Below are 72,089 nucleotides of genomic sequence, written 5' to 3' on the forward strand. Positions count from 1 at the left end.
TTTTTAGAGGGAAAAGGAGATGAGATGAGTGATTGTTGAATAGAAATGAACACTGGAATCGAGCTTAACCAATAACTAGATGACAGGTGCTGGAAACCACATTTCCCTCTCTGTTGGAGTGAAAGATAATCAAATGAATTGGAAGCTACAAATATATGAGTGAAAATCAATTAGTTTTGGAGATACCTGTATAACTTTACATTTAGCTTATTACAGCTACTGATGATTAAATGGAGAGGTAATTATAAATATTAAACATGTGTGAGTTAGTATGTTCAAATATGTTTCATTATAAGCTATGAGGGCTTAGAAGTAATAAAATCTCAGTGGCAGCAAGCCCACATATTACCTACCTCTTATTCTAGTCCTATTAAATGAGTTACTATGACTCAGATAAATGCATGACTGTGGCTGCAGCAAGAAATACATGTTTTGAGAATCTTTTTGTGTTATCAAATTGATAAGTCCCCTCCTCCCCAAAAATACCTTGATGGAAAAGTATAAAAGAGACACAGAAGACAGCTGAGTTTCAGTGCACAAACCTAGAATAATCTGAGCAACAGAATAAGGAACTGTAAGACTTTAACCAAGGTTAACGTAGCTATACATGGAGTCTTATTGTGACATTTCCATGTATATATGTATCATAAACCAAACTGATTCATGCCTTCTATTTTTCTCCTTTCTACCATAGTCCCCCTTCTTATGGTGATTTCAACAGATTTAAAATTTCTATATTTGTTCTTGAACAAGATTGAAATGAGTATTCAATAGTTCATACCGAAATCAAGAAGGCAGGAACATGGAAAAGAAGGAAAAAATCAAAATATTACAATATCCTTCCATCTCCCCATATAGACAGTGAAATAAGAACAGAAAAAAAAATCATTGTTTGGGAGACCTACTTATAGAAAACAGGTTAAATATTCTGAAACAGATGCAAGAATACGTGAAAGTGAGAATCCTCTTTTGGTAGAGCAAAGGTCAGGAGATAGGAATGCAAATCTGTGCCTAGGGTAAAAGGAAAATGTTCTGGTTTAGAGCTCTGGCAAATATTCAGTGTAGAAAATAACTTTATGATGGAGAAGATTAAAACCATAAAAAGCAATTTCTTTTGTGTCACTTTTCAATATTTGTAATTCTTTTGAGTATATTTAATGATGGTGTTTTTAATTATCTCCTAGTTACTTTAGCAAATTTTAAGTGTGTAAGTCGTTAATAGAAAAATCACTTAAAAATGTATCACAAAGGATTTAAGTGATGCTCATCCTTGCTGTCTCTACCAAACAAATGTTTTGTTAATGGAGTGGCAAGAAAAGAAAAGTAACTTTTGTTTGTTATACTGGGGTTTGCACTCAGGGCTTTGAGCTTGCTAGGCAAGTACACTAACACCTGAGTCACATTTTAGCCCTTTTTGCTATTGTTATTCTGAAGAGAGGGTCTCACTTTTGTCCAGGCTAGCCTGGACACAACTTTTCTATTTTATGCTTCCCACAGTAGCTGGGATGACAGGTATACACTACTACTCCCAGCTTTTTTCTATTGAGGTGGAGTCTCTCAAACTTTTTGCCCAGGCTGGCCTGGAACTGCAATCCTCCCAAATCTTAGCCTCCCAAGTAATGAGAATTTTAGGAATGAGTCACCAGCAACTGGCTAAGAAACATAACATTTTTAGACTAGCAATGATCTAAGTGAAGAGCTCTGGTTGTATAAGCAGAGACACCAGCTTTATATAGCTTCTTGAAATATCAATGTGTGTAAGACTGTTGGTGTTCTTATATGATTTTCCCCCTTGTATTGGGACCTAGAGGATTTTCATTCTTGACCTTCAGATTCCTTCTTGGATATGTTCTTCCTAGGTTCCATTTATTTGTTTACATTTTCCTGTTTTGATTATTATATCTCCTTACTCATATCTGTAAGTATTGGCTGTTTTCCCAATACATTACAAAATTACCTCTTATATCTAATACTAAATGTATAACCAATTCTTATCACTACATTTCTTTTTTGAGTCAGTATTGTGGTCCCTCTTAGTCCTCTATTTTGTGTCAGCTAACATTATTGAATAGACGAGGGTACAGGGTGAATTATGAAGACACAAGCTTCACTATCTTCTGGAGTTTACAATGTTTAAACAAAGTGTAAAAATCTATAGATAGATCTGTTTGTGAGGACTATAAAAAAGAATATTTTGCAAGTTTGGGCCACATGACAGTCAATAACAGAGAACAATTTGAAGAGCTTTGCAGACACATAAGTATAGTGGAAATTGAGTAATACACAATTGAGAAATTTGTCACAAAACAGCACTATTGAGTAATGCCAAACAACTTTAAATATAGATAAATGATCATAAGTAGAAAGGTTATTTTAGAATCTTTCATTGTTTCTAAGATATTTCTTTGGTTTTTTGTAAAAGAGTTAGCTTGTTCCTTTTATCCTTTCTTTTTTCTTCTTGCTTTACTTTTGTTACACTATTTATTCACTGATCAGGACAGAAGAGCCAATTAGTTTATGAAAATACAAAAAGTAAACTTCTCAGGAGTATTAACTTACAAGCTTTGAGAAAACAGTATTTATGTGGAGTACTAGACACCACTTATGACATTTGGAAACATGAATGCTTAAATGTCCCCATCAGTAGGTAATTTCAAATAGACTGATCCACAGTTAAATTTCACTCCTTATTTCATATTATAGATAGAAAAATATAAGAAATATCAATCAATATTGTCTCTTAAATCATTTTCCCATATTACATGAGGCAATTTCGGAAGTTGTATTTAATGCATTCTGAAGTCTTACTTAATGTATTAATGTTGGATACACAGTTTACAATGTACTCTGAGTGACATTTACAGCAAGATAAACTAAAATGTCACAATCACATAAGCAATTCTGTCCAATGAAACAAAAGTATTTCCTTGTTTATATATTTTCACATTTCTATAAATCTATATTTAAGGCAGTATGTTTTTAGCTAGTAATAATTATAGAAAATTATATTTTAGCATATAAGTAAAAATTGTTCATGATGCTGTTTTTAAAATTTAAATTTAAGATAATGATTATATTTTCTGTAACTTACTATGTTTATATACCTCATATAGAGTAACTTTCAGCATTTAACTCTCAGTTACTATTCATATTGTTCTGTCATTTGAAAAAAAGAACAATTGCATTTTAAAGGCAATTTGCATGAGCAGTTCATTTTGAGGGAACAATCAAAATTTTAGATCAACACACTCATTATTTCCCCTTTAAAGTTGAGATTGCTCACTGAAAGGGACCAAAAATTCAATGAATAAGAATTATAATAGAAATGTAAACTTCACAGATCTTCTCACAGGTAAACTTTGGCAAATGTGTGGTAGATAAATTCCAAAGTCAGATACATGTTTTATTTCTATTTTCAGGCTATTATAAACCTCACTAGTTTTTATAGTAATATTTATGTGAAATTTTAGTTGATCAATTAGAGAATGCTTAGGTTCAATTAAAAGCTGAAAGTTATCTAAGAGCTGTCTTTCACTTTCTATAATCCAATTTCAATAATTTCCAATTTCAATAATTTTCTTTTTTTTATTGTTTTATTATTCATATGTGCATACAAATGTGGGTCATTTCTCCCTCCTGCCCCCACCCCCTCCCTTACCACCAACTCAGCCCCCTCCCTGTCTCCCCCACTCCCTCAATACCCGACAAAAACTATTTTGCCCTTATCTCTAATTTTGTTGAAGAGAGAGTATAAGCAATAATAGGAAGGAACAAGAGTTTTTGCTAGTTGAGATAAGGATAGCTATATAGGGAGTTGACTCACATAAGGGGACCAGGAACTAGAGAAAAGGTTAGATCAAAAAGAGTTAAGCTAGAAGGTAACACACATGCAGAGGAAATAATTTTCTTCTTTTAGAAAAATCTTGAATATTCATTAGCTTTCCAATAACTAAAATTTATCAGATACTTTGCCTGTCACTTTTCTATTTACTTACTTTTATATAAATAGCATCATTGAATAACTATGACTTTTTTGTGGTACTGGGATTTAAACTCAGGACTTTGTTCTTACCAGACAGGTGCTCTTCCACTTGGGCCATGCACCCAGCCCTTTTTGCTTTGGTTATTTTTGAGATAAAATCTTACTTTTGGCCAGCCTGAACTTCTGTCCTACTTTTTATGTTTCTTTTGTACTTGAGATGACAGGCTTACACCACCATGCCTAGCTTTTATTGGTTGAGATGGAGTCCTGTGAACTTTATGCCCAGATTGACCTGGAACTGCAATCTGCAAAATCTCCATCTTCTAAGTAGCTAAAATTCTAAGCATAAACCCTGGTCCAGACTCCTGTGACAATTTTTGAAGTACTACTCTTTCCCCATTTTTACAGGAGAAGAAAATAAAGCCAGAGTAGTTGTATATAATTTGTCCAAACACAGAAAAATTAGTGGTAGCACAAGACATTTTGATTACAGTAGCTCCTATTATTGTTATTTTGCAATGTTGGGGATGAAACTCAAGTCTTCCACATACCAGGCAAGTGCTCTACCACTGAGCTACATCCTCACTTCACAATTATGTTTTTGACTACAGTATGACATGTCTTCATCACTCTTTATATGCCAGATTATTGGAGAAACTCCTTCATTGGTTCCATCATAAAAGTTAAATGGATTTACTGGCACTTCAGAAGTTTTGGTTTAATAGCCAATGGATCATATCGTATTTGGCTCTCAGAAAGGTTTAACTTGGAAGGAATATTTGTTTTGTTTCATTTCAATTGAATCCCCTGAAAATATTCAGAATTTAGAATATTGACAGGAAATCCAAATTCCCTGTTTCTGAACACTCAAGAGACTTGGAAAGCTGAACCTGCATCTATCCATGGCATGAGCTGGTTAAAACTCAGGGACATACTCTCAGAGAAGGAGGCATTCCACAGTAAAATCTTTTCCTATAGATATGCTGTTTGTATACATACTAGTAGAAGTTCAGGCTACATAGTAGATTAAAATTTAAGGTATATATTAGTAATGTGGAGAGGGGATTTAGATATTTTTTGAGGATTTCAGCAAACTATAATCTGGCATAGAAAAGGAGAAAATCACATTATTTTGTTAGACTTTTAAATCTATAACCAAAGTCTATGATACTGAGTATCCAATAATCCTATGCCTAAAAAGATAGATTAAAAAGTCTAATCTTTTAAGCTGTAGTCAGTCAATATTTAAATTCAGACAAACAGGAATAATTAGAGGAGATATTAAAACCTAGTTCCTGTTTCCAATCCCACCTTAGAAATTTAGTATTATGCTGGTATATATTTTAGCCCTATCTGTGTTAAAGCATATTCCATCAGGATGCAGACCAGGAAAGGCACTGGTTTAGCATACATATGTAAGGTTAAGGTCATGTTAGTAGTCAATAGTCAAGCTTCAGACAAACTTTAAAGACATGTTTTTAAGAGAAATGCATAACACCATGTTCAGATTCAAATCTAATACTTGACATGAACAACAATTGTGTGGTTTGGTTTGCTAAATCATTTTATGCCCCCAAATTTTAAACACAATTTGCATAATATTCTTTGGAAATTTACTAATAGAGAATTAGCAAAATTTGGTTTGCTAAATAAGGAACTATATCAAGATCATACTAAATCCAATATTAACCATACTCTTATACCCTGGATTTGTAACTTGATCATGGCAACTTGGGCTATTTCATTTGGGAACGAGGGAGAACACATTTGTATTTTTGGTTTCATGTCTTATATAGCATGATTTTAGATGTATAACATCTTAGAATTTCATGTATGCTAGCAAAAGTATTTGTGAAAGCTGAAAAGACAAGGTATAAAATGTAGCAGATATAAGTAGTTGTACAATTTATTTCCTTTTCATCCATGTGATCTGAAGGAGGACGAAGAGAAGACAATTACAGTAACCTATATACTTGGGCCACCAATGTGTATATATGATGTCGCCAATAGCAACCACAGAGCCCCATTCTTCTGACAATAATTTTTGTCTAAGGTACTCAGATGAAAATCAACATGCTTATTAAGAATACTGGAAGGGTGAATTCAAGTATGACATACTTGATATACTGTAAAAATATTTGTAAATGCTGCAATGTACTTCTACCCAGCACAACAAAAAAAATCATGTTTATTAAATTTTCTCATATTGATTTAATTATAACGCTCTGGAAAAAGAGGCCTCAGGTTTTCTAAAGTTACTAGTGCCCCTTAATTCTGGCAGATGAAAGATATTCTCATCCAATAGAAGAAAATGTAGCCATCAGAGAAAGAAAATCAGAACTAAATGGCAGTGATTGGATAAAAGGACTTAAAGCTAAGGAGAATGTGTAAAAATATAAATTAAAGTTGTAGATCCGTATGTAAGTATACCAAATATACTTCTGGAATTGTCAGTTAAATAGTATATTCCCAAATTACACAGGTTGGGGATAAATATCATTAAAAATAATACCAAAAACCATATATAATGCTGAATTTAATGGTGAATTTCACTCTCAGGGTGCAAATAACAATACTACTAGAACTGTGCATGAGTCTGAACTCCTAAATTATTGTACTTAATGTAGCCTTACATCAGTCAACATAGAAAGCTAAGTAAGAGAGAGGACAGCACAATTATTAAAGAAAGATATGAAGCAGCAGTAGTAGAACACTTCCCCTTAAAATGAATACAAATAAAACAAACACAAGAATGGCCAACATTAAGTAATCTTATAAATTACAAAGTAATAGTTTTGTCCTTGGGAAGCAAAATAAGAGCATAGATTTGAAATAAAGGAAAGATTTTCTCCAGAAATAAAAAATATATTTGAAACAAGACTTGAATTGTATTTAAAAAAATTTTTTAAATTATCTTAACCTCATTTTTTAAAATGTGAAAGATGAAATAAGTATGAGTAAGAGTATATGGATGAGATTAGAAAATAATGTAAGAACACATGATAGAATAAAAGAATCTAAAATGTAATAAAAATAGTATAGGGAAGACGAAGCTTGCCAATACTGCCATATAATGGAAATAAGTAATGTACAAGACAAATCTAAAAACTTTTCTCTAATTCAGGGAAAAACAGACATGAAAATAATAAAATAATCAGGCAACAGGTCTGAAGACCATAATAACGATTATAAATGAAGCCTGGAATAATTCAAACAGAAAAATAAGGTACAAATATTGTAAGAAATATGTTTCATTGATTGACATCTGCATTAAAAATGATAATTTTAAAAACAATTGATTTCATATTAATATGAATAATTTAATTAATATATTATTTGATATATAATCCTTATATAAGAATTTAAGTCTAAAAATAAGTTTTCAAAATAAAATAGAAATTAAGACAAAGTATATACTGTTTCTTTGTGAAAGCAATTTCCAAGAATTTCATAGAAAGGTAATTTTATGCCGAGAATGCCATGTGGAAAAGATGTTTTGTACCAAGACTTCATAACGACCACATTTAGCATTGCATTAGAAATTGATATTCACTTTGCATGGTGTATACAAATAAATATGAACACTTAAACTGAAAATTCATCTTTTTCTCAAATTCCATGTGACTGAATGTCCTATATTTTATCCTATCAAAATGTAGATCATTGTTTCTTTTTGAGAATCACTCAGTTGCTTTCTGGAAACATAATTCTTATATTGAGAAACAGTAAAATTTTTAAAGAGAAAGAAATAATTCAAAAAGGGGAAATAAAGCAACTATAATATGGAAAGCAAAATAGGAGCCCTAATAACATTTGTATGAATAAGTGGTAATTATAAATATGATTGGATGACAGGTAATGTTGCACATGTTGTAATGTCATCTACTCTGGCTGAGTTGAGGCCAGCTGGGATAAAGTTACTGAGACCCATCTAAAAAACAAAATGCAAACAAAAACCTAGGGGTATGACTCAATTGGTATAGAGTGTGTGTTGTAAATGTGAGGCTCTGAGTTCAATCCCCAGTGATACAAAACTAGATAAGTAAAAAAATTTTAAAAGTAAGTAAATAAATAACCAAATACAAATAAAAAATTAAAACCAAGGCTATCTTAAATGAACAAAAATATCATTTATTTTTCTTTTACAAAATCAGAGAACAAAAAGGCAGAACAGGTCCTGCTTTAGGGGTTGGTACCAGTGGCAGTGAAGAGGAGGTAGGGAAAGGGTGTAGGAGGGTGAATATGGTGCAAATACTATGTAAACATGTATGTAAATGAAAACATGAGACCTGTTGAAACTATCCCAGCAATAGAGAGGGGGAAGGAGAAGGATGGTGTCAATTCAAGTATATATTTGATATATTGTAAAAACTTTTGTAAATGTCACAATGTACCATGAAAAAAAGAAAATACATAATAAAATATATTACTCAAAAGGAAGCATTCATATGCTCCTATTGTTATTACAGTGCAACAGTAATAACATTGGCAAGCACAAAATGTGGGAAATAGACAGTGGAAGAAATCTCAGTGTGCTAGGTGGCAGATACTAGACAGTACAACAAGAGTCCTAAAACAGAAAAATGGGTCCAACAATTGGGTGTGGAAATTCACATCTATAATTCCAGCATTTAGGAGGCTGCAGCAGGAAGAGCTGGAGTTGGAGGCCAGTCTGAGTAACATAGTGAGTTTTAGATGGCCTGGGCTACATAATGAGGTAGTGAGGCCCTGTATCTAAACAAACAAACAAACAAATAAATAAACATATTTCCACAAATATGGGTTAAATGTATTTTACAACACAAACAGAAACAGTAGTGACAATAAAATCTAAATACACGTCTTCAAATTCTTGAGAACAACAAAAGAACGTGAACATTCTAAATATAAGCAGAGACATAAAAATTAAGAACACAGTAAGGAGTCACAAATCAAAATGGGTTCATTGCCATTTCCTAATCTTTTATCAACAAGTATTTTCAGAGCTCCTATTTATGATAAATCCAGGTTTGGGGTTTCAGTCAGGAACACCAATGTGTTAGGAGAGGCAGTTATAAATCAAATAGTCACAGTTAAAATGTGAAATCACAGGTAAGATACATGCAATGTGAATAAAAGGTATCTAATAGAAGATTTGACTTGGTGAGTCAAGGATAGTTTCCCTGATTCAATGGTGTTTGATCTGGGGTCAGAAATGAAAGAAGAGTGAGAAAGCATTAAAGGTTGAATGGTAACAGGGGCAAAAGCACTGACATGAGAACACTCATGACACACTGCAGGAAATGATATGTCCACTAATGAGAAAGAACTTAGATGACATAACAAAACTGAGCCCATGTGTGAGCTCTCTGAAAGAGATCTATGTGAAAGTCATTAGAAAAGCAATGGACTGTAAGGTAAGAAGAAAATGAGTCCATAAGCTCGGGATTTAATGGGTTTAACAGAATTACTTTTTAGTTTTTCTCCAATGATGTTTTGGACCACTTTTTATTATGTTTCTATTTAACTAATATATAAGACTATTTTTCCATGATAATATTGCCTAAAATGTTGCATTTATCATTCATATTTGTTTTTCGTAGCATTTACCTCCAATGATGTGTACCTATTTTGTTATTATCTGACTCCCACTAACAATTAAATTGTAAAATCTAAGAGCAAGGACAATGTTTACTACCAAGCTACAGTCTCATCATATAATGTCCCAGGATTCTATAAATATTTGGTGTATATTTGATTAATGAATGAGTAATATAACTACCAAGAATTGTTTCTTACCTATTAGAATCATAAATGTTAAGCCTTATATTTAATGTTGTTTTTGTTGATATACTCTCAGCTTATATTGAGGAAAATGTAACTTTTTTGAATTATTCTTTGATTTCCTTATCTTAAAAGATTCCAGTCAGGTCTTTTGAATACCTGATGTTAAAGCTGAGCTGAACAGAACTTTATCATGGAATACGAACTTACCATGGAAAGATGTGAAGTGTGAGCTGCTACAGAAAGGTATGGATTTGATGAATTATACTCCAAAGCAAAAAATGAGCTAGAATTTGATTTTCTCTTTGTTTTAATGCTACATATACTTTTTCCCCTCCATTAGTGTGAGTAATTGAGAATTGGATATATATTCAATCATTTTTTCTTAAGCTTTGCTGAATTGTATCAACTGGAAAGTAGTGTAATTTCCACATACTGAATGAAGGTAATTCTGGATTTCACCAATAAATATGTTCAAACATATATAAAAATTGACATCTACTGTGGAGAATATTTTTAAATAAAGCTAGACTTAGAATTTTTCACATATAAAACATATCCTTTCAAGTAGAAAAAAATAGTTTCCAACATTTTAGTTTAAGGAACAAAATGAAGAAATTGTTTAGATATACAGATAATATCATAATTGCAACTTTATTTTTTGAACTAGTCTTTGAAATTATACAACACTCTAAAATGGTAATATTTTCTTTTAAAACAGAACAATTCACTCAACCTCATTTGTAGTATATCAATTTAAATTTTTTGTATACATTCAGAATATTCACCTTTTCTTTAAATTTATTATAGAGATACAGACTATACATCATTAGTTGTTAGGTGCAGAGTATATTAAATATATGCTAAATGCATCATCCTTTTTATTACTTCTTCCTCCAAGTCTTATTTTCAGATTTAGTTATTTAGTAAAGTATCACATAGGTCTTGTCAAATATATGCATAAACATATATCCAATATTCATACTGTTGTCAAAATTATTTTTAAACATTTTTCTAGAAGTTATGAGAACTCATAATAATCATGCTTTACTTGTGGAATTCTGCTGTGATATATGCAATGAATGCCCCAACTACTGAGTCTGTACTAACATTGAGGCTGATTAGCACCATGCACTGTGGGCATATTAAATCCCTCAATTTTATTTTAGGGGTTTTAACATTCAATGCTTTCTCCTTTTCTATGTTTGTGTTCATCTGTGTTTCATTATGTGCCCATCTAATGCTCCCCTCTTAAACAATGACAACAGGAAAAGAATTTTCATGAAACATGGCACCATTAAGGTGATAATAACCACAACTACTTTTTGATGTAATTCTAAAATGAATATAGGTAGCCAATATATTAGAAATTTTGAGTTTTATATATTCTGTTTTATTTGTTTTACACATAACTTCTTGACAACTCTATTTCAATTGAATTAAAGATAAAAATTATATAGAGTATGTGTCTCTTCTAGCTATGTTAGTTTTGAATCTTCAGAGGAAAAAGAAGATATATGTTCAGATTTAATATAAATAAAGAGCTGCAGTCAGCAAGCTGGAGAGGTGATGTTATATTTCTAATTTCAGTCTAAGTGTCTGAGAACTAGTAGAGCTAACAATGTATGTTCTGAAATCTGAAGGCAAAAGAAGACTGTCTTAGCTTGAGTCAGGCAGAGAAAGAAAAAAACATCTTGTTCAGCCTTTGATTTGACCCAAGCCTTCAGTGGATAGATGAGGCTCACCTACAGTGGAGGTGGAGGAACATATGCTTTACACAATACTTGGACCCATATGTATCCAGAAACTGGTCACACGTACACAAAAAATACCGTTTAACCAAATATAAGAACACTGTGTCCAGTCAAGAGGAGACATAAAATTATCCCTCAGATTCTCATTTAAGACTAATTATTTTTTGTGTACAAAGAGGCTCTGATTTTTCTCGTTAAAAATTAAGCATCACAGTTTTTTTTTTCTAAAGCAATTGTCTCTGTACTTGAATTTTACATTTTGTGAAAATAAAACACAAAATAGTAAGCTGATTGGCTTAATAATTGAGTTATTTTAAACTGAAAGTGTATGTGATTTTTACATTTCAATAATAAGAAATGTTTTCCAAAACAATATGAAAATCCCTTGTTCACAGTATGTAGCAAGACTAGATCAGTATATTTATAATGTTAAGTAATGACTTACAAATTAACCTTTAGACAAATGAAAACATCATTGAATCCAATTGACATGATGTGACAACATGTTCATTCTATTTGGTTTTTCAAAGTGACCAAGGTAAGAACTACTGACTCTCTTTAAGATTCTGCATTTAGACAGGGATGGTTCAACATACAAAAATCAATAAACATAATAAACCACATAAACAAAGCAAAGACAAAAACCACTTGATCATCTCAATAGATGCAGAAAAAGCCTTTGATAAGATCCAACACCATTTCCTGATAAAAGCTCTAGGAAAACTAGGAATAGAAGGAAAGTACCTCAACATTATAAAAGCTATATATGACAAACCTACAGCCAGCATTATACTTAATGGTGAAAAACTGAAACCATTCCCTCTAAAATCAGGAATTAGACAAGGATGCCCACTATCTCTACTCCTATTCAACATAGTACTGTAACTCCTAGCCAGAGCCATTAGGCAAGAAGAAGGAATTAAAGGAATACAAATAGGTAAAGAAACTGTCAAAATATCGCAGATGATATGATCCCATACCTTAAAAGCCCAAAAAACTCTACTCAAAATCTTCTAGACTCCATCAATAGCTATAGCAAGATAGCAGGACATAAAATCAACATAGAAAAATCATTAGCATTTCTATATACTAATAATTAACAAACTGAGAAAGAATACATTAAAATAATTTCAAATTAAAAAAAAATCAAATACCTAGATGTAAACTTAACAAAAGATGTGAATGACTTCTACAAGGAAAACTATAAACTTCTGAAGAAAGAGATTGAGGAAGACTATAGAAAGTGGAGAGATCTCCCATGCTCATGGATTGGTAGAATCAACATAGTAAAAATGTCTATACTCCCAAAAGTAATATACATGTTTAATGCAATTCCCATTAAAATCCCAATGACATTCATTAAAGAGATTGAAAAATTTACTGCTAAATTTACATGGAAACACAAGAGACCACAAATAGCCAAAGCAATACTCAATCAAAAGAACAACTCTGGAGGTATCATGATACCTGACTTTAAACTATTAGAAAGCAATAATAATAAAAACAGCATGGTACTGGCACAAAAACAGACATGAAGATCAGTGGAACAGAATAGAGGACCCAGATATGAAGCCACACAACTATAACCAACTTGTCTTTGACAAAGTTGCTAACACCCCTCTTCCAAAAAAATACTGGGAAAACTGGTTAGCAGTCTGCAAAAAACTGAAACTAGATCCATGTATATCACCCTATACCAATATTAACTCAAAATGGGTCAAGGATCTTAATATCAGACCCCAAACTCTAAAGTTGGTACAGAATTAATAGGTATAGGCAAGAACTTTCTGAATGGAACCCCAGCAGCTCAGCAACTAAGAGATAGCATAGGTAAATGGGACTTCATAAAATTAAAAAGCTTCTGCTCAACAAAAGAAATGGTCTCTAAACTGAAGAGACTACCCACAGAGTGGGAGAAAATATTTGCCAGCTACACATCAAAGAACTGATAAACAGAATATATAGGGAACTAAAAAAACTAAATTCTCCCAAAATTAAAGAACCAATAAGGAAATGGGCATGTGAACTAAACAGAACTTTCTCAAAAGAAGAAATTCAAATGGCCAAAAAACACTTGAAAAAATGCTCTCCATCTCTAGTAATAAAGGAAATGCAAGTTAAAACCACACAAAGATTCCACCTCACTCCTGTTAAAATTGCCATAATTAGCAACACCACTAACAACAGGTGTTGGTGAGGATGCGGGGAAAAAGGAATCCTCTTACACTGCTGTTGAGAATGTAAACTAGTACAATCACTCTGGAAAAAAATTTGCAGGCTACTTAAAAATCTAAACATTGATCTACGATATAATCCAACAATACCACTCTTGGGGATATACCCAGAAGAATGTGACAAAGGTTACTCAAGAGGCACCTGCACACCCATGTTTATTGCAGCACTATTCACAGTAGCCAAGTTATGGGAACAGCCAAGATGCCTCACTACTGACGAATGGATTAAGAAAATGTGGTATTTATACACAATGGAATTTTATGCAGCCATGAAGAAGAATGAAATGTTATCATTCACAGGTAAATGGATGGAATTGGAGAGCATCATTCTGAGTGAGGTTAGCCTGGCCCAAAAGACCAAAAATAGTATGTTCTCCCTCATATTTTGATATTAGATCAAGGGCAAACACAACAAGGGGTTTGGACTTTGATCACATGATAAAGCAAGAATACACAAGGAAGGTATGAGGATAGGTAAGACACCCAAAAAACTAGATAGCATTTGTTGCCCTCAATGCAGAGAAACTAAAACAGATACTTTAAAGCAACTGAGACCAATAGGAGAAGGGAGCTAGGAAATAGAGAAAAGGTTAGTTTGAGAAGAATTAACTTAGAAGGTAACACACATGTACAAGAAATCAATGTATGTCAACTCCCTGTATATCTATCCTTATCTCAACTAGCAAAAGCCCTTGGTCCTTCCTATTATTGCTCATATTCTCTCTTCAACAAAATGAGAGATAATGGCAGAATAGTTTCTGCCTGGTAACGAGGGGTAAGGGGGGAAGGGGGGAGAAATGACCCAAACATTGTATGCACATATGAATAAAATAAAAATTTATAAAAAAGATTCTGCATTTAGAATATTGTCTTGCTTGAGCAAGTAAGATTCAGTAGAATGGTATGTGCCTTGGAGACACTAAGTTTGAATGAAAATTACTTCTTAGCACTCATAATGCATGCTTTAAGAAAAGAACTCAAAATATGAGACTCTATAGTGGAGATCTATTAGATTACTACTATGATCTAGTTACTTTTGATCAAATATGCATTCTCCTGAACTTAGACACCACATTGTGAAGATATAAAGATTCATTTTTGGGAATGAAATAAATAACGTCAAATACCAGATTAATTCATAGATGACTGAATTAAATTAGAAGTAATTAAATAACTTTAGTTCCATACTGTTTTCTAATTTTACTAATATTATCTAAATATGTACTAAATCTTTGGGAAAATAGGAGGAAAAATAGAAATTTAAAGAACTTCTGTATTGAGACTAAATTTTAAACTCTATATATTACAGAGAATGGTGTGTTCTCTGTCATTTTTATAATCCCTTCAGAAAATCAACAATAAATAATGATATACTTAATGCATTGTATTGTGATGTGTGATCATATTCTATTAATAATTTGTACTAAAGATCTAGATACATCATTTAATAATTCATTATAATTCATTTTTTAAACAAACAATATGGAATTCAGAAAAAATGGAACTTTAAAAACTAGAGCAATTTTGCATACTTCAATCTCTGGAAACTGATGATCAGTGATTAAAAATGTGTAAAGCCAATAAAATTTTTTAAAGATTAATGAAATTATGTTGCACATTTTCAATTATAGATTGTGTTTATAACATACTTAATAGTAAAGTGGTAAATCAGGCATTGTCTCTGAATACTTACTGCAAATTTTCTAAGAAGCTATAAACAAGATTTATTAGGATACCACAGTGCAAAAAAATTTGAAATAATCAACTGGTGAAAAAAAAAACCCAACAGTTAGGTCTGTGTAGTGTTGTTTAATAGCATAATTATTGTTATAAGAGAGTAAATGCAATCAGAAAATTCTCAGATGATGTTAAAATGGATGGTAAGGAAAATGTTAAGATAGACAATGAAGTAATGAAATGTAATATGAAGAAAATTTATAATACAATATGAAATACAAGATAGGGTTTTTAAGTTCACATCACAATAAGAATATGATATCTGAAACATATTCAAAAGTGAACTTGAAAAAAGTTAAGAGAAGACTTAATTCTTCACGAAACACATTAAAATGGTTTTGGCAGAGTGAGAAATAGAGGAACAATGTGGAAACACTGGTGCACTAGATAGAAATGAATTCATGCCATATCTACTGGATGTAATGAACATCTCTTTAATGTTGTCCAGGGTGGAGATGGAAGGAGTTCCAAACCAGAAGTACCCAACATGTCATTTATACAGCACCTATTCTTAATAATTTTAGGCCATATATACAATAGAAAAATTTCTATAATATCTTTTCCATATTGCCATTTTAAAAGATTTTATAAGAAAATTGCCACTGATTTATGATTCATCATTAGGTAATTAATTGCACATATGCAAATTATTCCTTTTTAACTAGAACAGTATATATACATACAATATACATGTTATGTAAACATACATATAGATGTGTAAGCAAGAATTTCTATCTTTTAATAACAGATAACACAAAAGATACCAAAATAATTTGATTTATACAAGGTATAAATTTATATATTTCCATCATAGTCTTATCTATCCATTTATCATTCTGATTTTAATCAACATTTCCAATGCCAGTGATTCAATTATTAGGATCTTCACTTCCAATGCTTTTTCTAATGTGTCATGACTTAAGATTATAGTTTATGAATAAGTATAATATTTGATTGATCATAAAACATAGATTTTTAAATAAATAATAAATTTATGAATTAATTCTAAATTTTAAAATCTTTGGCCTTGTGATAGTTAATATAAGCAAAGAGATCTTTTTCAAATGCCAAGTCTATATGTTCAAGTATTTTTTAAAAATGAAATATTTTCTGGAATTTATGTTCCAGAAAGTAACATTTTCTAGAAGTCTGACCCTAAAATAAATAGGTATTTAGGCAGTTGCCTTAGCTTCTGAATGTGGTATCTGTGATTGCTTTGGATGAGATACTTTTTATTCTTTCAGAAGGAAAAACAAGCAAATACACAGATTTATGATATTGCACATTTTACTCCAGAGGCTGACTTTAGCCCAGGCAAGTTTTAGTAAAGTTTGACTCTCTGTGGAATCCTCAATGCTGCCTCTACATTGTCACAACATAAGAAAAAGGTGTCTGGCAGTGAAGGAAATAGCCATCTCACAAAAACAAACAGAGCCTTTAGGAGTAACATCATTCCTATGAGGCATGTATCATAGGTGTTCTCAGAGTTCCCTCTCATCTCATGTTCACTTATATTTGATATGCAAAGCAAAACAAAAATCTATTGGCTAAAAACATCTACTTATTTTTTTTGTCCTGTTGCTAAAAGTCATAACAATTTTGTAACTTATGAAGATATTCACATACAATCTCATTTTGTAGATTGGACATTTGAATGGACAGTAGAGTCCATGCATTTTTCCCTAGGTGGATGAGTGCCATTGCTTTTTGAACTAAATTCCTCAGAGACACAGTAGTTTGGGGAAAACTTTTATTCCCTACATACAGAAGTGATTTGGGAAAAGCTTTCATTCCCTACAGAGGCTAAGTTAAATAACATTAACAGAAGCTGTAATTTTTCAGCATTTCAAATTCTTGATTTTATTAACAATTCTGCTTCAAGTATTCCCTATAAGATTTCTCTTTTTCATCATGGAATCTTATGGTACAATTTACTTAACATATTTAATTTCAGATTAACTAACGTGGTCTAACGAGGCAAAGATCAATGTAATATGGAAAGGCATGTTTATATTTCTTATTTTTAGAAATATCATGACAATTGCCTTTACTGACATAGACATAAATAGTTCCAAAATAGGGATTTGTTTTCCTCATTTTGCCACGATTCAATTTAAAACATATGTATAGAGACCATTATCTCAAAAAGTAAAATTAAAATTATAGATTAGAAGACATACATTTAAGTGAATCATTATCTCTACAAACAAAATTACATATATTAATTTATTAACACAGCCATCATTTATAAATCAAGTATTTCATTCCTTTTTCTCATTTTGAGGGACAGAATATGAATAAATCATATTACTGTTTTAAAGTAAACTATAATCCTGTGTGGAAACATATGAATAAACAAATGTTTTTCACCTATAACGCTAAGTTCTATGCTATAACACAGGTTATACAGAAGAAGGATGGTCACAATATTAAAATTGTAGATACTGATGCAAAATAGAACTCCACGTTATACAAAAATCTTTCATGCGACAACCTAGAAATTTTAAGTTATATAAAACTTTGTTATAAGAAAAAATGTATAGCTACAGAATATATGTGTAATCCATAATTTAACTGTTCAGAAGTTAAGCAAACATTTTGTTTAATTTTTCCAAATGTTTATATTATTAATCATTTTGTAATTAACATATGATAACTCTTCATATTTATGGGTGCGCTGTGATAGTACAAAATATACGTACAATGTATATTTATCAAATTAGAGAAATGAGCACTTCTATCCTCATATTGCTTCTCTATGTTTGGAAAATTTGAACTCCTTAAAGTTCTTCAAAAATGTGTACTTTAATACTGCATTATTGTAAACTATAATCATCCTAATGTAACAAAAATTTTAGAGACCAAAACTCATGAAGCTAAAATCTGGAACAATAAGCAAATATAAGTGGTAGATTCTCTCAAAGGGTCTATGCTTGAACTGCCTTTAGTCAGGCTCCTGAACCTTGTTCCAGGCCCATATATATCCTTCCTTGTCAAGTTTAGTTTTATCAAGAACCTTACTAAATCCATTTAGCAAAAGCCTTCTACCCTCCCTATCCAATCTCACCATGGTTAACTGATCTGGTACCTCATCCACCATCATCCCCCAGGAGATGTCTGATAACCTTGGCTGGATTCTGTTAGTTCTGTTTAGCCAGAGAACCTCTTAGCACTAACATTGGCAGTTTACAATTTTCCATCCACCAGCTCCAATTCTGTTCAATGGCTATAAAGTTCTACTTGCACATGTTGTCTTCAGAATTAAATTCAATCTCTCTTCCCCTCTACAAAATCCCTATGTATGGATGCTATAACCATGTCAAAAGTAGTGAATGATTGCTTTACCGTGTTTTAACATATGTTATTGGATAATTAGTGCATAACAGCATTTATCATGGGGATTATGCTAATATTGTAATGTACAGTGTGCCAGTACTAAATTTTAACAGACAGGGGCTTTAGGAAAAAATCAAAACCAAAAACAGCAAAAATAACAACAAAAAATAGAATCAAATAACAAAAAGAATTAATAAGTGCATAAAACTTGGCCTTGAAAACAGTGTACAATTTGAAAGCAACCACTCTTTAAGAGATAAATAAGAAAATCTATACCTCAAACTTTACTCTTGATAAAGGAGCAACTTTTATCAAGAATTTATTTGAATTTATTACTTGAATTGTGTCCATGAAAAAAGAAAACAAAAACAAACACCAATTTTCTTACAGAAGCAAGTGGAATTCCTTTTCCCTGTTGCTATACATCGTTAACCCAACATTCAAATTTTCAAGAAAAATGTTCTAAAGAAAAAGAACTCTATATTAATGTAAAATCATCAATCAGAGAGAAAAATCAGCCTACAAACCCAAAGACTTGTATGACAGTTAATGCTCCATTATCAGCAATGGAAGATCAAAAACAGGGGGAAGAAAAGGTGCTGCATCCAAAACAAATGTTAACCTGTTTTCACATATGAGAACTTATTTCACATGTGAATGACAAATATATTTCTGAGAAAAAGTCTTTATTAACAATAAATTTTCACTGAAGGAACTTTTAACTCAAAAGGAAGAGAGAAAATGGTGGAAGAACAGTTTTTTAAAAAAATTACATGAAGGGAGGCTGTATCAAAATGGTTTAAGACAATGAATGTGGTGGAAATATTATGTACACCTAAATGTAAATAGAGAAATGAGACCTGTTGAAACTATTCCAGGAACGAGGGCTATAAAGGAGAATGGTGGAGAAGATGAATTAAAATATGATATATTGTAAGATCTTTTGTAAATGTCAAAATGCACCCTCAGTACAACAATAACATGATAACAAAAAGTAAACAATGCCCCTACTCTATAGATACCCTCTTTCTTTTCCATTTTTTTTCTGGCACACATAAGAGTATAGATAGAAAAATAAACTTTTCTGCAGAAATAAAAAAAAATATGAGATTCAACATTGTGGTTAGGGTAGGGAGCCAGAATGCATGAACTCTATGACTCCAAAAACCACCTCAAGATGTGAGAGCTAGACTAATTTACACCTCCCCATTAGGTACAAAAATAGCACATCGACCTAGCTAACAACTAAGTCAGTCACAACATGAAAATTAAATCAAGGGAAAGAAAACAGGCCATTAAAACCACCAATTAGCCAATCAAGAATATAGTGGCACAGCACCAATTGGTACAATCAGGAAAAGAAGAAGGGTAGGAAACTACACTTCACAAAAATAAAAACAAACAAACAAAACATAATTCAATGGAGGATTTAGTGGGGAATGAGCAAAATGGTTACCCAGTTCCTGACTCCAACAAAACAATAATAAATATCACTAATGAGCCATTTAACATCCACAGAAAAATCCCTAAAAGAGAAATCATGGGAGAGGTCACTGAGAAAATCTTGGAAAAGATGATAGACATAGTTAACCAGAAAATACAAGAAGCACTCAAGAACTTTCAAGATACCACAAGTAAAGAAACTGAAAAGGCACAGAAACAACTAAATAAACTCTGAGAGACTATAACAAACACTAGAGTGAAACAAAAGACATTATAAAAAGAGAGATATATGAAATAAAGATGACAACACAAAATATAACAGAGGAGTTGAACAAACATGGAAAACCTCAAAGGAAAGAATCAAACATAAATTCTGGAAACAACAAGTCCCTTTAGTCAAACAAAAAACACAGTGGAAGGCCAGTCCAACACACTAGAACAAATGGAAAACAGAATCTCAGAACTCACAGATAAAATAGAAATTAAAGAAAAGTCAAACAATTCAAGAGCTGTGAAAGGAATCTGCAAGAACACAACTCCATCAAAAGTCCAAACCTGAGAATCATGGGCATTGAAGAAGAAGAGATGCAGGCCAAAGGAATACATAATATATTCAATAAAATAATAACTGAAAATTTCTCAAAATTGATAAAGATTTGCCAATCCATGTATAGGAGATGACCAGGGCACCAAAGAGACTTGACTAAAATTGAATCTCTCCATGGCATATTCTCATTAAAACAACTAGCACAGAGAACACAGAAAACAACACTACAGGCTGTAATAAAGTAAAACAAATAATGTATAAAGGTAAACCCATAAAAAAACCCAGCAGATTTCTTAACAGAAATCTTAAAAGCAATAAGGGCATGGAGAGAGTTATTTTGGACACAGAATGTAAATAATTTAACCCTAAAATACTCTACCCAGCATAACTATCATTCCAAATTGACAGAGCAATAAAAGTCTTCCACAATAAACTGAAACAAAAACAATGTATAACCACCAAGCCACAACTACAAAGATTCTACAAGAATTCTGCACACAGAAGATGAAAGCAAACAAAACCCACAAGAGGATGGGAAGTATTAAACCACAGGAGAAAACAAGCAATCAGAGGATTGCGTTGACTCTGCTGCACAATCAAATTTGTAAACAAAAACAACTAAATGTCGGAATTCAGAGCATATCTATGAATATGAACACTGAATATCAATGGAATTACCTCCCCCATCAAAAGACACTGTTTAGCAAACTGGATTAAAAAGGAAGATCTGACAATCTGTTGGTTACAAGAGACTCACATTATTTACAATAAGCTACGCAGGGTTAGGGTGAAAGGCTGGAAGAAGATTTACCAAGCAAATGACCCTAAAAAACAGGCAGGAAAAGCAATACCTGTATAAGACAAAGTAAACTTCAAACATACATTGATCAACCAAGACAAAGAAGATCACTTCATACTAATGAAAGGGGCAATACATAAAAAGGCAATATCAATTACCTACCCATATGCACCCAATGTTAGTGCACCCAACTTCATCAAACATACACTAAATGTCATAAAAGCACATATTGACCCCAACACAGTGGTAGTGGGAGACTTCATACTCCTCTGTAACCAATAGATAGGTAATCCCACAATAAAAGCAACAAAGAAATCCTAGAAATAATGACACCTTACATCAAATGGACCTAACTGATGTCTATAGAATATTTCATCCAGCAACAGTACAATATACATTCTTCTCAGCAGCCCAAGGAACTTGCTCTAAAACAGACCACATCTTAGGGCACAAAGAAAGCCTCTAGAAATATAAGGAAATTGAAATAACCTACTGCATTCTATCTGAACACCATGAAATAAAACTAGAACTCAATAACAAAAGCAACAGCAAGAAATATGCAAACAATTGGAGTCTAAGGAACACATTTCTCAATGATCAGTGGGTCATAGAAGAAATAAGAGAGGAAATCAAAATGTTCTGGGAAATTAATGAATATGGAAATACCACCTGCCAGAACTTATGGAACACAGCAAAAGCAGTCCTAAAAGGAAAGTTTGTAGACATGATTACATATATTAAAAGGATGAAAAGATCACCAATAATCAACCTAATGCTACATCTCAAACTCCTAGAAAAACAGTGAATAAGCAAAACCCAAAACAAGAAGAGAGAAATAATAAAAATAAGGGCTGAAATTAATAAAGAAAGACCAAAAAGACAATACAAAGAATCAATGAAACAAAAACTTGGTTCTTTGAAAAAATACACAACATTGAAAGCCCCTGGCAAATCTGACTAAAATGAGGAGAGAAAAGACCCAAATTAGTGAAATCAGAAACAAAAGTAGGGAAATAACAACAAACAACAAGGAAATCCAGGGAATCATTAGGGACAATTTTTAGAACCTATATTCCAACAAATTGGAAAATCTTGAGGAAATGCACAAATTTGTAGATACTTATGACCATCCAACACTGAACCAAGAAAAGTAAACACCTAAACAAATCTATAACATACAATGAAATTGAAGCAGCAATGCAGAAAGAGTCTCCCAAAAATCAAAAGTCCAGGAACTGACAGACTCTCTGCTGAATTCTACCAGACCTTTAAAGAAGAACTAATACCAATACTCCTTAAACTTTCCAATGTAATAGAAAGTTAAGGAATACTGCCTAACTCATTTTAGGAAGCCAGTATTAACTCCTCCCCAAACCGGGCAAGGATACATCCAAAAAACAAGAACTACAGGCCAATCTCCTTAATGAACATTGATGCATAAGTCCTCAATAAAATAATGGCAAACCAAATCCAACAACATATCAGAAAGATCATTCACCACAAACAAGTCAGCTTCATCCCAAGGACACAGGAATGGTTCAACATATGCAAATCAACAAATGCAACACAGGACATCAACAGAAGCAAAGACAAAAACCACTTGATCATCTCAACAGATGCAGAAAAATACTCTGTTAAGATTCAACACAATTTCATGATAAAAGCCCTAAGAAAATTAGGAATAGATGGAATGTACCTCAACATCATAAGGGCTATATGAAACAAACCTACAGCCAACATTATCTAAATGGGGAGAAATTGAAACTATTTCTCATAAAGTCATGAATGAGACTAAGATACCCACTCTCTCTACTACTATTCAACACAGTCCTGGAATTCCTAGCCAAAGCAATAAGGCAAGAAGAAGAAATAAAAGGAATACATATAGGTAAAGAAATAGTCAAACTATTCCTATTCACAGATGACATGATCTTATACCTTATAAGACCCAAAAACTCCAACAAAAAACTTGTAGACACCATAAACAGCTTCAGCAAGTAGCAGGATACAAATTCAACTTACAAATATCAGTAACCATTTTATACACCAAGAAGGAACAGAATGAGAAAGAATATAGGAAAAGAATTCCATTTACAATAGCCTCAAAAAAAAATCCAATGCCTAAGAATAAATTTTATAAAGGATGTAAATGACCTCTACTAGAAGAACTACAAATTACTGAGGAAAGAGATCAAAGGGGACTACAGAAGTTGGAAAGATCTCCCATACTCATGGATTGGCAGAATCAGCATAGTAAAAATGGCTGAATTACCCGAACCAATCTAAATATTTAAAACAATTCCCATAAAATTCCCAGTGACATTTATCACAGAGATTGAACAAGCTACCCTAAAGTTTACTTAGAAACACAAAAGACCAAGAAAATCCAGGCAATACTGAACAAGAAAAAGTAATTATGGAGGTATTACAATACCCAAGTTCTAACAACACTGCAGAGCCATAGCAATTAAAAAGTGTGGTATTGGCACAAAAATAGCTATGAAGACCAGTGGAACAGAATAGAGGACCTGGATATGAATTCATGCAGCTATGCCCACCTAAGTTTTTGACAAAGGTGCCAAAAACATATAGAGAACCTGTTCAACAACTTTTCTTGAGTAAGTGATTATCTACTTGCAGAAAACTGAAACTAGATCCATGGATGTCACCTTGAACAACAATCAACTCAAAGTGGATTAAGAACCTTAATATCAGACCTGAAATCTTGACATTAATACAGGGAAGAGAAGGGAATTAACTGGAGTCAATAGATATAGGCAAGAACTTCCTCAGTAGAATTCAAGAGGCTCAGCAAGTAAGAGACAGTATTAATAAATGGGACTACATGAAATTAAAAAGCTTCTGCACACACACACACACACACACACACACACAAAGTTTCTAAATTGAAGAGACTACCCACAGAATGGGAGAAAATCTTTTCTAGCTATACATTAGACAAGACATTGATAACCAGAATATACAGGGAGTTCAAAAAACTATACTCCCCAAAAATCAGTGAACCAATAAAGAAGTGGGCACCTGAACTAAACAGGACTTTTTAAAAGGAAGAAATCCAAATGGCCAAAAACACATGAAAAAATGCTCATCATCCCTGGCTATAAAGAATATTCAAATCAAAACCACACTAAGATTTCACCTCACACCTGTTAGTTTAGCTAGCATCAAGAACATCACCAATAAGAAATGTTGGTGAGATGAAGGAAAAGGAAACATTCATACACTGCTGATGGGAATGTAAGCTAGTACAAAAATTAAAAAATAGATCTTCCATATGATCCAGCAGTACTACTCCTAGTGATGTACCTGAAGTAATGTGACTCAGTTTACTACAAGAGCACCTGCACACCCATGGTCTTTGTAGCACTAATCGCAATAGCCAAGCTATGAAAACAGCTGAGATGCCCACTACCAATGAATGGATTAAGAAAATGTGGTATTTATACACAATGGAATTTTTTTCAGCCACAAACAAGAATGAAATTTTGTCATTTGCAAGTAAATGGATGAAACTGGAGAATATGATATTAAGTAAATTTAGACAGGCTCAGAAGACCAAAAATCACATGTCCTTTCTCATATGTGGATTATAGACCTAAAATAAATGCATGCAGTAATATTATTTGACACAGGTCACACACTAAGTGGCACCTGTGCATGGGAAGGATAGGGAAAGGGAAGGAAAGCAAAAAACTTGAATGTGGTTGATGCTTACTCTATAGAAACAAATATAATAATCTTAAACTGTCAGAGCCACTATGGGAAGGGAACTAGGAAGTAGTGAAGAGGTCTAGTAGAGATGAACTAATTTAGGTTGTAATACACATATGCATGTAATACACAAGGAATCTCCCTGTATATTTATCTTCATTTCAAGCTAGCAAAAACACCATGTTTTCCTTTTTACCTTATATGTTTCTTCTCCAACAAAATCAGAGAACAAGAGGTTGGAATATGTTCTGCCCAGAGGTAGAGGGTGGGGGAGAGGGCATGTGGCCCCAATAATAAATACGCATGTAAGTAAATATAAAATCAATAAAATAAATTGAACAGAACCAAATATATGAAAACAACATAAAAAATGAAAACATCTTATTTGGAACTTTGGGAACAGAATAAAATTAATGAATGACTTAATTAGAAGGAATATTTGAATGGTACTTGAATCTTCTAAGCTCCTAGGTAATTGTTTTTAGTACATTAGATCTTCCTACTTTAAATATGCATATAACCTATGTAGAGCAGGAAAAAGAGGTTGGAAATTAAAACAATGTTATTGTGATTTAATTTCAGAAAACAGCCTCTAAGAATATAGCCCTTTTCCTCATGTATTTTCCTAGGGGGATTTCTAATGCTGGAAGCAGTTTTCTAGAAACAAATTCAAAATTAAAATCTAGAAACCAAAGTGCCTATTACAATTTTTACTATGGTTTCTTTCTACTATGTTCTTTGTATCTTTTTTTTAGAGTGACCTTACCCAAAATAGCCACTCTACTGGAGAGTTCTTAGTAGAAAAATTAAGATGGGATGTGTGGGTCAGGAAGTCTGAATGAGGAACTTAAGCCAAAAGGCGTAAATGGAAGGAAGTTATTACTTACAAATCCCAGAAAGATCAGAGGTGTCAAAGGGGATCTGACATGAATTATGGATGTAATAAGATGATCAATCAGTAGATGATGAACAAGGGAGAAAGTGAATGAGATTCTTGTGAAGTGTGTGGGGAGTGATCCTCTAAGACCATGATTTCATTAAGACTCATTAGCATTATACCTTGAGCTTTCCAGAAAGAATTCTGGGATTTCTTGTTTAAAGAAAGTAGACATGAAGTAAGGATTTTATTTACACAATTGTAATGGCAAGCACTAGGTATTAACTTGGTTAACAGCTGTGGAGTGTTTTGGGTTTAGTTCTGTCAGGTAAAGAGGAAAAAGCCTACATCACAAACAACTACAAAGTTAGAAGTTATAAGTAGGCCAAAGGTGAATTGCCACAACTAGATTTCAGGTAACTCATGTCAGACCTTAAAATGGATATTGAGGGCTCAAATACATTTGACAAATTTATGACACTGACTTAACCTTATTGTAATATTATCTATTATTTTTCCCTCTCCAATAAATTATAGTAGTTAATATTACAGGCTTTTAAGCATAAAAAGTATGCTATAATTTGAATGACAGTTGTTTGCTGTTGATAGGTATAGAACTTTTCAAAGAAATATACCTATATGCACAAAAATGCTTACTATTGCAACTAAAATTTATTTTGTCAGGAACTTCCTGAGTGTCCTACATAGTTAGCTCTTTGAATTTCATAACTTGTGTCAAAATATTATTTATGTGAAATTAAAAAAAATGACTTGGAGTTGAAGTTCGGATGATAATGCAGGTAGTACTGTGGATGATAGTGGGGAAATAGGCTACACAGGAAGTAGAGACAGGTTGAAAAATTATGAATGAACAAAGAAAGAAGAAAGTGCAACTGACATCTCCATTTATAATATTCTTTAGATAATTGGTATAGCCCTACCAAACATGCTCACCCACAGAGTTTTCTGACATGTTACCTTTTCTGCTATTGTTTTCATGGAACTTTTGAGACAGAGGTATACTAGTGATGGTGGTAGTCCTCAAGAATGGGCCACTGCAGTTCTGGGGCCAGGTGCATGAGGAAGTATTCAGGCTGACCTCAGTGTAGGAAGCCAAGAATCAGGGTCTCCATAAAAATGTCAGTTGATATAGTGCAACTAAATTCTGATCTATTTCCCATGGTGAAAGTAACATTTAAAAGCATAGAAAAGAATTTTGAAGCAAGACAATCCTGTATTCTAATCTTAGCTCTGCTACATAAAGGATACATATTAGACAAGTCAGTCATTTCTCTGAGCTCCAGGAAGCCTTGGACTGTATATAACAATGTGTCATGTCACTTGGGACTAAAATAAACTCGATGATAAAATACTGGAATATCTCATCAGACAGAAGAATGAATGTCAATCTTGGAATAAAGTCTTCAAATTTTCAATACATATTAAGAAGTATACAAAAAAATTGCCATGCAGCAATTCAGGAATTTTAAAATATTCTAGGAGGTACAAAATTTATCAGGATGAATTCTAGTCATACATATCTTCATTCATCCATGAAGCACAAATTTACAGTTTATGATATGTCTGATATAATATGGTAGGCATGAAGAATTTGAAGTATGCTCTCATCCTGTCTTTCCTATTATAATCTTGTATAGCACACACTATGTAAACTGATAATCATAACAGAAAAAACACACTTTTTAACATAAGGTAAAGCTAAGTTAAGTTCACACAAGTCTGGTAAATAACAGTTAGCGTGTCTCATTTTGGTAATCCACTTTAAGTTTTAACTACAAGACATAGGGAAGATGTACCTACAGAAACACCATTTATTTGCATTGTTAAAATTACCAACTTTAAAGGAACTTGTGTTTAACTAGCTACATACAGTAACATGAATGGTGATAGACATAAATATATCTATTTTATTAGGAATTCCAATGTATTTATGATTATTGACATAAATTATGTGGCCACTAAATGATTTTTCTTAGACATTTGTATCTGAGAATTCATATTTAATAGAATATTCTTCATTCGAATTTATATTTCAGAGTAAATAAAAACTACCAAGCAAATAGAATATAACTTTATTACAAGCCATCATCTCTACATTCAAAAGTACATGCATATTTTATTTCACTTCAGTTTGGGGCTTCTAATTTGACCTAACTACATGCAAAATATTTGAGCTTCAGGCACCAATAAGAGTCACAAAATGCCCCAAAACATCTCCTTATTCATAACTTAGTACAATAACTCAAATTTCAAGTATACGAATTATGAATCTTCTTCAAAAAATAGCTTCCTTAAGAAAACAACTTTAGGAACAAATATAATAATTTTAAACAGGCAGTGGCAACTATAGTAAGGGGACAAGGAAGTAGTGAAGTGGTCTGGTAGAGATGAACCAATGTGGGTTGCAATAAACATGTGCACAAAACAAATGCTATGAATCTCTCTGTATAGCTATCTTTATCTCAAAGTAGCAAAAATGTTGTGTCTTTCTTATTATCTTTTGTGTTTTCTCTTCAACAAAATCGGAGAATAAGCGGGTGGAACAGATTCTGCTCAGAAGTGGGGCAAGGGACACAGGGTGGAGGAGGAGGGTGAGGCGCAGCTAACAATGTATACACATGTGAGTAAATATAAAAACAGTAAAATAAAAGAAAAAGAAAACAACTTTTAACATATAACCTAATGGTCAAACTCATGACTAGACAATTATGTTGTGAATTGTATGTAAAATACACATTACAAAACTAACATAAAAAATGCTCACCATCTCTAGCCATAAAGGAAATGCAAATCAAAACCACAATAAGATTCCACCTCACCCCTGTTAGAATAACCATCATGAAAAACACCACCAATAACATGTGCTGGCGAGGATGTGGGGAAAAAGGAACCCTAGTCCACTGCTGGTGGGAATGCAAGCTGGTGCAACCACTCTGGAAAAAAACTTGGAGGCTTCTAAAAAATCTAAACATAGACCTGCCATATGATCTAGCAATCCCAATCCTGGGGATATACCCAAAGGAATGCAACATATGTTACTCCAGAGGCACCTGCACAGCTATGTTTATTGCAGCACTATTCACAATAGCCAAGTTATAGAAACAGCTGAGATGTCCCACTACTGATGAATGGATTAAACAAATGTGGTATTTATACACAATGGAATTTTACTCAGCCATGAAGAAGAATGAAATCTTATCACTCCCAAGTAAATGGATGGAACTGGAGAACATCATTCTGAGCAAGATTAGCCAGTCTCAGAAGGCTCAAAAATCATATCTTCTCCTTCATATGCGAACTTTAGATCTAAGGCAAATGCAGCAATGTGGTTGGACTTGGATCACATGATAAAGGGTGAGCACATATGGGAGATATAGGAATAGGTAGAAAACCCAAAACAAGAAGGCGTTTGATGTCCTCACTCCAGAGGAACTAATACAGAAACCTTAAAGTGATAGAGGTCAACATGAGTAGGGGACCAGGAACCAGTGCAAAGCTCAGTTAGAGATGAATCAACATGGGTTATAACATATTTGTACATGAAAGCAATGCTAGGAATCTTTCTGAATAGCTATCCTTAACTCAGCTTGCAAAAATGCTATGTCTTCCTTATTATGCTTATGTCTTTTCTTCAACAAAATTAGAAATAAGGGCAGAACAGGTTCTGCCTGAAAGTGAGGGGGAAAAGGGGGAAAGTGGGTAGAAGAGGGGGGAGGGAGGAGAAATGACCCAAACAATGTATGCACATGTGAATAAATGAATAATAATAAAAACTAACATAAATACACTTTGAATGGATAAGAAGTTTGAAGTCAAGATATGTACATATACATATAAGAAATATGCTGTAATCATTTTTGAAATTGTACAATATTCACATTTTTCTGAATTTGTGAAATAATATAATTCTTTACTGTCAGGGTTCTCACATACCTTTTAAGAATGCAGCTTATACTTGCATTTTCTGGAGAATTGTTCAGAGCAGTTCATCCTTCATTTCAACTGTTCTAGCATTTCAGCCATTCATTTGTCAAAGATTCATTTTTCAAGAAGTGAAAACTGTTGATAATCATATGAGATATACACACACAAACATGTGTCATATATTTACCTATGTAGTTTGAGTTGGAGCTAGATATCTGTTTAGATTAAAGATATCAAATTCCATCATTACTGTTTCAAATAATACACAAGAATATAACAAGATATAGTTTTCATTAATTAAAATAAAACATAAAAATATATTATGTCTCCAAAGTTAATTACATTAATATTATTTTTTTCCTAATTTTGCTTCACTTTTATGCCTTTAACATACAGAACAAAAAGCCCATAATATCTAAAGACACAAACCTCTTTTCCCCTAATGTGTGTCTTTGATTTTTTTCCTTTTTGTGCAATTGAATTTAAAATACATGATATTGTTCTTTTAAAAGCAATATTACAATTCACATATGGAATATACTTACAATTCACTTGAGCAGAATTTGGTAATTTTCCATTAGATTCAATAACTTTGGTATTAAAAATAATGCTAAGATATTTTAATGAACTTGAGAACTAACGTAGTGTAATATAACTTTAGGATGGAATTAAAAATAATTGCTGCATGAACACTTTGTCATATTTTCTATCACAAGGGTGACATTAACTTCCTGTTTCTATTGTATATGCTAAATATTAGGAAGTCATTTAAAATCACTTCCTTAAAGAAGTATTAACTCTATAAATGCTATTAAATTGTAGTCACTCACAGATTTATCCATTAGAATCAGACTCTAAATATAAGTGAATTTGTCTTACCTTTTTTGCTTACTTACGAAAATTTTTAAGTTTTTAAAAAATTTTTTACTCTGCTACCAATGATATGTATTTAAAACACATTATTACTATAATTATTATTTATATTTTAAAGAGTATTAAATAGACAATAGTACAACTATAATTTTAAATTATTGCCAATGTCAGAAGCAATGTGATTTTAAAATAACTTAATTTCAGCTTAAAAATTTGAGTTAATTAAGAAATTAAAATAAGAAATTTTGGTTCTGAATCCAATTTGGTTCCAAATGTCTACTTTTTTGGTGGATGAAAATTTAGTAGACTGAATGTTTGTGTTTTCCAAATTCATGTGTAATTTCTACAAATCTTACGCCCCTCAATATAATGGTGTTATAAAAGGGGTCTGTAAGTAGATAAACTGGTAATGGTAGAAACTTCAAGAATGGGACTCTTGTCCTTGTAAAAGGAATCCTCCAAAACTTTTCCTTGCTCTTTCAATCATGTCAGTACAAAATACCTGTGCAATTAGTGATCTTTAAAAGTGCCTTTTTCAGAAGCCAGTGTGCCAGGACCCTGATTTTGGATTTCCATCCATCAGATTGTGAGTGGTAAATTTTTGTTCTTTCTAAGTTAACCTGTTTTGTGATACTTTGTTATAGCAGCACAAATGAAGATAAAAAATAAGGAAAAATAGGACTGAATCTCTTTTAGTCATTAAAAATCTTACAAATATTCAATTGACAACTTTTTACTTGAAAGTAATAAGTAAGAAAGTACTTATTCATGAAATAAGATTGATAAGAATTACATTACATAGGTCCAATTGAGAAGAGCATGATGTAGAGTAATTTGGAATTAATTTGGTAATGATGCTTGGCAAAAGATTTCATAATCAAAATAGAGCTGTACTTAAAATTTCCAAGAGACAAGTTTAAAATGAAGACTTTCAAGTGACCTGCATTGGTAATTAAATATGAGGAAATTGGCAGACATATTAATCATGTTGGAAATATTTTAATGCAATACACACAAAGAATTAATAAAAGTGAAGATGCTATAAATAGCAAGATGGTGGTTCAGTGAAATCCAGTATAGAACTGAGGCCAAACGATGGTACAATGACCAGACAACTAAAATTTCAACAAAAACAAACCCATCTTTCAGGGACTGCAATTGACAAACTAGAATAACAAAACTAGAGGCAAATAACATTACAAATTGTGTTCTTATAAGCTCGTAAGTACCACAAAGAACTTAGTAGAATGAAGTAAGTAGAAATGGCCTGAATAAATGACACTATTTTTTAAAAGTCTCTGTTTTCTCTATTGGTAGAGTCTCTAAAACTCCATCTAGGAGCTGGAATCAATTTCATTACCAATCTACCAATGCATCAATTAGTATATCCAGGAAAATTTTGGACCTTTGATCAAAATGCATAAACATCAGTTCAGCTTCTGGCTATGACTCTGAATCCTAGATGGATGAAAAAAAAAACTGAAATAAAAATAATTTGCCAGTAGCAAAGAGTAAATTTGGAAGGGTTAAATGTGTACTTATTTAGTTATTGATGTATGAAGAAAAAATGAGTTTTGTGAAAATGACTTACAGAACAATAAGACTCATAAAATTGCATGAGAATTCTCTTTGATATGATTCATTTCCGTCAGAAAAATAAAAGTTATTTAGCTGACTTCAAGTAAATAAGCAAAAAGAAAGATAGTAGAAACTCAGAAAACCAAAGCAACATTACTAGATGAAAAAATGATCTAGGTAAAGCAAACAGCATTGCAAAGAAACCAAGTTTTCAAAAATAAACAAGAAATTCTTATTGACAGTAAGAAAGAGTAACAATTGCCACGAATACTAAATGAGTGAAGTAGTAGAATATTTGGCCCACGACAACAGAAACCAAAAAGGCAGGATGATTAGAAAAGCAGATAGATATTGGAAGCATATGATTTTAATGAATCTCTAAGTATATGCCAAAAGGCAGGGGAGGAACCATGTGAAATAGACTTTTAATTAAAAGTTTATCTTGTATACCTAAGAATATGTTTCATTCCAGGCATGGTGGATCTTTCTTATAACTCAGCAACTCAGGAGTTATAAGTAGGATGATCAGGATCTAAGAACAGAATCCAGACAAGAGCTGGAAATAATGTCTGAAAAACAACTAAAGTGAAAATATCTCAGGGCATGGTTCAAGTGCTAGCATGCTAGCCTATGAAGCACAAAGTCCTGAGTTCAAATCTCACTACCTGGTACACACACACACACATACAATTCATAATCTGATTATGATCTAAGTACAGATATCAGAATGTTTGCCAGTCTCCCAAAATTTAATTTAACTGGGTAAAGCAAAACATATTCTATTTGCTTTGTTGCTATTTAGTCTGTTTTAAAATTACAAGAATAAAATTAAAAGCATCGCAAACACCTAACAAGATATTGTGTAATTATTATAAACAAGTGCAAGAACTACAACATGAATACATTTTTAAGAAGGTTAAGAGCATGTATTTACAAAATTTCCTCTCAAAATGTAAAATATCATCTCAATATTCCTTATCCAATTTATTACATTTAATGCATACTTATTATGTTTACCTAATTTTCACATAGAAAAGGAGGCTAGTGGGATGACATGTTGTAAAAAGTTAAGGGTAATTGAAAGTCATCTAATAGGACAAGAAGGATGACTGAGAGCCCAGAGTTATCTTACTCTACAGAGCTTAGATTCATGGACCTTAACAGAATTGTTGTTCTCTTGATTATACAAAAATACTTTGACACTACTTGACACAAAAAGTATCATGCTTACCTTTGCATGGCTACACTTCTTTTGTTGTCCATTTCACCTATGCTATACAAAGAAGAGAAAATACTATATTAATTTGCAATATAAAATGGAATGAGAAAGCTAAAACTACTAAAAGATTCTTATAAATTCCCACTGTCAGAGCAGTAATATGGTTACACTGCAGTACAACATATTGCTTATGGTGCTGAATTTGTTATTAATTTGTCTTTTCTCATTGACCTGAAAATTAGTTTTCTTGCATTGCTCTGGTATATAACTTCTTTGAGATTCTTTCTCAAATAGTTTTGTTCATGTCTATCAGTTTCCTTACTTATATTTATTTTTTGACACTTATTACTTCTGTGGCTACAATATAGGAATTCTATCCTGTCCTATCTAAATAAAAGATATTTATTTTTGATATATGGTACATATATTAGATCATATTTTTTTGTGTTTGCTCTTTTTATTAGTGTATGTAAATTATACAAAATAAGGGGCTTTGTTATGACATTTTTATGCATGAATATAATGTACTTGTGGACTATGTTTTTCACTGATGTACTTCCATTATTAAATCACTTAAGTATAATGAGATAGGTGCACTGTTAATTTCTAAAAATAGTAACTATACTAAGAACCATAGCAATAAAAATAGCATGGTACTGGCAGAAAAACATACATGAAGACCAGTGGAACAGAATAGAAGACCCAAATGTAAATCCATACCGCTATGCTCACTTGATTTTGACAAAGGTGCCAAAAACATATGATGGAAAAAAAGACAGCTTCTTTGACAAATATTGCTGGGAAAACTGGATATTTACCTTCAGAATACTGAAAGTAGATTCATGTTTGTCACCATGTACAGGTATGAACTTGAAGTGGATTAAGTGGATTAATATTAGACTTGAAATCTTGAAACATGTATAGGAAAGAGTAGGGAATATAGTGGAAGCAATAGGCATAGGCAATGATAGCCTCAGTAGAACACAATTGGCTCAGCAAAGTAAGAGAAAGGATCAACAAATGGGACTGCATGAAATTTAAAAAGCCTCTGCAGAATCAAAGAAATGGTTCCTAAATTGAAGAGTCTGCCCAAAGAATGAGAGAAAATCTTTGCCATTTATACATCAGACAAGGGACTGATGCTCAGAATATACAGGGAGCTCAAAAAACTAAACTTCCCCAAAATAAAGGTACCCAATGAAGAAATGGGCAAATGATCTGAACAGAGCCCTTTTCAATGGAAGAAGTCCAAATGACCAAAAGCTACAGGAGGAAATGCTCCACAACCCTGGCCATAAGGGAAATGCAAATCAAAACCACATTAAGATTTAACCTCACTCCTGATACAACACAAACAACAAAAAATGTTGGTGAGCCTGCTGGAAAAAGGAACCTTCATACATTGCAAGTGAGACTGTATGCTTGTATAATCACTATCGAAAACAGTATGGATGTTCCTTAAAAAACTTAAAATAGATCTGCCATATGATCCATCAATACCACTCTTAGGGATACACTCAAAAGAATGTGACTCAGATTATTAGAATGTCACTTGTATGCCCATGATTATGGCAGCACTATTCACAATAGCCAAGCTATGGAAACAGCCAAGATGCCCCACTGTCAATGAATGGATTAAGAAAATGTGGTATTTATACACAATGGAATTTTACGCAGCCACAAAGAAGAATGAAGTTTTGTCATTCACAGGTAAATGGATGGAACTGGGGAACTTCATTTTACGTGAATTTAGCCAGACTGAGTAGGCCAAAAGTTGTATGTTGTCTCTCATATGTGGAATATAGACCTAATACAAATGCAGCAATATCATGAAACACTGGTCACACTAAAGGGAGGTCAAGTATGGAAGGGATAGGGAAACTAAGAAAGTGATTATGGTTGATATACTATCTATACAAGAATGAATAAAGACATTTTATACTGGATGAAATAACCATAAGAAAGGGACTAGGGTAGAATGAAGAAAAATAGAGTTGAACCAATTGGGGTTACAATATATATATAGTTTAAATTGCATATATATGGAACTATCACAAGGAAGCTCCTTGTGTAGCTACCTTTATCTCAAACAAGCAAAAATATCATTTTTTTTTCTTTCTTGTAGAAGAAAATCTATAAAATCAGAGAACAGGAGGGCAGCACATGTCCTGCCGGGGGGGGGGTGGTGTTTGTTATAAGTGTTTGTGTAGGGGGGAAGGTGATAGGAGGGTGAATATGGTGCTAAAAATGTGTGCGCATGTATGTAAATGCAAAAATGATAGCTCTTGAAACTATTCCAAGAATCAGGGAGTGGGGGCGAAAGGAGAGTAGTGAAGGGGATTAATTCAAGTATGATATATCTGAGACATTGTAAGAACTTTGTAAATGCCACAATGTATCCCTGCTTGGAACAATAAAGGGAAAAATTGAAACAGCAAAAAAAAATCATAAAACCATCAATAAAAAGTAAAAATAAAAATAGTATCATGATATAGTCAATAAGGAGACAAAAACATTAAAACAAGGAAGAAAACATTAGAATTTCATTTCTTTCCCCTTATAAATAAAAAAAATCTTTATCAACTATGGACTACAATTCTGTAGGACATAGTCTTTTAGGGGTTTAGCTTGGTTTTGGTAAAAGGATCCTTTCCCTTCCTCTATTTTGCTATGTAAACTATTAGTTTTTATTGTTCATTTATTTTCATTTTACTTTCAATATTTCTATGAGGTTGTTCAATTGCCTTTTCCCTGAGTTTTTTAACAGATAATTCAGGGATTATTCTCATGCTTTCTTCTTTCTTTATACTGTCTTTTTTTCTTTTCTCTCTGTCATTTTTCTCTTTATCATTGGCTGTATTTCGATACATCTAGAATAGTTTTATTAAAAGAGCTTCAGTTTAAAATAGATTCATTAATTTTCAAATTGGAGAATCTAAAAGTATAATTTCATAATTGATTTCTAATTGTTCTATACTATCAATCCATACAGCATGCATTTTATTTGATAAAATATACTTTAGGTTTTCAGAAGTTTCATTATTTTAGAGTTGCTTCTCTTTGTGGGATTTCTCATCTGGTCATTCGTGATGGGCATTACTTGTTTAAGACCTATAATATGTTAAAATTGAATCAAAGTTCACTATCAGTCATGTTAAGGTATCTTTGTCTTATCTTTTTTTTTCTACTCAATATTTTTCATTTTTCTCGGTTGTATTTCTAGGAAATTTTATTTTATATGGGACATACCTGAAATATTTTATGGGGATTCTTAGTTCTATTTTGTTATTCTGAATAGTTTTTATTTTTATTGAACCAGGCAATTGTATTATAGACTGATAAACTTGTGACACATTATTTTCTGCTTTGAGATACTATGGCATTTGGAAAATCTGAGGGTTTACATAGGCCCTCTAAGTTGGTGAGAATTAAACTTCCCATACATGCCTATATTAGGCCTCAGTACCTGTGATCTTCTCCCTTAGATTTACTAACATATTTCTAGTCCTTCTGGAAGACCTCCAATAGGTCAAGATAAGAAGACAGTAGATTTCTGACCAACTTCTTTCTTCATTGTAGCAGGTGGACTGGGACATATCTTCAGGACAAAGATTATAAACATAAACATAACCATAGAAGTTATGCAGTGTCTTTCTAATGTTGAAGACACTGGATTTGTGTTTACCTCTGATCATTCCATATTGACTACAGAGATATTTATTTTGCCAAATGTCATAATTAATTTATTATTCCTCTTTGGAATAACCCAATATAATACTGTATACCAGGAGTTGAACTCTATTTTCTCTGCTGCATTCTTTGAACAAAGGGGTACTTGCAAAGAGATCAAAATGCCCTCAGACCCTAAAATATTTCAGATCCTTGATTAAGATATTAAAATTAGGTAAGAAGATATTCTTTAATGTTTCTTAAGGAGAAATTTAAAAGGTATTTTGCATTTACTTTTTTTTTTTTCATTTTTCTTTTATTATTCATATGTGCATACAAGGCTTGGTTCATTTCTCCCCCCTGCCCCCACCCCTTCCATTACCACCCACTCCACCCCCTCCCTCTCCCCCCCTCAATACCCAGCAGAAACTATTCTGCCCTTATTTCTAATTTTGTTGTAGAGAGAGTATAAGCAATAATAGGAAGGAACAAGGGTTTTTGCTGGTTAAGATAAGGATAGCTATACAGGGCATTGACTCACATTGATTTCCTGTGCGTGGGTGTTACCTTCTAGGTTAATTCTTTTCGATCTAACCTTTTCTCTAGTACCTGTTCCCCTTTTCCTATTGGCCTCAGTTGCTTTAAGGTATCTGCTTTAGTTTCTCTGCGTTAAGGGCAACAAATGCTAGCTAGTTTTTTAGGTGTCTTACCTATCCTCACCCCTCCCTTATGTGCTCTCGCTTTTATCATGTGCTCATAGTCCAATCCCATTGTTGTGTTTGCCCTTGATCTAATGTCCACATATGAGGGAGAACATACGATTTTTGGTTTTTTGAGCCAGGCTAACCTCACTCAGAATGATGTTCTCCAATTCCATCCATTTACCAGCAAATGATAACATTTCGTTCTTCTTCATGGCTGCATAAATTCCATTGTGTATAGATACCACATTTTCTTAATCCATTCATCAGTGCTGGGGCAACTTGGCTGTTTCCATAACTTGGCTATTGTGAATAGTGCCACAATAAACATGGATGTGCAGGTGCCTCTGGAGTAACAGTCTTTTGGGTATATCCCCAAGGGTGGTATTGCTGGATCAAATGGTAGATCGATGTCAGCTTTTTAAGTAGCCTCCAAATTTTTTTCCAGAGTGGTGGTACTAGTCTACATTCCCACCAACAGTGTAAGAGGGTTCCTTTTTCCCCACATCCTCGCCAACACCTGTTGTTGGTGGTGTTGCTGATGATGGCTATTCTAACAGAAGTGAGGTGGAATCTTAGCGTGGTTTTAATTTGCATTTCCTTTATTGCTAGAGATGGTGAGCATTTTTTCATGTGTTTTCTGGCCATTTGAATTTCTTCTTTTGAGAAAGTTCTGTTTAGTTCACTTGCCCATTTCTTTATTGGTTCATTAGTTTTGGGAGAATTTAGTTTTTTAAGTTCCCTGTATATTCTGGTTATCAGTCCTTTGTCTGATGTATAGTTGGCAAATATTTTCTCCCACTCTGTGGGTGTTCTCTTCAGTTTAGAGACCATTTCTTTTGATGAACAGAAGCTTTTTAGTTTTATGAGGTCCCATTTATCTATGCTATCTCTTAGTTGCTGTGCTGCTGGGGTTTCATTGAGAAAGTTCTTACCTATACCTACTAACTCCAGAGTATTTCCTACCCTTTCTTGTGTCAACTTAAGAGTTTGGGGTCTGATATTAAGATCCTTGTTCCATTTTGAGTTAATCTTGAGTGATATACATGGATCTAGTTTCAGTTTTTTGCAGACTGCTAACCAGTTTTCCCAGCAGTTTTTGTTGAAGAGGCTGCTATTTCTCCATCGTATATTTTTAGCTCCTTTGTCAAAGATAAGTTGCTTATACTTGTGTGGCTTCATATCTGGATCTTCTATTCTGTTCCACTGGTCTTCATGTCTGTTTTTGTGCCAGTACCATGCTGTTTTTATTATTATTGCTTTGTAATATAGTTTGAAGTCAGGTATTGTGATACCTCCTGCATTGTTCTTTTGACTGAGTATTGCCTTGGCTATTCGTGGCCTCTTGTGTTTCCATATAAATTTCACAGTAGATTTTTCAATCTCTTTAATGAATGTCATTGGAATTTTGATGGGAATTGCATCAAACATGTAGATTACTTTGGGGAGTATTGACATTTTTACTATGTTGATTCTACCAATCCATGAGCATGGGAGATCTCTCCATTTTCTATAGTCTTCCTCAACCTCTTTCTTCAGAAGTGTATAGTTTTCCTTGTAGAGGTCTTTCACATCTTTTGTTAGGTTTATACCTAGGTATTTGATTTTGTTTGAGGCTATTGTAAATGGAATTGTTTTCATACATTCTCTTTCCATGTGCTCATTGTTAGTGTATAGAAATGCTAACGATTTTTCTATGTTGATTTTATATCCTGCTACCTTGCTATAGCTATTGATGATGTCTAGAAGCTTCTGAGTAGAGTTTTTTGGGTCTTTAAGGTATAGGATCATGTCATCTGCAAATAGGGATATTTTGACAGTTTCTTTACCTATTTGTATTCCTTTTATTCCTTCTTCTTGCCTAATTGCTCTGGCTAGGAATTCCAGTACTATGTTGAATAGGAGTGGAGATAGTTGGCATCTTTGTCTGGTTCCTGATTTTAGAGGGAATGGTTTTAATTTTTCTCCGTTAAGTATAATGCTGGCTGTAGGTTTGTCATATATAGCTTTTATAATGTTGAGGAACTTTCCTTCTATTCCTAGTTTTCTTAGAGCTTTTATCATGAAATGGTGTTGGATCTTATCAAAGGCTTTTTCTGCATCTATTGAGATGATCAAGTGGTTTTTGTCTTTGCTTCTGTTAATGTGGTTTATTATGTTTATTGATTTTCGTATGTTGAACTACCCCTGCATCCCTAGGATGAAGCCTACTTGGTCGTGGTGAATAACCTTTTTGATGTGTTGCTGAATTCGGTTTGCCATTATTTTGTTGAGGATTTTTGCATCAATGTTCATTAAGGAGATTGGCCTATAGTTCTCCTTTTTGGAGGTGTCTTTGCCTGGTTTTGGGAAAGTGTAATACTGGCTTCATAAAATGTGTTTGGCAGTTTTCCTTCCCTTTCTATTTCATGGAACAGTTTAAGGAGGATTGATATCAGTTCTTCTTTAAAGGTCTGATAGAATTCAGCAGAGAATCCATCAGGTCCTGGACTTTTCTTTTTGGGGAGACTCTTGATTGCTGCTTCAATTTCATTTTGTGTTATAGGTCTATTCAGGTGATTAATTTCCTCTTTGTTCAGTTTTGGATTATCATATGTATCTAGAAATCTGTCCATTTCTTTAAGATTTTCAAATTTATTTGAATATAGGTTCTCAAAGTAGTCTCTGATAATTTCCGGGACTTCCATGGTGTTTGTTGTTATCTCCCCTTTTACATTCCTAATTCTACTAATTTGGGTTTTTTCTCTCCTCATCTTAGTCAGGTTTGCCTGGGGTCTATCGATCTTGTTTATTTTTTCAAAGAACCAACTTTTTGTTTCATTAATTCTTTGTATGGTTTTTTTGGTTTCTACTTTATTGATTTCAGCTCATATTTTTATTATTTCTCTCCTTCTATTTGTTTTGGGATTTGCTTGTTCTTGTTTTTCTAGGAGTCTGAGATGTATCATTAGGTCATTGATTTGGGATCTTTCAGTCATTTTAATATATGCACTCATGGCTATAAACTTTCCTCTCAGGACTGCCTTTGCTGTGTCCCATAGGTTCTGGTAGGTTGTGTTTTCATTTTCATTGACTTCCAGGAACTTTTTAATTTCCTCTTTTATTGCATCGATGATCCACTCTTCATTAAGTAATGAGTTATTTAGTTTCCAGCTGTTTGCATGTTTTTTGTCTTTACTTTTGTTGTTGAGTTCTACTTTTACTGCATTGTGGTCAGATAGTATGCACGGTATTATTTCTATTTTCTTATATTTGCTGAGGCTTGCTTTGTGCCCTAGGATATGATCTATTTTGGAGAAGGTTCCATGGGCTGCTGAGAAGAATGTATATTGTGTAGAGGTTGGATGAAATGTTCTGTAGACATCTACTAGGTTCACTTGATCTGTTGCATGTTTTAGATCTTGGATTTCTTTATTGAGTTTTTGTTTGGATGACCTATCTATTGATGATAATGGAGTGTTAAAGTCTCCCACATCCACTGTGTTGGTGTTTGTATATGCTTTTAGGTCTTTCAGGGTATGTTTGATGAAATTGGGTGCGTTGACATTGGGTGCGTACAGATTCATGATTATTATTTCCTTTTGGTCTAGTTCCCCTTTTATTAGTATGGAATGTCCTTGTTTATCTCTTTTGGTCAATGTAGGTTTGAAGTCTACTTTGTCAGAGATAAGTATTGCTACTCCTGCTTGTTTTCGGGGGCCATTGGCTTGGTAAATCTTCTTCCAGCCTTTCATCCTAAGCATATGCTTATTTCTGTTAGTGAGATGAGTCTCCTGTAAGCAACATATTGTTGGATCTTCTTTTTTAATCCATTTTGTCAAACGGTGTCTTTTGATGGGTGAATTAAATCTGTTAACATTAAGCATTAGTACTGATAGGTATGTGGTGATTCCTGTCATTTAGTTGTCTTAGTTATTTGAAGGTTTGATTATATGTACCTAACTTGATGTTACTCTCTACTGTCTTGTTTTTTCTTATCCTGTGGTTTGGTGCTGCCTGCCTTTTCATGGTTAAGTTGGGTGTCACTTTCTATGTGCAGGATCCCTTGAATAATCTTTTGTAATGGTGGCTTTGTGGTCACATATTGTTTTAGTTTCTGCTTATCATGGAAGACTTTTATTGCTCCTTCTATTTTGAATGATAGCTTTGCTGGATAGAGTATCCTGGGGTTGAAGTTATTTTCATTCAGTGCCCGGAAGATCTCACCCCACGCTCTTCTTGCTTTTAATGTTTCTGTTGAGAAGTCTGCTGTGATTTTGATGGGTTTACCTTTGTATGTTACTTGATTTTTCTCTCTTACAGCCTTCAATATTCTTTCCTTAGTTTCTGAACTTGTTGTTTTAATGATGATATGTCATGGAGTAGTTCTATTTTGATCTGGTCTGTTTGGTGTCCTGGAAGCCTCTTGCATTTGTATGGGAATATCTTTCTCTAGATTTGGGAAATTTTCCATTATTATTTTGTTGAATATATTACGCATTCCCTTCGCTTGCACCTCTTCTCTTTCTTCAATGCCCATGATTCTCAAGTTTGGTCTTTTGATGGAGTCAGTGAGTTCTTGCATTTTCTTTTCACAGGTCTTGAGTTGTTTAATTAATAGTTCTTCGGTTTTTCCTTTAATTACCATTTCATCTTCAAGTTCTGAGATTCTGTCTTCTGTTTGTTCTATTCTGCTGGATTGGCCTTCCGTTTTGTTTTGCAGTTCTGTTTCATTCTTTTTTCTGAGGTTTTCCATATCCTGGCAGTTTTCTTCTTTATTGTTGTCTATTTTTGTCCTGAATTCATTTATCCATTTATTCATTGTGTTCTCTCTTTCACTTTGGTGTTTATACAGTGCTTCTATGGTTTCCTTTATTTCTTCTTTTGCTTTTTCAAATTCTCTATTTTTATTGTCTTGGAATTTCTTGAGTGTCTCCTGTCCATTTTGGTTGACCCTATCCAGTATCATCTCTATAAAATTCTCAGTAAGTACTTGTAGTATGTCTTCTTTTAAATTATTCTTGTGGGCTTAATTGGGTCCTTTGGCATAATTTATCTTCATTTTGTTGGAGTCTGGATCTGAGTTTCTGTTCTCTTCATTCCCCTCTGGTTCCTGTACTAATTTTTTGCTGTGGGGAAACTGGTTTCTGTCTTCCCGTCATTGTCCTTGGTGTTGTTACTGTCCCTGTACTGTGTGTAATTAAGTATTTTCTAGCTTGTAATAATAACAATGGTAATATTTAGAATGGAAGAGTGAGCTGAGATGGAAAGCAAGAAGTTAAAGAAAAGGGGAAAACAAATATACAGACAAGAGGGAGAAAGCAGAACAAGGTATCAGACAAGAGAGTTTCAAAGGTATAAACAGGGAGTGTTAGTGTACTAATCGACAGTAAGCTGAACAGACATTAGAGAGACAGAGAGAGGATTGAAAATCAAAGATAAAAAAATAAAAAATAAGTAAATGAAAGGAATATCTATATATAAAAATGAATTAATATAAAATGGAAAATAGAAAATTAAAAAAAAAAAAAAACCAAAAAACTTCCAAGTTTATATGCAATGCAGTTTCAGTCTTAATAATTTGGGTGTCCATCTCAATCTCCAGTCCTGGAGTTGGTGCCTCAGATATTGTTCTGTAGTTGTCTCATCAAAGGGGATGCATAAAGTAGAACAAAACTACACAATCACACACACACACATACACACACACACACACACAAAAAACCCCCACCAAGTGTCCCCAGTTCAAATGTAATACAGTTTCAGTAAGTTTTTCGGCTTGCAGGTGTAATTTGGTTGTTCTCTCATCAAAGGTAGGGAGAAAAAGAAAAAAAAGCATCTGGAGACAGTTCTGAGAGTGGTATCTGCAACTGTGGCTTGCCTGCCTGCTGCTCTCAGCCTGTAGCTGGCGGCGTTATTTATGCAGATCTCTGGGGTGAGCTAGCACTCACCTGGTCCCACAGGCTTTGTTTGCTCAGAGTTCTCCTGTGCGGGAGCCTCTGCTACAGGCTTTCCCCTTTCCAAGCACTGGGAAGGGTGACACTGCCGCTGTGTTGTCAGGCCTGTGTGGTTATTTACAGTTCATGTGGAAGGTGGGTCTTCACCCCTCTCCTCTGAAGTTTTCCTCCCACTGCCACTTTCAGAAGCTTTCCTGCTCCTGCTTACTGGGCGGTGTTGCTGCTCCTGCCGGCTGCCATGTTTGTTTACAGTTCACGTGGGAAGTGGGTCTTCCCTCCTCTCACAAGCTTCCCCACTCCTGTTTGCTGGGCGCGCGCCCCGCTCCCGCCAGAGGCTCTCCGGCCCGCCCGGCTCGTTTATTTACAGTCCCGGGAAGGATTCCCTTCCCCCAATCTTCAGCGCTCAGGGCACCCCACCCTCTTTCCAGCGTGTCTTAACTGTTCTTATTGCTTATTACTCAGTTTCTCTTTTTTTCCCTGGTGGAGGTCAGTCTGTCCAGGGGGCTATGCTGCTCTGGCCCAGGCTTGTCTGGGGGGGTACCGTGGTACCGTGAAGCTCACCTGGTCCGCGTCTTCCCAAGCTGTATGGGCACCAGCCACTGGCGGCCCCGGGGGCCATCCTCAGTTCTCCGTTTAACATGAAGTGGAGATTCTCTGCACCGGCTGGAGATGTGGAGGGGTCAAAGTTATGCCTTTTCTCAGTGATTATGCCTGCAAAGTGTGTCTCCAGCATCTCTCCAAGATTTCACTATAGGAGGGTCGCTTTCTGCTTCCTACCTCTAGCCGCCATCTTGGAATCCTCCTTGCATTTTCTTTGCAAATTAAAAAATACTATCATGTCATCCTGTTCAAAAAACAGAAGTGCCAAAACATACTGAATGGGAATATTTAAAGAATAGAACCAATTTACACACTGCAGGTATAAAGAGCATTGTCACAAAATGAGAAGAATTCCAGCTTTTCAAAATAATACTAGAAAGGTTACTTTTAAAATAATTGTAACTTTAAAACAAGTGTGATGTATTTACATTGACTAAATTTCAGGATGAATACATCAATGTACAATATTTAGCAATACGTTTTCTTCCTTTGTACATTTTTTACTGCACACATACATTTTGTGGAAAAATATAATTTTCTTCTGTCACACCTAGGAATTTCTTCCCACATATATGCTATTATTATGTTTGTTTTGATATAATTATGCATGGATTTTACTAAGTGTAAGAGTCTGTCTTTATCAAGATGTAGATAATTGCATATATCTAATCTTTCAAGTATATATTAATATTTACTATGTGAGTTCATTATTCTTTGAAATCATTACTTATTCTCTAAACCACATGATTTTAACTTCTTTTGTAGGTGGTAAAATTTATCCATGACTCCATATAGTTTCATTCAAAATTGACTTGTTTATTTTTGTTTTCCCTTCTACATTAGCAATGTATCTCATTCATAACATGATATATTATAATTGATTCCATAATATTTTCTGGTGACTACTATGGTGTACTTTAAGAAAAATATATGAAAAATATTGTTGAATTTTTTTAAATGGGAGACTTAATGAATAAGTTTAGAAACAAGGCCATCAATTAAATAAAACCATGTTTATCATTATTTTTAAAACAATTGCAATCCTTAAAATGACTAACATAAGAACATATCTTAGAACAATATTATGAAATCCATTTCAGAATTCTATTTTCTTTCAAGTCAGAAAATCAGCAAATTAATGTGCTTTTATGTTTTTCTATAAGTATAATAATGGGAATAGATAACTGAGCTTAAATGACATTAATCATTTTTCAACAGCAATAACTATATTTTGAGGAAAAGCAAGGAATATTCCTTAAAAATATATTTCTTTATATATCTTTTTTATGTATATATACACATGCATACATACACACACATACACATAAAAAGTATATTGTAGTACTATGCAATGCAAGATATGGTACAAGGTTGCTCAGATCAAAAAGTTGACTTCACCACTTAACCTTAGTTGTGTCCCTGCATAATTCTACCAGTGTGCTTTAGTTTCCTTCTGTTAAGATAGGGATAAAAATAGTAGTTTCATCATAGGGTTTTTATGAAGATTAGAGATATCAATATATTTAAAAATTATTGAGAGTACCTAGTACAGTTTCATTATCAAAGAATTGTTAGCTTTTTGGGCACTAGTGGCTTACATCTAAAATATTAGCTCTTCAGGAGGCAGACATCAAGAAGATCACAGTTTGAAACCAATTGGTACAAAATAGTTTGTGAGGCCCTATCTTGAAAAATACCTGGAATAAATAAGGGTTGGTGGAATGTTGGTGGAAGCTTCCTGGAATGTATCAAGTGTGAGTCTACATTCAAAAACTGAAAAATGTGCAGTCTGATGTCCACGGCTGATGGCAGCTTGCTTGGCAGAAAGAACTTCCTCTTTCTTTTGCATTTGTAACTCCAGCCCTTCCCAGCTGTTTTTGATGGCACCTCCAACATTCAGGGTGGGGATTCCTCATTAGTGTGTTGATCCATATGCCAATTATCTCTGCAAACACCCTCACAGACCCACCCAGAAGAGTGTTTTCTAATTTTCTAGATGTCTTTCAGTCCATTCAAGTTGAAGATCAGGATTAACATCACCCAAATACTTATCACATTATGCTTTATGTATGTGTGCAAAAACTGAATAATTAATATAACATCCTTTTTTCTTAGGGATGTAGAAAATATACTCCTAAATATGGCTGTAATCATATACTATGAAAGAGTTTCCAAAAACATGGCTAATACATGTAAAATTAAAATACATATGGCTAGCAGAGTTTTCTTGTTTTTTATAATTGGTAAAAAGATTTGTTGAGATAAAACCTTTTGCCAATGGCAATCAATAACTTTAAAAAAGTACTTGAGAGTATACAAATCAGGCTGAGGGTAGATAGTATTTGACTCTGAGTCATGTACCCCACAGGATGGTATGTAGGTTTAATTGACCTAGAAAGCTCTGTAGTCTTCTCAAGACACAAACCATATAGTTAATCAGAAATTAGTTGTCTTACTAGACAGAGGTATCATATATCAGAATTTGGGACTGCAAAAAGAAACTTGTAAATTAAAGAAAAGGGGAAAAGAGGATGCACCCCAAAATATGAATATAAATTTCCTTCCAAACTCTAACTAGATCATAAATTGGGCATCCCTGTGCTAGACCATTGGATCATAGGGAAAAAACAATAGTTAAAAGTGGAAAAACTTTTGCCAAAATTTCAACAGATGTTTACTGTTACAGAGACCAAGACAAATCCTGTCGGTTTAGAATTTGGCAAATGACTTGAGCTTTTAACAAAACCCTGGAGAGGTCATATTTTACAAAAAAGCACCATACGCTGAGTTCAATGTGTAGGTCCTTGGACAAAGACAAATGGCAATAAACTTCTACTATCAGCCACAGAAGAATCAAGGTCATCTACTGGTTGCTCACCTCTTAGCCTGGATGAAATCCATCATTTTATAGAAGACAGCATAAGTCACAATTTTGCAGGACGACATGACAATGACTGTGCAAATATGAATTGTGAAAAGCAGGGTAAACCTGCTCAAAAACTACAGAAAAACAAATAAGTAAATTAAAGCACAAAAATTGTTTATTGTGAAAATTAACATAGGGTGATTTAAAGAAAAGCCTAATTAGGCACATTAAATTATTGAACTGAATTATGTGACATAAATACCATAAAGACCAGGGATGATAAATAGAATTATATGACTCAAAAACTTTATTCTATGCCCAACATAAAAATTCTCATTTTCTTTTTTAGGAAATACTTATTTTACTTTGTCTCTTTTTTTGAATAGCAGACATTAGAAACTTCAGAATATCTGAAATAAAACTCTCTTCATAGACAAAGAAAAAAAAAAGATGTAGTCAGTGACAAAGTTAAGTTCAAGGATCCATGTAGAAAATATATGGAAGCCTGAAAGAACTGAATAGAGGTTTCAGCTGCCCCCTATCATAGGGTAAATAGAATTGTTTTAATTCCAACAAGGTAAAGAAGCTTAATAAATGGTTTGGGACTTTAGCATAACTTTTGCTAATAAAGTGGTATATCAGTCTGTACAAATTCAAAATCATCATACAGTCCTAAATTTTTCCCATGCTGGAAAAGTTGAACATACATCTTTGGAAGTAATTCTTTTATCAATGTTCTCATGATACCAACTTTCTTTGTATTTTCTTGGATACATTCAGTCTCAGAATGTTATGCTATAATTTCATATTGATTTTTTATTATAATTTGGATTTCCTATTTCTTATAAAAATGGTTGTTTTAAAAAGATTGATAATATACCAAAACTGAATTTCTTTCTTTTTTTTTTTTTTTTGTGATTCAGGCACTCTCCATTCCTCACAAAATTTTGGCTTAATAGGATATATTTTATCATTATCTGACCTTACCATTTCTTCTCAGATTCAATGACTCTATTTTAGTCTGTATTGAATATTTAACATTATTAGTTGATGTGCTCCTAAGGGTCTGCTCTGTCTAGTTCATTTTGTGAATTCATTTATATGGTAGGCAATGAAATATGTTAAAAGATATACATTAGGTTCTTCTATTCAGACAGAGTGATACTGTTGCCTTTACCCATGATGCAAGACAAATCTTGGAGTGCTCTTTTGCTCTAATTCATACCTAAATGAAAGCTGTTAAAGGAAAGATACCTCAAAGGAAATACACTTCCTGTTTGAATAGTATTTTGTCAGGTTCCTAAAATCTAAATGTTTATTTTATCTCTGTGTGTTGTGCTTATCAGTAATTACAGTATTCAGTCCCAGACAGAGTGAGACAAATAACTTAGGTTATATAGAAAACTAGAGGTCACCCTCACCTTGAGTAGTATTGAGAAGACCACCAAAGTGTACCATAAGGTACTGAGGAATGTGATACATAAAAGTTAGGAAGCTACTAGCTTATCAGACTAAATGAAGGAAAATACTTCACATGAATTCAGAATAATATTTGCTACTTTATAGTGGAGGTTCTATTATATATTTCTGCATTTTATTCTTTTGACATTAAAAGAGTCTGAAATTTACTTAAATAATAAAAAACAATAAAAATTTCCAGGTCAAGAGAAGAGATGAAAATATAAGACTTTAGGTGACGATTAAAGTTTCAGTTTAATTTTTACTTTGGGTTGATTGGGGGAAATCACCTTATAAAAGTTCAGTCTTTAGAGATCAAGTCACAGAACCTGTTTGTGCTCACATTTTCTTAGGCTATAAAGTAGAATTTTACTAAATTAAAGCTGTGTTTCTGTTAACTCCTCACCTAACTTCCTTGCTTTTATAAAACAAAATTTCAAAATTAAACCAGAAAAAAAATGATGGTGTCCAGATGGAGCCTCAGCAGGGTTCTTTAGTCCATTCAGTTCTAGAACCTGGAAAATCCACAATCAAGGCACCAGTGGATTTTTTTAGTGTCTATTGAGGCCGGCTTACTTAGAGACCATGCTTCCTATGTGTCCTTACATGGCAGACAAGCAAACAAGACTCTCTGGCTTCTGTTGTTTTTTGATTTATTCATTTGCTCATATGTTCATACATTCTTTGAGCCATCTCTCTCCCTGCCCCTGCCCTATTCTCTCCCCCTCCCACCCTCTCGCTTCCAGGCAAGAGGAAAATTGGCTTCTCCAAGTTTGTTGAAGAGAAGACACAAGCAATCACAAGAAAGACATAGCGGTTTTGCTAGTTTGAGATAAGTATAGTTGTATAGAGAAATTCTTGGCATTGCTTCCATGCACATGTGTATTACAACCTAAATAGGTTCATCTCTACCAGACCTCTTCACTACTTCCCAGTCACTTTCCCATAGCGGCCTCTGTCAGTTTAAGGTTACTATATTAGCTCCTCTACAGTGAGTACATCAAACACTTTCAAGTTTGGGTTCCCTATCTTTCCCTATTCCTCCTGTATGTGTTCTTCACTTAGCATGTGACCCATCTCCGATAATATTTCTGCACTTGTATTGCTCCATGTATGAGGGAGAACATATGATTTTTGGCCTTCTGAGCCTGGCTAACTTCGCTTAAGATGATATTCTCCAGTTCCAGCCATTTACTTGCAAATGACAAAATTTCATTCTTCTTTGTGGCTGATCAGTATTAGGGAATCTTGGCTGTTTCCATAATTTGGCTATTGTGAATAGTGCTACAATAAACATGGATGTGCAGGTGCCTTTAGAATAACCTGAGTTGTATTCCTTTGGGTATATTCCTAGGCATGATATTGTTGGATCATATGGCAGATATATGTTTAGTTTTTAAAGAAGCTTCCATATTGTTTTCCAAAGTGGTTGTACTAGCTTACATTTCCACCAGCAGTATATGAGGGTTCCATTTTCTTCTCATCCTCACCAATTTTTGTTGCTGGTGATATTTTTGATGATAACTATTTTAACAGGGATGAGGTGGAATCTTAGTGTGATTTTGATTTGCATTTCCTTCATGCCTTCTTTTGTAAGGACACTGATCCCACTCATGAGGGCAGAGCTTCTATGACCTAACCAACTCCCAATGACCCCAAGGTTTCAATAGATAATTTTGTGGAAACACAAACATTCAGACCATAGCACAAAGAAAGGATGGAGGAGGGTAGACACAGTATATGTGTGATATGGTAGCCCATTCGCTGAGCATAAGAAATCTCAGCTGGTGGTGGTTGAGTGTCCATTGCCTTCCCAGGAATCAAACATACTTAGCAGCCATTATAGTAACACCTGATATTTGCCAAAAGAATTTGAAGTATGATGAAATCTTAGAATGAGGTTGACATATATAAAAATGTGTAGAATCTCTTTTGTCGTGTCACAGAGAAATTCCTTGGGTGAACAGAGGAAAGACTAAAAATCTTTTGAATTGACTGTCATCAATGAACTGAACACTCGGAGGAAAGTATTGCATTTTATTGTATATATGCCAACTGCATTTTGTAAATATGAATTTTATGCTGATTCAAATTAGTTAATTCTTACACATACATATAGTGCCCTATTATAAAAAATAGATTAATTCTTAAGCTAGAACTGAAACATCATTTTGTTGTTATTCATGAGATACATATTTCTTAATTTTTTATATTCTCTGCATATGTGTTCTATCCTTTAATATAGTGTTTTATATAAATACATATGTAATAAAAATTTCTTATGATCTCCCTAGATTTACTTTTCCCTGTGACTTTTATAATAGCTGATTTGAAACTTTAATACACTTCTAACACAAGCACTAATACTGTAAATTGCCCTCATTAACTGGGTCTCACAGATTTAAACTTTTTCATCTTATTTAATTACATTGAATTTATTTTCTAATATCTAGTTTGATTTTTCCATCAATGCATGGATTTAATTATATTTAATGATTATTTAATAAGTTATTTAAAATTTCCTAATATTTAGAGATTTTCCCAACATTTTTCAGATGTTGATTTCTAATTAAGTTTTATATTTGGTAAACTGCATATTTTCAATTTGCTTAACTTTATTTTAGTAATTGTTCTAGAATATGATTTATCCTGACAATTGTTCTTATGTACTAGAAAAAAAGCGGATTCTGCTTTGTGGTAGGAAGTTTGTTCTTTAATGGTTAATTAAGTTGTTTGATACCATTCAAGTCTTTCATATACTTACTGATTTTTTTGTGTACTTAATTAAAAAAGAATTGAGGGAGAAAATGTGAAATATGCATCCATAGCTGTAGATTTATGAATTTTGTTATTGTTTCCAATATTTGTTTTCCAAATTTTATCCCTCTGTGTTAAAATATATCCATATTTGGCATTGCTATGTCCTTTTAACACTCTTGATAAGGTGAGAATCTTTCACTTAATAGAACATTTTCCATCTCTAGTGAAGTTTCTTGGTCTACAGTCCAATTTATTATTATTCACATAGACTAGATTTGTTTCATATTGGTATTTGCCTGGTGTAGCTTCTTTCACTCTGCTTTATTTTAAAACTTTTTGTCTATGTATTTAAATATATATTTTAGTAGATAGTTGCTACTGTTTTCTTACGTTTTTAGACAATGTGATGATAAATATTTCTAAATTGATGTGTAAAAATATTTTTATTTTATTTTATTTTTGTATTTTTGGCAGCACCAGATGGTGCCTTGCTAACTTTTGCTTGGTCTGGCCTTAAACCAAGGACTTCTCTAGCTGTACCTCCTGAGTAGCTAGGATTACAAGAGGAAGCCACTGTGACTGGCCTCTTAACCATTTTTAAAAGGTTATTATTTTTCCAAAATTTAGAGTCCTCTAGGTCTCTTTAGTTTTTTCTGCTTATTTTCCATGACCATTTTACTTTCTTATGTACATAGAGTTTATGTTTGAATTGGAGATCTACCATCTTATTCCCCATATGTCTTGACCAACTTATAAGGAAGATTTTTACTTGCTTTTGTCAGATGCTTGTAACTACTGCTACTGGAGGAAGATGAGGGGATTCCTACAGCTTCTCAGTTTCCATGTAAAAATCAGAGGACTTTGAGTTCCACAAACAGGAAAAGCATTTCAAGCTGTCTCACAACAAGGAGTCTCACAAGGTAGACGGTTTGCCAAGTACTAATTTTAGTATAACAGGACAAAGCAGAGAGAAGTAGGGGAAAAAAAGTGAAATATTTCCTGATCTCCAAACAGGCAATGAGAAAAAAACACTTAAAATGGTATCTCAGTATCTTTGTTCTTATATTTTCTGAACTGAGGAAATACAGGTCATCAGAAGTCTAGAAACCATAGTCATTAGGCAATGATTGTGAGTGCCCAAGATGGGTGCTGTTTATTATTTAAAATATAGAGATGCTATCTAGGACTGCCAAAACCACAAGGACTATCAGTGAGCTTAAGTTTTTTTATTTTATTGTTGTGCTGGATGGGGGTACGTTGTGACATTTAAAAAAGTTCTTTTTTTAAAATTTTATTATTCATATGTGCATACAAGGCCCCCACTCCCTCCCTTACCACCCACTCCACCTCCTCCCTCTCCTCCCCACCCCCTCAATACCCAGCAGAAACTATTTTGCCCTTATTTCTAATTTTGTTATGGAGAGACTATAAGCCATAATAGGAAGGAACAAGGGTTTTTGCTGGTTGAGATAAGGATAGCTATACAGGGAGTTGCACATTAATTTCCTGTGCGTGTGTCTTACCTTCTAGGTTAATTCTTTTTGATTGCACCTTTTCTCTAGTTCCTGGTCCCCTTTTCCTATTGGCCTCAGTTGCTTTTAAAGTATCTGCTTTAGTTTCTCTGCGTTAAGGGTAACAAATGCTAGCTAATTTTTTAGGTGTCTTACCTATCCTCACCCCTCCATTATGTGCTCTCACTTTTATCATGTGCTCATAGTCCAATCCCATTTGTGTTTGCCCTTGATCTAATGTCCACATATGAGGGAGAACATATGATTTTTGGTCTTTTGGGCCAGACTAACCTCACTCAGAATGATGTTCTCCAATTCCATCCATTTACCAGCAAATGATAACATTTCGTTCTTCTTCCTGGCTGCATAAAATTCCATTGTGTATAGATACCACATTTTCTTAATCCATTCATCAGTGGTGGGGCATCTTGGCTGTTTCTGTAACTTGGTTACTGTGAATAGTGCTGCAACAAACATGGGTGTGCAGGTGACTCTGGACAAACCTGTGTCACAGTCTTTTGGGTATATCCCCAAGAGTGATATTGCTGGATCAAATGGTAGATCAATGTCTAGCTTTTTAAGTAGCCTCCAAATTTTTTTCCAGAGTGGTTGTACTAGTTTACATTCCAAACAGTGTGTGAGGGTTCCTTTTTCCCCCCATCCTTGCAAACACTTGTTGATGGTGTTGCTAATGATGGCTATTCTAACAGGGGTGAGGTGGAATCTTAGTGTGGTTTTAATTTGCATTTCCTTTATTGCTAGAGATGGTGAGCATTTTTTCATGTGTTTGTTGGCCATTTGAAATTCTTCTTTTGAGAAAGTTCTGTTTAGTTCACTTGCCCATTTCTTTATTGGTTCATTAGTTTTGGGAGAGTTTAGTTTTTTAAGTTCCCTGTATATTCTGGTTATCAGTCCTTTGTCTGATGTATAGTTGGCAAATATTTTCTCCCCACTCTGTGGGTGTTCTCTTCAGTTTAGAGACCATTTCTTTTGATGAACAGAAGCTTTTTAGCTTTATGAGGTCCCATTTACCTATGCTATCTCTTAGTTGCTGTGCTGCTGGGGTTTCATTGAGAAAGTTCTTACCTATACCTACTAACTCCAGAGTATTTCTTACTCTTTCCTGTATCACCTTTAGAGTTTGGGGTCTGATATTAAGATCCTTGATCCATTTCGAGGTAATATTGGTATAGAGTTATATACATGGACCTAGTTTCAGTTTTTTGCAGACTGCTAACCAGTTTTCCCATCAGTTTTTGTTGAAGAGGCTGCTATTTCTCCATCATATATTTTTAGCTCCTTTGTCAAAGACAAGTTGGTTATAGTTGTGTGGCTTCATATCTGGGTCCTCTATTCTCTTCCACTGCTCTTCATGTCTGTTTTTGTGCCAGTAGCATGCTGTTTTTATTGTTATTGCTTTGTAATATAGTTTGAAGTCAGGTATTGTGATATCTCCTGCATTGTTCTTTTGATTCAGTATTGCCTTGGCTATTCGTGGCCTCTTGTGTTTCCATATAAATTTAACAGTAGATTTTTCAATCTCTTTAATGAATGTCATTGGAATTTTGATGGGAATTGCATTAAACATGTAGATTACTTTGGGGAGTATCGACATTTTTATGTTGATTCTACCAATCCATGAGCATGGGAGATCTCTCCACTTTCTATATTCTTCCTCAATCTCTTTCTTCAGACATGTATAGTTTTCCTTGTAGAGGTCTTTCACATCTTTTGTTAGGTTTACACTTAGGTATTTGATTTTGTTTGAGGCTACTGTAAATGGAATTGTTTTCATACATTCTTTTTCAGTTTGCTCATTGTTAGTGTATAGAAATGCTAATGATTTTTCTATGTTGATTTTATATCCTGCTACCTTGCTATAGCTATTGATGATGTCTAGAAGCTTCTAAGTAGAGTTTTTTGGGTCTTTAAGGTATAGGATGATGTCGTGTGAAAATAGGGATATTTTGACAGTTTCTTTACCTATTTGTATTCCGTTTATTCCTTCTTATTGCCTAATTGTTCTGGCTAAGAATTCCAGTACTATGTTGAATAGGAGTGGAGATAGTTGGCATCTTTGTCTGGTTCCTGATTTTAGAGGGAATGGTTTCAGTTTTTCTCCATTAAGTATAATTCTGGCTGTAGGTTTGTCATATATAGCTTTTATAATGTTGAGGTACATTCCTTCTATTCCTAGTTTTCTTGGAGCTTTTATCATGAAATGGTGTTGGATCTTATCAAAGGCTTTTTCTGCATCTATTGAGATGATCAAGTGGTTTTTGTCTTTGCTTCTGTTAATGTGGATTATTACGTTTATTGATTTTCGTATGTTGAACCACCCCTGCATCCCTGGGATGAAGCCTACTTGGTCGTGGTGAATAATCTTTTTGATGTGTTGTTGAATTCGGTTTGCCATTATTTTGTTGAGGATTTTTGCATCAATGTTCATTAAGGAGATTGGCCTATAGTTCTCCTTTTTGGAGGTGTCTTTGCCTGGTTTTGGGAAAGTGTAATACTGGCTTCATAAAATGTGTTTGGCACTTTTCCTTCCCTTTGTATTTCATAGAATAGTTTAAGGAGGGTTGGTATCAGTTCTTCTTTAAAGGTCTGATAGAATTCAGCAGAGAATCCATCAGGTCCTGGACTTTTCTTTTTGGGGAGACTCTTGATTGCTGCTTCAATTTCATTTTGTGTTATAGGTCTATTCAGGTGATTAATTTCCTCTTGGTTCAGATTTGGATGATCATATGTATCTAGAAATCTGTCCATTTCTTTAAGATTTTCAAATTTATTCGAATATAGGTTCTCAAAATAGTCTCTGATGATTTCCTGGACTTCCATGGTGTTTGTTGTTATCTCCCCTTTTGCATTCCTAATTCTACTAATTTGGGTTTTTTATCTCCTCATTTTAGTCAGGTTTGCCTGGGGTGTATCGATCTTGTTTATTTTTTCAAAGAACCAACTTTTTGTTTCATTAATTCTTTGTATGGTTTTTTTGGTTTCTATTTCGTTGATTTCAGCTCGTATTTTTATTATTTCTCTCCTTCTATTTGTTTTGGGATTTGCTTGTTCTTGTTTTTCTAGGAGTCTGAGATGTATCATTAGGTCATTGATTTGGGATCTTTCAGTCATTTTAATACATGCACTCATGGCTATAAACTTTCCTCTCAGGACTGCCTTAGCTGTGTCCCATAGGTTCTGGTAGGTTGTGCTTTCATTTTCATTTACTTCCAGAAACTTTTTAATTTCCTCTTTTATTTCATAGATGATCCATTGTTCATTAAGTAATGAGTTATTTAGTTTACAGCTGTTTGCATGTTTTTTGTCTTTACTTTTGTTGTTGAGTTCTACTTTTACTGCATTGTGATCAGATAGTATGCATGGTATTATTTCTATTTTCTTATATTTGGTAAGGCTTGCTTTGTGCCCTAGGATATGATCTATTTTGGAGAAGGTTCCATGGGCTGCTGAGAAGAATGTATATTGTATAGAGGTTGGGTGAAATGTTCTGTAGACATCAACTAGGTCCATTTGATCTATTGCATATTTTAGATCTTGGATTTCTTTATTGATTTTTTGTTTGGATGATCTATCTATTCATGATAATGTTGTGTTAAAGTCTCCCACAACCACTGTGTTGGTGTTTATATATGCCTTTAGGTCTTTCAGGGTATATTTGATGAAATTGGGTGCGTTGACATTTGGTGCATACATATTGATGATTATTATTTCCTTTTGGTCTATTTCCCCTTTATTAGTATGGAATGTCCTTGTTTATCTCTTTTGATCAATGTAGGTTTGAAGTCTACTTTGTCAGACATAAGTATTGTTACTCCTGCCTGTTTTCAGGGGCCATTGGCTTGGTAAATCTTCTTCCAGACTTTCATCCTAAGCCTATGCTTATTTCTGTTGGTGAGCTGGGTCTCCTGTAAGCAATAAATTGTTGGATCTTCCTTTTTAATCCATTTCATCAAGTGGTGCCTTTTTGGGTGAATTAAGTCTGTTAACATTAAGAGTTAGTACTGATAGGTACTAACAGGTGATTCCTGTCATTTAGTTTTCTTAGTTGTTTGAAGGTTTGATTGTGTGTACCTAAGTTGAGGTAACTCTCTACTGTCTTGCTTTTTCTTTTCCTGTGGTTTGGTGCTGCCTGACTTTTCATGTTTAAGTTGGGTTTCACTTTCTATGTGCAGAATCCCTTGCAGAATCTTTTGTAATGGTGGCTTTGTGGTGACATATTGTTTCAGTTTCTGCTTATCATGGAAGACTTTTATTGCTCCATCTATTTTGAATGATAGTTTTGCTGGGTAGAGTATCCTAGAGTTGAAGTTATTTTCATTCAGTGCCCAGAATATCTCACCCCATGCTCTTCTTGCTTTTAATGTTTTTGTTGAGAAGTCTGGTGTGATTTTGATGGGTTTACCTTTGTATGTTACTTGTTTTTTCTCTCTTATAGCCTTCAATATTCTTTCCAGTTTCTGAACTTGTTGTTTTAATGATGATATGTCATGGAGTAGTTCTATTTTGATCTGGTCTATTTGGTGTCCTGGAGGCCTCTTGCATCTGTATGGGAATATCTTTCCCTAGATTTGGAAAATTTTCCATTATTATTTTGTTGAATATATTACTCATTCCCTTCGCTTGCACCTCTTCTCCTTCTTCAATGCCCATGATTCTCAAGTTTGGTCTTTTGATGGAGTCGGTGAGTTCTTGCATTTTCTTTTCACAGGTCTTGAGTTGTTTAGTTAATAGTTCTTCAGTTTTTCCTTTAATTACCATTTCATCTTCAAGTTCTGAGATTCTGTCTTCTGTTTGTTCTATTCTGCTGGATTGGCATTCTGTTTTGCAGTTCTGTTTCATTCTTTTTTCTGAGGTTTTCCATATCCTGGGTGGTTTCCTCTTTAATGTTGTCTATTTTTGTCCTGAGTTCTTTTATCTGTTTATTCATGTGTTCTCTGCTTTACTTTGGTGTTTATACAGTGCTTCTATGGTTTCCTTTATTTCTTCTTTTGTTTTTTCAAATTCTCTATTTTTGTTGTCTTGAAATTTCTTGAGTGTCTCCTGTACATTTTGGTTGACCCTATCCAGTATCATCTCTATAAAATTCTCATTGAGTACCTGTAGTATGTCTTGTTTTAAATTTTTCTTGTGGGCTTCATTGGGTCCTTGGCATAGTTTATCTTCATTTTGTTGGAGTCTGGATCTGAGTATCTGTTTCCTTCATTCCCCTCCGGTTCCTCTACTAAATTTTTGCTGTGAGGAAACTGGTTTCCCTGTTTTTTCTGTCTTCCTGTCATTGTCTTTGGTTTTCTTACTGTCCCTGTACTGTGTGCAATTAAGTATTTTCTAGCTTGTAATAATAACAATGGTAATATTTAGAATGGAATGGTGAGCTGAGATGGAAAGCAAGAAGTTAAAGAAAGGGGGAAAACAAATACACTGACAAGAAGGAGAAAACAGAACACGGTATCAGACAAGAAAGTGTCAAAGGTATAAACAGGGAGTGTTAGTGTACTAATTAACAGTAAGCTGAACAGACATTAGAGAGACACAGAGAGGATTGAAAATCAAAAATAAAAAAAAATAAGAGTAAAAATAAAAAATAAGTAAATGAAAGAAATATGTATATATAAAAATGAGTAAAAATAAGATGAAAAATAGAAAATTAAAAAAAAAACCAAAAAACCGAAAAACCTCCAAGTTCAAATGCAATGAACTCAGTCATCTCCAGTCCTGGAGATGGTGCCTCAGATGTTGTTCTGTAGTTGTCTCATCAAAGGGGACACATAAAGTAGAACAAAACTACACACAAACACACACAAAAAACCCACCAAGTGTCCCAAGTTCAAATGTAATACAGTTTCAGTAAGTTTTTCAGCATGCAATTGTAATTCGGTTGTTCTCTCATCAAGGGTAGGCAGAAAAAGAAAAAAAAGAGTCTGTAGACAGTTCTGAGAATGGTATCTGCAGCTGTGGCTTGCCTGCCCACTGCTGTCAGCCTGCTGTTGCTGGCGGCGTTATTTATGGAGATCTCTGGGGTGAGCTGAGCACTCACCTGGCCCCGCAGGCTTTATTTGCTCAGAGTTCTCCTGTGCATGAGCCTGTGCTACAATCTTTCCCCTTTCCAAGCACACTGGGAAAGGTGACACTGCACCTGCTTTCTAAGGCTTGCGTGTTTATTTACAGTTCATGTGGGAGGTGGGTCTTCCCCCCTCTCCTGTGGAGTTTTCCTCCACCACCACTTTCACAAGCTTTCCTACTACTGATTACTGGGTGGTGCTGCTGATCCTGCCAGCTGCCATGTTTGTTTACAGTTCATGTGGGAAGTGATAATATATCAAAATACATCACACTTTAATTCACGTGAGTTTTAAGACTTCCCTTTGCCACAGGAATCTTTCCATGTACCTTGCAGCTTGTTAACATCTCAGAGAGGAATGCAGATGCAGGCAGTCCCTTTAAGACTGCCTGTTCTTGTTATGTTAGCATCTAAAAGGAAATGGAAGGGGTGTAGCTGCTCTGGCTTTTTAGTTTTAACTTTCTTGTTCCAATGTCTGAGTCTGGTCCTCTTAATATTGACTAAAATAATATAATTCCCATTTCCTTTTCTGTATGTCATGTCTCACTACTAATCCTCATAGCCTTTAAGTTTGTCTTTTGACTTTTTTCTGACTTGGACAAGAATACTCAGCTACTTAGCAATCAAGGGGAGAAGACTACATGCAAAATTCAGGAGAAGAGAAAGAACTTTCTTTTTAGAATCTACTATAGTAGATTTATTCTACTATAAATTTATTCTGAGCATTGTCCTTGTAAAGTTCAATAGATGACATTTGTCTATTGCTCTTGGAATTCTCTTGCAAATTAAAGCAGTTATCCAAGTGGCAACTGTGCCTCTTGTTGGAATTAATTGACAGCATGTTCACTTCATATTCTGATGCTTATTCTTTGTGCTCCAGCATGATTACTGTATTAACATGCTATTGTAACATGTGCCAGAGCCTAGCATGAGACACACAGTGAGGAACTGCAGTAGGAGAAAGCAGACTTAACCTTACGTGTTAGTGATAAAAAGTACAAAACGGCCTGTACCAGAATATTATTGCTTGGATTGTTTTCTTCATTTTTAGTGCAATGCTGTAACTACATCAAAATACTTCACACTGAAGAAGTATATGTAAATTAAGAATTGGTAGAATTTTACTTTTCTTATTATTGTATAGTTTACTTTTATACCATGTTTAAACATGTAACATTAGATATTTAGTTATCAGTCACTTTTTTAAAATATTGTACATTTGTGTTGTAATTAACAAAAAGATCCCCACTTACAATTTGGAAAAATAAAACTGATGTTATTTACATTGAAGTTCAAAATCTTGATTTTTGCTTTATACTTTGAAATTTATGAGACCTTCCCATATGCTTCTTATTTATTTTAAAGGCATTTAGTATAAATAGGTATAGCATACTTACACAATAAATTTGTCTTCACCCTAGTGAATCCTTCATCAATATATGGTTATACATACATAAAAAAGAATTAGTAAATAACAAAATACACATACCACCTTGGAATAAAAGCATAAGCGTATCATAAAGAGAAGGAGAATGGCATACTATTAATATCCTGCTTTATATTACTGGTGTGATTATTAATAAGATTATACAAATGCATAAATTGTACCTAGCAAAATGTGTGGTAATTTGATAAATAGTTTTATTTATTTATATACTAGAGTAGAAACCATTAGCTGTTTACAAAATCTATTTATTTTCAAATTATCAGTTTGTACATTTAAAGTGTTTCTCACATTACCCAACCTCATAGCAGTAAGTAAGGTTACATGACTTATAGGACCAAGGAAAATAGAAAAAGCTAAAATGTTTACAACTGTGACAGTTCTTCATTTTTTTCTTTAACTTAGTAACATACACCTTCAATTTATTATAGCACATTCATTTGACTTATCTAAGTCAAACATTAAAATCTATACATTTAAAGTTATTTATTAAATTTTTAAAATGTTTATATTATATCTATTCTGATTTATTTCAGAAGAAAACTGAGTCTTTGACAGCATGAATTTATGAGCAAAAAATCATAGGGTAAACTAAGTAACAGGACACACAAATATGCATTTAAAAGTTGTTTGTGCTTCAAAGTGATGATGTTTGTAATTTGTTTTCATTGCAATTTTACTCCATTCTACTCTTTCTACTTAAAGTCTTTCATTGCATAGTTTTCTGAAAGGCAATGAACACATGTGAGGAATTTAATAATAAGTTATAAACTTTTTCTTATCCATTATTTTAATATATAACACTGAACAAATTTTCCATTTTTTATATATTTTGTGAAATGCAAATACTAAGTTTTCACTTTCCACAAATAGGTGGAACTGTTCAGTACACTTTAAAGTGACCTAAGTAATGAGGTAAACTTTTTAGAAATTATTCTCAAAAACTACTTTTAAAATGATAGTGATGGTGTGGCTTCTGTAATATAATATAAACTGACTCTAAGATCATTAATGTTTCAATAAAAACAGACAACTAAAATGTTTCCATACTTAAACTTTTTTCACAAATATTAGTACTTAGATGATAATGCTTAAATTGAAAATATGCAATAAAAATAAACACAAATATAAATATTTACTAGAAATAATTACTACCTAAATAATAAATTATTATTTATTATGCTGGGGCAACTTTGAAAATTCTATAATTTAAGAACATAGTATATTAAACCAAAATAATAATGTATCTTATTTCAGTTAACATTTTAAAATATAATTCATGTGATACTTTTTCGTCTTTATTATGTACATTGTAAGAACCTGTGTAAATGCCACAATGTATTGCTACTCATCACAACAATAAAGGTGAAAAGAAAATAAACAATGAAGAACAAATAAAAGTTGTTTAAACAATTAAAATTATATAAAAGTTGTTATACATTATTAATGAAAATGTGTAGCCACTATTAAAATCAGTATGGAGGATCATCAAAAAATGAAAATAGGACTACCATATGATCCTGCTATAGCACTTCTGTGCATATATCTGAAGGAATGTCAGTGAGTATGAAATAGAGGTATTTGTATACCCTTGATTATTTCAGCATTGTTTACAATAGCCAAGTCATGGAATCAGCCTAGATACCCCTCAACTGATAAATGGACAAAGAAAATATTATATATATATATATATATATATATATATATATATATATATATACACAGTAGACCATTATTCAGCCATAAGGATGAATGAAATTATGTCATTTGCAGGAAAATGGATGGAATTTGAGATCACTATGTTAAATTAAATAATCCAGACTCAGAAATACAAATATAACATGCTTTTTCTCACATACAGAATCTGGACTTCAAAAAAATGAAGAAAAATCCCATGAACCTAAAAGGAGGACTCTTTGGGCGGGAAACCAATGGGAGTGGGAAGAGTGAAGGGAGAAGTTATTGTTTGTGAATATGATCTAAGTACATTATATGCATGTATGGAAATTCACAATATGCAATTAATGTGTGCTCCTGTTTTGTTGTGAGTGACTGCTGGACCTCCTGATTTTCTGCTATTAATAACCAATTTTAACATATTCATTAAAATTTTATCTATCGTGGTATATGTATATAAATGATGTTGCAGTTTAAAAGTAGCGATAGTTAACTTTTGATATTAAAATTATGCAAAAACGTCATGAGATGATTAATTACAAGTCTGCTACTTATTTGTTAAATAACATTTTAAGTGTTCATTAAAAATTCTTCTCTAAATTACTCACATTAATTTATAAAAGAAATAATACCATCAATTTAGATAATTTATTAAAGGGTCTCAAAAGTTATCAATAATCTCAAACCAAAAGAAGAACTCTGGTCAAAAATAATACCTTTATATTCATTTATTTATGTAAATATTTTTAATGTGTATTCAAGAGAACAAATTGGAAACTTTATAACTGGTATTTGTTAATGTATCCTATGTGCAGGCTAATATCTAAGAGCTTCATGAAGGTTACGTTATTTAATTCAAACAATAAATGCATGAGTTAAAATTTACTTCCAACTTGTTAAAAATGTATAGAAAAAAGAATGGTTATACAAAATTTGAATTTAATATAATTAAGAATGAAAAGTAAATATGTGATTTGTGAATTGAAAGTCCTGATAAATTTTAAAAGTTATTTGAGAGGGTAAATGTTAGAGGGAATTATAAAAACAAGAGATAATGGTCGTTATTGGGATGTTTACACTCAGATCTTAAATGACAAATGTATTTGGATAATGGCAGTGAAATTTTTCATATAGACCATCACCATTACTGGACCACACAGTACATTGAAGTATTGAAATAGGAGAATCAAGCACCATCTTTGAATTGTCATGCATGGAGTTTATTGAGGATGTGTGGTAATCTGAATCCCTTTGTATGTATGACCTACACAGATCTTTTCAGTCTTTATGTGTTTATACACTAGAAAACTGAGGAATGCAATGGGGAAAATGGTCCATTTTTCAGTATTGTCATCTCTATCAGACAAAAGCACACACTCTTTAGCTTTGCTTATATGACAATGTGTTTAAAAGGTACTTCTGCTTGCTATCCAAATTATCTTTTCTACTTTCAGTCCCCTTACTTTATTATACTCTAGCAGCCACATACAAGTTAGGAGGTTTTGATTCAGTTGCAGATAACAGAAATTGTTCTATTTTATTAAAGTTTAATAGAGGATATATTTTCATTTTCAAAATTATTAAAAGTACTGCAGAAATGGATAGTAGGATAGCATGAGGAAGTGCAACAATCATGCACACTAGAACAAGAATTAACTCCATGAAGGTATTAGTCACTTCTGCCTCATCCTCTCACTCTGGAATTAAATGTCTACAGTTACAATGAGGTGAAGAAATATGCACCACTACAACTTTGCCTGTATAGTTTAGATCTGCTGCATTATAAAGTATTGAAATAGGAGAATCAAGCACCATCTTTGCAAGCACTTATTCATGTCCAAGCTGAAGTCTGCCTAAATGAAACTGAGCATGTAGGTGAACGAGATTCACGTTTAGATTTCTATCCTCAGCACTCCAGGAAGTCAACCTAGAAAGAGTTGGGATACATGTGAATGAATTAATCTATTATATCTGCTACAATGACCTTTCAAAATTCAAATGATCTTCCCTTCATAGTAAGTTTTTTCAACTATAAAATTAAATGGCTGGACTAGAAAATGCTAAAGGGTAATGCCAGCTGAAACATTCTTGAATAAAAGTAGTTTGTAAAATCATAGTAAGCCATAGTCACAGCTAGAAATTGAGAAATAAAAAACAGCAACTAAGAGAAAATATTGAACACCATAAAAACTAAAGCATATATAATTATTGACTACAATTTTAACTTGGTTGCTTTAAAACATAAGGAAATTGATTTTTTAAAATGAAACCAGTAATCCTTTTGATAGAAAATATGAAATTTATGCTTATTTTGGAATGAGAGCTGCTAATCTAAACAAGTTCTGCCAATATTCTCTTGTAAGTCTTCAATTTAAATGCACACACAAACACAATGCTTTCCCTAAAGAATAAAATGCGACTGTGTAATAATGAGTGCTGCTGTTCAAAAGTAAATGTTCATGATACATGCTATAGAACTTAGAAACAAATTCACTCAATATTACTATACCTTATGCATTTATCTGTAAATCTAAGTAACAATAACACAATTAATGCAAATTTGTATTGCCTTACCTAAAACAAATGATCATGATTACAATTTGTTTACAAAGGGAAATTCCATTTTCTTTCCCCGCAATTAGTAGACTAAAGTAGATAGCATTTGAGAAGTATTGCTAATTAATTGTTAATAACCTGCTGGGAACATAACCAAGACAGACACGAAATTGCAAAACTAGTTATCAAGTGTGTTAGAGCAGAAGTGATTTAAGGATTTTAATCAGAAGCCTTTGCACAAAGCATTTACTTAGCTTGACTACCTAAAAGAAAGATACATAAAGGAAATAACCTAAAAATGTGTCTACCGTAATTTATAAATCATAGACTTCTTTAAACCTTCTTTGTTATTTTAAATATTTCCATGATGATTTATTCATCATATAATTTGGCTATTTTTATAAGTTATAATTATCAATTATTTACTATTTATTTTCTTATTTTTGCAGCTTTAAAAGTGTCCAGAATTCAGGGATCAGATTTTAATCCATATTATATTAATGGAAACATACAGAATTTAAAATGTTGTAGATACAATTGTAACAGATTCTGTTCAGTCTATTGAAAATAGACAAAAAAAAATCAATGGAAGTCCTAGAATGTTCTCCTTTTATTGCTATTATGCCTTATAAATCAGAAAAGGTTGTACTTACTTTTCTCCTATTCTCTTTCCTGAATCATTCACTACTTATTTCACCATTTTAACATTTGAAGCCAACTCGTTAATATTTTCCACACTGATTAACTTCATATAGTAAAAATTTAAGAGAGAATGTAATAACATCAATCCATATTATATTTTGCTACTGAGACAAACCATGTTGATTTATTTATCCACTACTTCATTTAAGCCATAATTTTTAAACATTATATTCTAGGTGCTGTTCCAGAAGCTGGGACTAGAATATTGATTTTGTAAATTAAGCCAAGTCCTCCTGGAGCTTCTAATTTATTGAAAAACATTATAGATATTATGGTTGTCAATAATGAATATTTTTAAGAAAAGAGAAAATGCATTAATAGAATAGAGAATGGGGACAGATGAAGCACAGGTTGATTTCTCAAACAGGCTAAGAGGGGAGAACATAGAATACAGTGGCAAAAATAAAGTTGAAATGTTATTCAAGATCACAACAAAGTCCTATAAACCACATGAGCATTTTTAAGAATTTTTTAAGTGCTATTGGTAGGCACTGGAGTGCTTTGAACTGAGGGTAAAATAATTTGATTTTGTTTTTAAAGAATCATTCCAATTGATGTTTAGAGAATTAAAAGGAATGCTAGAAGCCCCTAGTTGATAATTGGAGGTTTAGGCGAGGCACCAGAAGGGCAGAAAGCTGCATACTGAAAAATGGTTACCTGAAAATAATTGGCAATGAATTTAGAGACATAAACTTTTAAACACAATGATATTAAAGTCTATTAAAGCAGTCTTTTAAATTTCTCATTACAAAAGCATTATTATAGCAAGGGATTTATTAATCAGAAAGCTGGACTCATTGTATCTCTTTGAAACATTTACATGGAGGATTATGGCTGACCATTTCCAGATTTCTTCAATTCTCAAGCTGGCATTTTATTTCTATAAATTTTGTGCCTGACTTTCTTACCTTATACTTACTTTCCAGTTTCCATGCTTATAAATCATGGTTCACATTTAAAATCAACATTTAAGCTACCTTTTTCCAGAACTCAGTCCTGTCCTAATTCTTTTAAAAAACAAAAGTATATTTCAACTTCAGACTATTGTCCCTTCACATTCTTTAGGCAAAGCCACTTTCTTCTATTTATTTAAAATATAAAATAGAGCAGTTTTCTGTTTGGTTATTTACTCAGGTAGTATCAAGTGGAAAACAAAAAAGAAAGAAAATGCCTATTGAATATCAGAGTAATGGTCCCTTCTAAGAAGCAATTTTAATTCTATATCTAAAACTACCAGTATTTAATATTCACATTATGAAATCATATGAGCCAAAATTACATTGGAAGTTTAAATTAATTTTGGAAAATTATATCAATGACAAGTGAAAGTTTAATTCTAGTAAGAAATGCCAAGTAAATTATAGAGTAAGACAAACAGCTGTATTTTCCATATACTAGTCTCCATGCATGCAACATTGAAGTAAACAGATGTAATATCGCCATCTTAGATCTTACGGACTCAAAATATAACTCCAATCATTAATGTTAATTGCGATATGGAAAGACTATAGTGAAGTGGATATGTGGGAGATCTTATTTAATTACAGTATACTCAAAAGTTAGATTATCTTTGATATAACTCATTATCAAAAGTCACAAAATGTCAGTGACAATGTAAGAATAGTCTGGGATCCACCAAAATGAAGAACATATGTTTGGCCTAAAAAAGGGCACTTAAATTTGAAGGAATTGACTTCCAATAGGCATAATGAAGAGAAGTCCTGGGCAACTGTACAAATGGACAAAACAGGATTTAAAATATGATCATGGATGCCATGAACAAATACCACCAGAGAAATGAGGCAGAAAGAATAAACTCCCTGTGAATTGGTGAGGAGATAGTGAAATGTGCCCATGCTGTGTTGCTAAGACTCCCTATGCAGGTGCAGCAGATCGCAAGGCATTTTCCTGTGACAGGAAATCATCACCAGAGCATAGCATCTTTTTCTGTTTGTGGTTGTATCTATAGATTTCATAGAAGTATTTGTGTGTGGGTGAGGGAGAGCACTTCATTATTTGAAGCAGTTTGGATTTTCTAAATAGAGGATACAAGGCAATCAACTTGGAAAGCAATTAGTTGTAGTTAAAGAGTTCCACAAGAGAACCAGACACAATTTCTACAAACTAAAATCAATACAGATTTTTTTTCTGCACACCAACAATAGGCTATTAAATACAGAGGAAAAGCTTCCATTTACAGTAACAAAAACATATACAAAATCCTTCCAGAAACATACTCTAAAATAAAATAAATAACACGTAACTAAAATAATGTAAAATAAACTATCTTCCAAGAGTACATAATTTATGTAAATGGTATTACTATATGCAGCATCTTATATATATTTTAAATGTTTTGACAGATACTAATAATAGCAGCAACTGTGTGCTGATGGAGAGAAGAAATATATAGGTACACTCTAAATTCTGCTCAATTTTTTGATAAACCTACCATTTTAAGTATATTAATTTATGAAACAAAATCATAAATATATGACTTAAGCGAGACAGAGACTGATATTTTCCCCCAAAGAAGGAAAAGACTTTAGAGAGGAAGTCAAGGGTTAAAATGTGCCTTCATATAGTCTTCAGGGACGTAGGTTTCTGGTATCATTGGCTGTTTTCTGACTGCAGAAACAGCTGTATCTAGGTTCTGATGATAACTGATGATCATTTTCCAGTGTAATGACCTCATTTCATACAGCAAAAAATACTAAGGGAAGAAGAAGTAAAAATAATTGCATCTTTTAAGAAATTTTGTAGAAGACCTGTTATAATGTTCAATTTTCCTAACTTGAAAACTGGGTTACATGGATCTGGTATTTGCAAAGTAGACCGGAAATGATCATACTTAATTGAATATTTTGTACCTTAAATGAAATCACCATTCTGTTAGTAAAGTCAAAAGAGAAAATTGATATTCTATAGGTAACTGCTTATTTTTGCTACAAAAGTATGATTATGTGTCAAGGATAATAACAAGAACAAGTTGTTTCACCATTCTATTCATCATTTATTGAAGGACGAAAAATAAATGGAATCATAAATATTTGACACTGGAACATTCAAGGAAATTTAAAATCATGCAAACATGTCACAAGAAAACACACCATCTCATGAGTACAAACAAAATAGTATGTATCTGAATACATGTATATATCAGGAATATATAATGTTAAACTCAAATACAAAAAGTTGTCAGTGTTGGTTGTTTCCTTATGACTTCAGATGAATTCATCTCTAAGATCATTAGCACTCTTCTGGTTATATAACAAAAATTTCACTGAAGTTTCCTTTAATTCAAAAGTGGACAAAGTAACATTTCCAGGCACTAATTGTTTGAAAATTTTTATCTCATTGGACTTCTCCAAGCTGCAACTAAATAGCCTATGGCCAAACTTTAATTAGGCAACTACTCAGTTGACAAGTTAATTTATTCTTTCTTCCTTTGGTTTAATTTTAATATTTTGCTAAATATTATTTATAATTATTTATACTGGCATTGATTTACAATATGGAATGTATTTGTCCTGCTCTGGAGGAAAAATTTGTTTGTGTTACTGTATTTTATCCAAGACAAATTTAGTATGTTAAGAATGTGTGTAATTTGAATTGTAAATGTTTTCTGTCATTAACTGTTGTTAAATAAAGATTTCAGATAATTTTAATAGTATTTGAGAGACTTCTTTGGGATGCTTAATCTTATTCTCAAAATAAGAGGGTATGTACTCCTGTATTTTAAAATAAGGCACTTAGCAAATTTTGAGGAACAATTTAGACTTAAAAATTGAGGAATATTGCCATGTGCCCATTTAATTCATGCCTATAATCCTGTTTATTTGGGAGGATAATGTTGGAAGAACCATATTCCAACCAGTTTGAACCAAAATAAGTTTACAAGACCCCATTTTAATGGGGGAAAAAAGCTGGGCATAATGCCAGCTGTTTAATCCACTAAGAAAGAAGCATCAAATAAAAGAAAGTGGTCCAGGCTGGCCAAGGAATAAAGAAAGATTAGCTCCAAAATAACCAATGCTAAAAGGACTGAAAATGTGGTTCAAGCAGTAGAGCAGCGTTTATAAGCCTGAAGTCCTGGTTTCAAACACCGGTACTATAAAAAAAGTATTGAGGACTGTCAAATTAATAGGACTCCATCTTCTCCTTTCTTCCTAAGATGTAACTAGTATACATCAATATATGGGGCTAATATACTATTATATTTACATAAATAGTATAATATATGCATATATTATATATAACTTCTAGCATTTTGATTGCTTTCTTTAGTGTGTAAGATTGTAGCTCTGAAAAGTCACCTGTTTTACATTTTGACTGTATTAATGGAATTATGCTCTAAGAAGTTGTAGAGTAGATATTTTGATAAAATAGATTTTTAGCTTTTATATTTAATTCGCTTTGATTTTATGTGAGGTATCTAAATGTATATATATGTATTAATATGAAATACTATATATGTGTATATATAGTAATATGTAATACAATATATATGTGTATTTATATATATAAATACATCTAGAGAGATTTATATTTCACCAAGGTATACCTAGTTTTTTCCTATTATGAACCAAATGCTAAAACATAAGTGCACATTCTCATAATGTCCATTTTTAAATTTCTTTATATTATAAATGTATGAGTAAAAATGGCACATCATATAGGATATTCTTGTTCACATTTACTAGGCAACAGAACATTATACAACATTTTTGCCCTGGTATAGAAGCTTATTCTGTTTCAGAAAGTATTGTATTGAAATTGTATTTCAGTATAGAGTATTTGCATTTCATCCACTAATAAAATAGTTGTGTTAATCGGTAACATCCTATTTTTATTTTACATAGTTTTATGTTGAAGCATATGTTTCCTAGCATATTAAACTTAAATTTTTTCTAAATAAGAAATCCTATTGGTTATGTATGTTACAATTTCACCATTTTGTTTGTCTTTCCATTCTTTTCATTGTATTTTGACAAAGTGGATTCTTCATTTTGTTTTGTTGCTGCAAATTACACAGAGAGCTGAGTTAAATAGTCAAAGCAGACCTTCTCCTGGGAAGTCTTTGGGAACAACATTCATCAAAAAAATCCCCGCCTTGAAATTTGGTCTAGAGAGCATAGAATGATGTCTAAACTGTTGTCAGTGAAAGTTCATAGAAGATATTCAACAATACAGAAATCTGACCAGATATTTGTATCTGCAATACATAACAAACCCAGACAACTCAATAATAGCAATGCAAAACTCAAATAAAGATGAGAAAAAATCTTATGCATAAAATAGACTTTGAAGCCAAGCATTGTGGTGCACACCTCTAATCCCAGCATTTTAGAGACTAAGGACGGAGAATGGAGAGTTACAAGCCAATATTGGCTACATAGAAAAATCCTATCTTAAGGGAAAAAAGGAATAAAGAGAAAGACAGCAACCAAATGAGGACTCCTTAGCTTTTGGGAACTAAAGAAGTATGAAATTCTACTGCTCTCCTCTCCTACAGAACCCAGAGTTCTTCCTTGACCGGCCCTAGGGTCTGGGTCCTCTGAGGCCAGAGCCCTGGCAACCCGTAGCAGTACCCCTGCCCTGGCTTCAAGGGTGTAAGAGCAGTGGACTGACTTCTCTAGGGCTCAGCCCCACCTGACTCCAGAGAACAGCACTTGGCCATAGATACCTCCAGCAAACCTTCGATCATTCTTGCTTTGTTGTTTTTTTTTTTTAATGATGGTTTATTGAGATATAACTCACGTACCCTACCATGTGCACATTGAAAGCACACATGTACAACTGTCATAAAAATCAAGTTTAGAGCATTTTCATTATCACCAAAAGAAACTTTTCACTGCTCAACTCACACTCTCATACTTATTTCTAAAACACTTGTGACCACTGACATACATTCAGTCTCTGTAGATTTCCTTATTCTGGACATTTCGTATGAATGGAAGCATGTAATCCGTGGCCCTTTGTGATTCACTTCTTTCACTTAGCATACTATTTTCAAAGATCAGCCATGTTGTGGCCTGATTAGCACTTTGTTCCTTTTTATTGTTGAATAATATTATTCTACTGCATGTATAAAAAGAAAAGAAAAAGGTAAAAGAAAAGAAAAAGATAGGACAAAGGAACTTTAATCATACTTAGAACATAATCCATAATGGATAATGTAACTAAGTATAAATGACTATAAAAACAACATTTCCTCCTGGAAAATCAAACTTTAAAAGAATTTCTATGTGAAAAAGTATAAATTTATCATTATATAAGTGATAAAACACTTAAATGAGTTTCAAATCTCT

This window comes from Castor canadensis, chromosome 10, assembly GCF_047511655.1.
Source record: "Castor canadensis chromosome 10, mCasCan1.hap1v2, whole genome shotgun sequence".
Classification (NCBI taxonomy): Eukaryota; Metazoa; Chordata; class Mammalia; order Rodentia; family Castoridae; genus Castor; species Castor canadensis.